Source organism: Dipteris shenzhenensis, chromosome 5 (genome assembly GCF_047967505.1).
Source record: "Dipteris shenzhenensis isolate YYH24624 ecotype China chromosome 5, Dip_SZ_1.0, whole genome shotgun sequence".
Lineage (NCBI taxonomy): Eukaryota > Viridiplantae > Streptophyta > Polypodiopsida > Gleicheniales > Dipteridaceae > Dipteris > Dipteris shenzhenensis.
In genome coordinates, this window is record NC_141600.1 from 12899246 (window position 1) to 12971334 (window position 72089).

General features: G+C 44.2%; 1 protein-coding gene across 2 annotated transcripts; it reads left to right on the forward strand.

Annotated features, from left to right (window-relative positions):
- Window positions 1-6497: 6497 nt before the first annotated feature.
- LOC147901637 (UDP-galactose/UDP-glucose transporter 7-like) lies at window positions 6498-54802 on the forward strand. Of its 2 annotated transcripts, XM_087375072.1 has the most exons (5): window positions 6498-6611; window positions 52446-52560; window positions 52720-52903; window positions 53024-53734; window positions 53934-54802. In XM_087375072.1, the coding sequence occupies exons 3-5, from the start codon at window positions 52748-52750 to the stop codon at window positions 54153-54155; spliced, it is 1089 nt and encodes a 362-aa protein (XP_087231198.1). In that variant the 5' UTR covers window positions 6498-6611; window positions 52446-52560; window positions 52720-52747; the 3' UTR covers window positions 54156-54802. The 2 variants fall into 2 exon arrangements, with proteins under 2 accessions (XP_087231198.1, XP_087231199.1); XM_087375073.1 differs by lacking the exon at window positions 52446-52560.
- The last annotated feature ends 17287 nt before the right edge of the window (window positions 54803-72089 follow it).

The window sequence follows — 72089 nt, forward strand, 5'->3', positions numbered from 1 at the left end:
TCCCCTTATAACTGTAAGCATTAGGAAACATCACTATTAATGTCATGTCTCTAACCTCTAAGAGCTCTTTGCGACTCCTTTTTAGATACCAATTCCAGCAAGAAGAGCCAAAGCATCATCGAAAACTTGAAGCTATTTATATTTGCTTTGAGCACAAGCCAAGATCTGTGATCTAAACTAGCTAGTGAGTAAGACTTTGAAGCGGGGGGGAGGGTAGAAAAAACCCTGTAGATACGGTCTCTTGACCAATTAGCCGAGATGAGATGAATTGTAGTCCCTAGATTTGCAAATTTGAAGAGAACTTCCAAGCGATCTTAGAATGCAAAGGTATCTATTTCCCTGTAGACTAGATGGCTCGGTGCTACAAACCACTCAAGAGGCCTACCACCATTGCTTTCTGTAGCACAAAACCAAGATGTTAGGCCTTAGTTTAGAACAAACTTGACGGTGGTGATGGTGACAAGCTTACTCCATTGATGGCAAGCCCTAGACTTGTGAGACTTCTTTGTCCCTACTATTGATGTTGCTTCGTCTTCCTTGTCCCTACTCTAGATGTGCACAATTTTCGAGCAAAAACCTACGAGCAAAAAAGTCAAAGCGATAATTTTTTACACCAACCATGCTAGTATATTTATCAAAGGAATATATAAATTTTTCTTAATTTCTCATTTATGGAACCAGATACTTACTTATTTATCATTATAACTCTCATTTTAGAGAACATCATCTATATATAAACAAACAGTGAGCACTTTAGAAACTCCTATAAATCCCTCCCTACCATACTCTATTTTGAGGATTATGGTGATTCAATCGATTTAAAAGAGTTTCCCTTAGCTTTAGCAATCCCATATTTGAAGTATTGAGAAGCTCTCATGTAACAATGTATACCATATACCTTGAATGAGTAGGAAAAAGATATTGAAAACCTCATACTTGAAGCCATTATAATCAATCATAAATTAATCTCTAATACATTATCAAATATGTGAAGGCAAGGGAGGGATTTTCAAAATATTCCCAATTCTCCAAACCTAAGTACTTTTAAGGAAATGTGGTTCCTACTGAACTCCTTCCAACCATAGTATGAATTAGGGAGAAGTTGTAACTCTCATATATATCTTGAAATTTCCAATTTATCCTTCTATACCTTCTAAAGTTAAAATTTTAAGCCTACCATTGCATAGATCATGAAATTTTGAACATTTTTTCTTTTTATAGCTCCTCTATCCGAGCTAAGGAGAAAAAGTTATGACCCCTTCTTTGTAGGCTCTCCAAGGGTATTCTGCCGGCGAAATAGGGTTGGGGCAAGATCTTCAAACCATATTCCTCTGGAAGAATATAGTTAGAGGGCTATTAAAAAGTGTTTTATACTTTTCTTAGCTCATCCTAAGGAACTTTAAAGAGGATATTTGCTCAGAATTTAATGATCTAACCAATGGTGAAAGGAAAAGAAAGGATATTTGAAAGTCATAAAATAAGTCACCACTTGGAAATTATATATGTATATTATATAAATGTATATTTATATCTATCTCTATTTATCAATATTTCAAAATAACTTACATATTCCTTGAAATAATTTGGAATTTTGTGCTCCCCAAAAATGACTTGAGCCTATATATTTTGACCCCTCCCACCTTTTGTCTGCTCGTCACTTGGGGGTTTTCGCTCGGAAAATGGAAACGCCCTCCCTGCTCTTCAGGGCATCATCTTCCAATGTTTACCAACATTTTTTGCCTTTTTCTCCAACAATTGCAATCCCTCCCTCCCTCTCTTCTTCCTGATCGCTAATCGACCTTCCCCCCTTCCCAAGTCGGCCTTCCCCATCTCAAACCTCAGTAAAAGCCTGCAAGAATTTTGGCACCGTTGCAAAGAATCCGTCCTCCTTTCTTGTACCAAAAGACAACTCATTGATTTATTGAGCTGCAAGACATTGATTCAATAACACAGCGGCCAAATTGAGCGAAGCATGAAATGCCTATAGTTGGTACTTGTTAGGCCAACGATTTGTGAAAGATCAAAGAGCAGGCATAGTTCCTATCATTTTAAGATCGAATGCATTTTTGTGATTGCTCCGGGAGGGAGCAGCATAAGTATTACTACAGCATCTAGTAGGTGCACAGGCAAGTAACATACAGCTCAAAAAAGTAGGTCCATTCCCCTTGCAAGTGATTGGAAATCAAATTTTTCATAGAGGCAGGCACCCCCTTCCCCAAATCGCTAGCATGCTGCTACTATGTTGCGCGCTCTCTGCTGCAGACGTGCTTTCAGTTCTTTGTCCAAAAATGCCTACCTCAGCTGGCTTGTGTCCGAAACACTTGGAGTTTTAGCACGAGAGCACAAGGTGTCGTGGAAATTCAACTCTTCTTTAGCTCTTCAATCATCAAAAATCAAGCATAGCAAAGCAAGGATAGACAAACTTGAGTATCTTGGATGGGTACGCTTCAGGATCATCTGAGCTACACCTCTGCCACCACTAGCTCGGTGCTCCAAGTTCCCACCCTCCCTTTGCATACATAGTACTCTCTTGATTGCGATTGCGATTTGCTACACTTGAATAACCCATATAAAATATCAAGTTGAAATGGCTAGATCTATGGAGCCTATTGTTGTTGGAAGAGTGATCAGAGATGTCTTGGACATGTTCACTCCCAACGAAGAAAAGGTTATCCTATTTGACAAGTCAACAACGGGTGTGAGATCAAGCTAATGCCCTTACCCAATGATGTCCCCTTCTGTGTTCTCTGTTGCTAGAGGATTGCACCATTCTCACCGATGCAGCACTGCAATCCGTTTCCCAATCTCAGAACCTTGAGAAGCTCACTTTCAAAGCAGATTCTCAATTCACTTCAGAGGGACTCTATGTGATCGGCCTTCAATGTCCTAGTTTACTAAAGTTTAGTTTCAACTTCCTTGTATTGGAATTATGTTAGGACCTTAAATCCTTTGCAAGTTCTTGTCCAAACATCCTCTTCGAAAGTCTAGAGTGTACATTACGATGACCTCCTCAAACGGAGCACAGGGTGTCTTCTAATGAAGCATTCTTAAAGGTGGTGGAAGCTCATATTCATTAGCCACACTGTCACTAAGTGATGTTTTAGTCATCATCAAGGTTCATAAGCAACAAACTCCCTACTTCTTGCCTACGTCCAAAGCACCAAGCTTGCCCTTGTGCTTGAAAATTAGGTGGAGATTTTCCAATTTCAAAGCAAAGAATCCATCGTAAGTTTATGCATTCCTTCGGTTGATAAGCTAGTCGAGCTTTCTTCTCTTCATCCCTAAGGATATCCTGACAGCTAGATAACACTTTCTTGTATGCATTGTGCCAACAAGAATATTGAAGGTGCCATGTTTGGAATCGACCATCGATCATTGGAATTGCTAGAGAAAGTGTCATTTGGAGAAAACAACAAATTGACGATATGCATGCATGGAAGCCAGTGCTCTCTTTGGTGTGTTTCTTTATTAATGTGCATGGAGGTGGAGGTGGAGATGGAGATGGGGCTGACTGAAGCTTTGCTCACCATGGCAAAATCAAGTGCTTTTGAAATAGAATGACAAAAATCTCCACCTGATTTTTGTCCACAGCTCGCTCCACAAGGGCTTCATGGAGTCCAAGACGTGCCTTAAAAAAATCTTAAAGAATCGTTGCGCCGGTGATAGCGTGTTGCCCTCACAAGCAAAAGAGTTTAGAGAGTTGTAATAGAGGCGTGAGTAATTTCTTCTAAACAAGACTAATAAGCAAAACTCAGAAAAGGACCTGTAGGCTTTTTGTGATAATGTCCAGCAAATTTGAAAGGATTTCTTTCTAGCCCTTCATATCAATCTAAGATCAAGGGCTTACAATTGTACAAGTGGCTCGAGGAGAGCTCTCAAAAAGAAAACTTCTCTTTAGGTTGCCTACCGTAAACATCACGAAAGCCTTGCAATATCAAGAAAATGATTGTTTGTCCCTATCGGATATATACTAGTATATATTTTTATTGCAAATCTCATTCTCATTTATAAAACTGCTCAAGCTAAAGCATAAGTCGATTTAAGAGCCCAGTTGGAAAGCAATGGCCCAACAACTTTTATCGTCTTTTAATGCCTCAAACAAATTTTTATTTTTTGAAGTTTGAGGATACATTACCAATTGTCCTAATGCAAAAAGTTCTATATTCAATGCCAACTGCTTATGATCACCTAGTTGCAACCACGCTCCAACCACGCTTGGATATTTATTGTTTCCTTTATCTTTTATTAAAACATAAATGGGAGTTCGTGTAGTTGTTTAGGTCACAAATGCTTAAAATGTCAAACACCTCCTTTTATGGGAATTCGGTAATCACATTTTACGGGACTTCGAGTTTACTTTTAGGTTATCCCAACTCGTATCTTTTATAGGACATTAAGTTGCACTCTTAGTTCTCTCCACCTCCTACCTTAGTGAATGCTCCTTGCCTACTCCTTGGAATCAGAGTCCCTAGGTGATTAATCATAGCCAACATCTAGTGCTATTCAATTAACATGAGTGAAAATAGGATGAGAAGGGATAATGTAATTGTATCCTATTTCTAGTGACAAAGGTTCTAAAACCAATCTTAAGCCCAGTACGACATGTAACATATTATATGAATATAATAAAATGCCACCTTTTCTCTTCTAGTTTCATAAATTTTGGGTCATACCTTGACTTTGGAGGTCTTGGGTCATGGTGGAGTTAGCATGCTCACTCTAAGGCAAATCATGGGATTAACATGGTTTTCTAACCATCATATTTTCATTCAGATGTAGTTTAGAGTGAAATAGCCCATAAAGTTTTGTTGCAATTATTATGCAACTAAGAGCATACAAATTCGGGAAGAGTATGTGCTGATGATAGGATGTAATTAAGAGAAGAGCATTCTTATATTCAAGGCACTAGGATGCAAATGAGGTTACTAGGGCCTACACAATGTCTCTCGCGAGATTAATCTGACCCATTGTCCTAAAGTGTGAGTGCAAGTAGCTCTAATAGGGTGGATCCTTGGTAGCACTAGCAACACATGGTTGCTCCTCAATATACAACTCTTGCTTAAATGATGATTTTGAGCCAGATCTACTAGACTCTGTAGTAGCACTAGATCAGCACAACTAGCTCCTTAAGGGATGTGGGGAGGTTCTCTAAGCCTTTCTTAAATTTTTGATGGTCTTAAAGTCCATGGCCTTGGAAGTTCTTGAAGTCGTCGATGCGGATGGACCCATCCTTCTTGCTCTGCCTTTTCGTTTGAGGTCATCTCCTCAAATGTTCAAGCTCCGAATCTAGCTTTATCTTTCATATTAGCATCCCCAATACTTTCCCTAGTTTTTAGTACCCTGGTCTTTTCCAATATGCCATTTGCTTTCTATCGTGATGGAGGTGGTAGATGTGGTAGAAAATATGGAAGGGAGGGAGGAAGAGGTGCATAAGGGCTTAGATGCTTGTATGTGTTAGTAGTGCAAGGTGTATTCCCTCTCATTGTGGACATAGTGTTCATAGTCTTTGTGGTGGATGCAACACTGATGCCCATACAATTGAAATTTCTCAAACAGAGTTGAGCCTAAGGTGCATAACTTAATAGGAAAAGGTAGTAGTATCAAAGACATGATTAGAGTAGTTAGTTACCCCTAACCCATCATAAGAGGCAAGACCATGAAATAAAATTGCCACAATGATTGTTCAATTAAGAACCTAACAGTCTCTCTTACTTGATCGCTTCCACAAGATTTCAAAGACATTATATCGAGGTTGGAAGACCCAACAAGGAAAGAGGTTGAAGGAAGACCAACAAAATTTCAATAGAAATTGTTTATACTTGATGCAAATAGGTCTTAAGGGAAGGTGTATTTATTAGATTCAGATACTTGATGCAAATAGGTCTTAAGGGAAGGTGTATTGCCAAGATGTAGGGTCGTCTTTTACAAGGGCCAGACAGTTACAAGCCTTTTACAAAGTAAATGTGTCATTATTAAACCCCAAGCAAGGGGACCCATGTTTGAATTCATTGGTGATTGGTTAAATTTTGCTAGACACTCTCTTTGGCGGGGTTGTGAGGGTGCCTAGGGTGAGATTCACCTACCACCGTAAGTTGGGTTCACACTACGTGTCGGCCATCCTCCAAAAGGTGATGTGAAGGGTTGTCGACTTAATAGGTAGGAGAGACGGGCTCCAAGATGGACACAAAGGATTTGTGTCCAGCCCATGAAGGTTGTGCACGCTATGGCCAACGGCTACATGCTTGAACACGGGAGGAGCTACATGAAGCACACGTTGGTGACATAAATGAGCAGGTAGTGTGATGGACACTTTTTTGAGTGAAATGCAAAGATGGAAGAAACGGAAACAGATGCAAGGATGGCACGGAGACCAAGGCACTCAAACAACGTGCCAATAAAATAGAGTAAGGATAAGGAAGCGACAATTTCTTTCTTCTTGTCTTCTTTACATGACATCTCAAGCTGACAGACATGTGCGTAGACGAACTTCACAGCCTTCCAAGACCAACTGTCTGGTGCGCCAACATCACAGCCATCGCTCCATGCTCATCCATCCTCTCAACTTATCTTCCGTCTTCCTTGAAAGATTTCTCATCACAACAGCATTCAAGGTCCGTTCTTCCCCGCCTCCCTGCCTGCCTGCCTGCCTGCCTCTCTCTCTCTCTCTCTCTCTCTCTCTCTCTCTCTCTCTCGATGCCTCGCTCAATGGGAGGGACTCCCATGGAATTTCTTTGCTCTCATGGCTTCTGGCATCCGCGGCTTCAATCCCGTCTCGTACTACTTACTTTTGGTTGGCGCATTTTGTACCCACTCGCCTGTCTTGCTGCTCTTAAGGCAGATTAGCGTGCTTACATGCATAGTTGAAAGCAAGATGAACAATGCAGTTTTTAGAGTCGCGATTGTGGAGCTAGCAACGCAGCAAATTTTCCGGTTGCCCACTAGCTTCTTGATTCCATGCTTCTTCAACCAAGAAGCTGCCCAACTCATCCGCCGGGGACGACCACTCTCAGCAGTACACCATTTCATAGATCACCCAGTCATCACTATTTGCAAATAATCGCTCATGTTTGACAAAATTGCGGATCGTGCTGAAATTGCCCGTTCTTTTGCCCTTCTGGTGCTGCTGATCTCGAATTTGAGACTCATGCTGCTGCTCCGCTACCTTTATAGCCTCCTCTCGTGGTTGATACCTCATTGATTATTGCTGGATCTCTTGCTTCTGATATTCTCAGATATTACTGCAAGGGCCCTGAAACGATGTATTGTTCGGGAGTTGCCCGATTACGGTTTTTTGCCACCACGTCGTTGTTGAATGGAACACGCCCCTGTAGATACGCTTGGAGCTCTCTTCTTACAAGTGTGCGGCTCTTCATGAATCATATCCTGATGTAAAGATTTACCTACACCGTTGGTAGCGGGCTGAGGCTGACAACAGGAACTCTGATGGTAGCCTGGTCAGACATGGTGCTGTAGACAGCAATTACAACTGGACTTCTGGTAGTCGCAAGTCTCCGCGCTATTTGGGTAATAGGTCTCTAGGCGTATGTTGCAAGGGTTGCAAGATACTCACAGCAGGAATCAGGAGAAACGTTGATGGCGGCCTGCCCAGTTACTGCAAGTCTGTGATCGTTTGCTGGGTAGAAAACGAACGAATGCCTTCCGCGAAATAAACTGGATGAGTAAAACCCATGCTTTGGCATGTGGCAACATTGGAGTTGTACTGAAACCTTGCTAATTTTAGAGGTGCGTGCCAAAAGTAAACATGTTAAAAGTAATGCTTTGCTACTCATCCACCACTTTGTCCCAAACGCTGGTCTTCGATGGCCAACGCCAAAACATGAGAGGAACGGGGGGGATCTAGGTGAATAAATCATCTTACATTATAGAACCTGAAACAATGAGGAAGTTTCTGGTAGGTATGTGACATGTCCTGCACAAAATCTCTTGCCAAAGGACGGCAAGAGCTCTTTAAGCCCATTCATGAAGCCAGCCCCAAAAAAGGGGGGATCTTGGTGAACAAAAGATGGAGGAGGGAAAAAAGGGGGACTGTTTTCCCACATCACCAGAAATTATGTCAGCTTACAGGACCCCCAACAATGAGCAAGCTTCTCACCTACTGTAGGTCCTTGACCATTTTGTTTTGGGCGAGCTTGAATGGGACCTAGTACGCGAAAGGTTGAATCTGCAGGCATACCACTTGAGGTTGTTCTAGTGCGTGAAAAAAATGGTTGAGCTTGGATTCCTCATCTTTTTTATATGGCCAAATGCGTGAACTAGTTTGCCTCATGATTAGCCATCTCTGCTTGGCCTTCTTAAAAACCTTATCTTTGAGACATTTCAGATACTTAGGTGGCTGAAACTGTTTCCTCAGAGGTCGGACACAATTGCTCTATTCACATTGTGGACAATTGGTGAGAGAGTCGCTGTAATTGACCCTCTTATTGTGCCACTGAGTAACTACCTCCCCACAAAGGTGCGAGCACACCATAGTCAATGGTATCCTTTTCTAGCACTAAGGCTAGGGGTTAAATACCATTACTGGGATGCGCAAGCTTTCCTTTGTTTGATTTTTCCTGCTCATCATATTCTCATTCGTTTTCTTGGGCTATGTGCTTCCCTTCTCATTCTAGAGCTTCCCATGCTAGAGTTTGCTGCATCATCTGCTGCATGTTAGAAATTACCCAACAGAGGGTACGCACAGAGGAAGACTGATAGTAATGCCCAGGAGCTCACACAGTGTACGTGTGGGGTGTGGAATCACAGACTTCTTAACTTAATGTGCATAGATGTGCAAGCCAGTAAATAGACAATGCTCAGAAACAAATATAGAAGCAACTCTTTATATTTCCGCCCGTCCACAAAGTAGGACAGGATACGATACCAAAAGGTTCTCCTACTAGATGTCAAGCACTTCTAGATCTCTGAGCCGGCGTGCTCCACCTCGAGCAAATGTAGACTCTCCGTCTAGAGTGATCCTCTCCACCTTGCTGTCTGGAAACCAGCCTAGGTGGGCAGCCCTTTGAGTGAGCTAAGTCTGCAGGTCTCCAGCCAAGTTCACCTCCAGGATGAGACCCAACTGCTGCTGCTAGTGCTGCTCCTTTCTGCTCCTCAAAAGCTGCTCCAGATGATGTGGAATGAGGGCATGGAATCCCTCCTTTTCTAGGGCACAAGGCCCCCTTGAATGGACTGACCAGCCAGGCTCATCCTGGCCGACCAGTCTGCTTGCTGGCCGACCTGGTTGGCTGGTCCAACCAGCCCTATATAAAGGCCTCACCATATTCCGTCCTTCTGTCAGGCCTGATGCAGGCCCCGAGCCTGCCCATATCCTCTGCCAGACAGTTCGCCACGTGGTTGCCTCCAGCCTGCTCATCTGCTGCCTCTTCTGCAGGTCCATGGCTTGCCCATTGCCTTGACAGCTGCCCACATGGCAGCTCATGTGCTGCCCATGTGACAGCCCCAATATCTCCAAGTCTACCTCCCCCATGATCTCCTCATATGGGGGCTTACAGATGGGGAGGTGACCATTCCAACACCCCCTCTCACCGACACACCCAGGCCCAATGCCAACACGTCGATGACGATGCTCCAGTAACTCCATGGTCGTAGTCCTCTGGAACTTTTCGATGTCAAAAACTTTTCCTGGCTTTTCATCCAGTGGTCCCTGCTCCACTAGGTCTAGTTCCGCTTCCGCATACCATCCTGGTACACAGGTCCATCTTTGGTAGCACCTCCTGGCACCACCTCCTTCAGTCATGTTCCTACATTCGAACTCGAGCAATCCAGCTGTCACGATCTTCCAGTTGTCCCCCTCATAATGAGTGAACAACCTGGAGTCCTTCCAGGCACCATGCTCTGAGGGTCTGTTTCAGCCCGCCCTTCCTTTGGCAAGGTCTGCAACCAATGAATATTTCCAGATAACTTGGACCATGAACTCTCGCTGAGTTCTCAAGCAGGTACTCTTCTGGCTTCAATACTCTTTGTCCATCACCTTCTAGCAATCTACGTCCGAGATTTAAAGAAGCACCAATACGTTACCTTCTGCCTTCGAAGAAGGCCAATTCCTTCCAGTCTCGTATCACTTGAGACAAATGAAGAGCAGAGCCTCTCCACAGCATGCTATAAAGGCTCAAATGCAGAATATCAAGTACATACCAGAGTGTCGTACTGCCTGTGTGCTTGCTCTGAAAACAAACCCTGTACCTCATCGAGGCACCCACCAAAAGCGTGTGTAATCCCGTACTGTCCCCTTCTTAAGTACAACATCCATCTAACCATGAGACCCCAGGGCCCTCCATGGAATCCACCCTCGTCTCAGTGTCAACAGCCACACACTTGGAAGGTACCAAGCGCTTACAAAGGCATCTGGTCCTCGTCGACCCACATCTCTATGTCAGACATCCTTACTGTGGTTTCTTGGTTAACATATCTGACCTCGGTAACACTCGGTAATGTCACCAGGAACAACTCTTCGATTACCACATTTGCTTCGGCCTCTCCCTTTGAATCTAAGTCGGACTCCTTGTTTTTTCAATCCGCCTTTTTCTTTCTGCAGTCCTTTTCAAAATGTCCTGACGTATCACAGTAGCACAACATCTTCTTTTGCTTCCTCTTGGAAGTGTCTTCATCATCAGAGTTGTCTTTCTTGGACTTGCCACCGTTAGGCTTGACCTTACCTTTGCCAAGTGTAATTCTTCGCCAACAGCGCCTTTTCGTCTTTGTCATCGTTGTAGAGCTTCTCCCGAGCTTCCTCTTGTAGCAGTAATGGACCCAACTCCTCAAACGTCAGAGGTTTGGTTCTCTGTCCTGCTGTCACAGTCGTAACAAAGCTCTTGAAACTCCGAGGTAGCCTCTTCAGTACCATCAAGGCCAAATGACATGAGTTTGTCTTCTGACCAACTGCCACAAGTTGATCCCTCACCACCTTGACCTTCGTCAAGTGGCTATGTACCGTATCTCCCTCTTCCATATCAAGATTGTAGAGTTGATGCTGAAGAAGCAAAATCCGGGAGGTGTTGTCCGTCTCGTACAGATCCTTCAGAGTGACCCACGCCTCTACTGACGTCTTGGCCATCTAGATATTTGGAAGAACAGAGTCCACCCTATGATTAATGCCAGGGCATGGGCATCTCTGCTCCCAAGCTTTGAGCTCCTCTCTGTCTACTGCCATAAGTATCTTCCCTTGCCTGTCCACCATGTCCTCCAGCTTTGCCTCCACTCCCGTTGTCAGCTTCCACAACTTCCGAGCCACTAAATGGCTCCGGATTTTCACCTTCCAGATCGGGTAGTTGGTCTCGTCTAGTTTCCCAGACTCTCCGAAGTTAGGGATAGTGAATGAGAGAAAACTGGGGGAGGAGGAAGAGAGAGCAGGGGCTGAAGAGGCTGTAGCAGTCGACATCTCTACTATTATACCACACAGCAAAGTCAAGCAAACTCAAATTTCAGTAGACCAGAACTCTGAATGCACCTACCTGAACCTGAGTCACCCTCCTTCTCGCAAGGGCACAATCCTCTAGTCGTGGAAGTCGATTCCTAAGAGCTTCTGAATCAGGGTCGTCCTTCAGCAAGGTCCCTGCCTTCAGGCTCCCACACCTGTGAGCCTCCTACTTGGGCTCTGATACCATGTTAGAAATTACCCAACAGAGGGTACGCACAGCGGAAGACTGATAGTAATGTCCAGGAGCTCACACAGTGTGCATGTGGGGTGTGGAATCACAGACTTCTTAACTTAATGTGCATAGATGTGCAAGCCAGTAAATAGACAATGCTCATAAACAAATACAGAAGCAACTCTTTATATTTCCGTCCGTCCACAAAGAAGGACAGGATACAATACCAAAATGTTCTCCTACTAGATGTGAAGCACTTCTAGATCTCTGAGCCCGCGTGCTCCACCTCGAGCAAATGTAGACTCTCCATCTAGAGTGATCCTCTCCACCTTGCTGTCTGGAAACCAGCCTAGGTGGGCAGCCCTTTGAGTGAGCTAAGTCTGCAGGTCTCAGCCAAGTTCACCTCCAAGATGAGGCCCAACTGCTGCTGCTAGTGCTGCTCCTTTCTGCTCCTCAAAATCTGCTTTAGATGATATGGAATGAGGGCATGGAAGCCCTCCTTTTATAGGGCACAAGGCCCCCTTGAATGGACCGACCAGCCAGGCTCATCCTGGCTGACCAGACTGGCCGACCATTCTGCTTGCTGGCCGACTTGGTTGGCTGGTCCAACCAGCCCTATATAAGGGCCTTTGGCAGCCCCTTTTGGGCTGCTGCCTTTGCCCCTTGCTGCGCCTATTGCAGGCCTATTTGCAGGCCTTTATGCCTGCCCATTCATTGCGCCAAGCAGGCTGCCTTAGCCAGAGACTATTCCGTCCTTCTGTCAGGCCTGATGCAGGCCCCGAGCCTGCCCATATCCTCTGCCAGACAGTTCGCCATGTGGCTGCCTCCAGCCTGCTCATCTGCTGCCTCTTCTGCAGGTCCATGGCCTGTCCTCTGCCTTGACAGCCGCCCACATGGCAGCTCATGTGCTGCCCATGTGACAGCCCCAATATCTCCAGGTCTACCTCCCCCATGCTCTCCTCATATGGGGGCTTACAGATGGGGAGGTGACCATTCCAACACTGCATTTGTTGATTGTGAAGAATCATTGCCTGGGAAACCTTTGGCATCGAGTCCAAGCATCCTTTGGACCTCTTGGTTTACTCTAGAAGTGGCACGACATGTTCCTTCTCTGTATATAAACCTGTCTTCTAACGTTATCTCCTGTATTCATTGGGTAAATGGTTATCTTTTTGTACCTCCGATCATTGTCTGAGTTCGCTAGATCTCTGACTTTGATTGTGTTGCCAAAACAGGTGATGACACGATACCTCCCACCACCAATGACACCTAGCAAAATTTCTCATGAAGCTTGGTGCCTGTTATGATACCGATGTAACATGCATGAGGTCTACTGCTAGTCTACTTCACATATGGGCGTCTTAAATATGTTTACTGGCATTGGAAGACTTTCACACATGCTTGCATAAATGAAAGAGATAGCGTCTATTGCCAGTGTACTTGAAGGATGGGCGTCCTAAATATGTTTACCGGCATTGGAAGACTGTCGCACATGCTTGCGTAACTGAAAGAGAGAGCATCAAATATAAAGGAGACAGCACATGACTCTCGGTAGAGAGTATTTATCTTTACTACTGAGCTGAATCGATGTCTCAAATCATATAGAACTGTCTTCTATGCCGAACATGTTTTTTTAACAGAGAAAATAGCCATTTATTAGAAAAACTTGGAGAAAACGATACCAAACCAGCAATCCATGGGATACTTGACTAATCAGACAAGACAGCTGGCTGCTTTGCAGCCTGCTTCATAGGAACCCAGCTGACTGCCTAGAGTATCCTGGAAACAGTTGCCATCAACCAGGGTGGAGGGATGTACATGCAATGAAAGAGGCAGGGGCAGATTGGAGGAGGGAGAGAGAGAAAGGGGGAGAAGGAGTAAGAACTGATAAAAGGGGGTAGAGGGAGAGGAAGAGAGAGAAAGGGGTGAGGGAAAGAGGGAGATAGAGAGAGATTGTGAGAGAGAGTGTAGGCAGCATGTAGGAGGAAGGAGGTTGGAGATAGGAATCAGGATTAGATGTCACATCCAAAGTGTACAATGAGTGGTGGATGGAGACTTACATAGTCCCTGCACATCTCCCATCTAAAAGTCCTTTAAAGGGCCTCTAAAATAGCCCTTTCCCCCCTTCCATTACAACCATCCCTTCTCATGGAATTTTACCCTCAAAATTTTACATCCTGGCTGTCCAAAAAAGTGCAGCAAACAGCAACTACTAATTAGCCTGGTCGGAGTTAGGAGTAGTCCTGGACAATGCATTCTGGCTGCCATGAATTCTCATCATCAAAGAGTCCCTGCCACTTGATAAGATACTCTATGTAAACCTTATTTCGAAGCATATGGTCTTTAATACCCATGATGCGCTCCGGGACATAGAGGATGTGACCTTCCTCATCCATAGGGGGTAGCTCAGGAAGAACTTGGACATGATGTCCTACATGCGGCTTCAGCAAGGACACATGGAAACCATTATGAATCTTGGAGGTATTGGGGAACTCCTACTCATATGCCACCTCTCCAACTTTGTGGATGATCTTGTAGGGACCAGTTACCTTTCAGCGATGCATAACGGTTCTTATGGAGGCGTAAATGCACATTATCTCCTTCAAAAGACAGATACCTCCTGCGTTCATCTGCATACTTCTTCTGCTTGGCTCATCCATTCGTTCCAAGTCACTTCTTGCATGCTGATTTTTCACAGTCATGTCTGCAATTAAAGGCGGCATCCCAACCTTGCATCCATACATTGCTTCGAAAGGGCTCATGCCAATAGAAAGGTGCTTGGTATTGTTGTAACAAATATTTCTCAAGAGCCAACCACTTATCTTGGGACTTCTTTGTATCATGACAAAAGTGCCTCAAGTATTCCTCCACCCATGTGTTCACCCTTTCTGATTGTCCATCCATCACAGGGTGGTAATTTGTGCTAGATGTGAGGAGAGTACCCATTGCTGTGAATAACTGCCCATAAATTTTGCATCTCTATCGCTGACAATTTCCAGAGGGAATCCATGATGCTTGAAAACATGCTCAATAAATGCCAAGTGACTTGTGATGCTGAATACCGGGCTTAGTGGGTATGAAGTGAGTGTGTTTTGTCATTCTATCCACCACCACATAAATGCTATCCCATCCCCCCTTTGTAGAAGGCAACCCTGTGATGAATTCCATAGCTATGTGAGTCCATTTGCCTTTTGGAATAGGTAATGGCTGCAAGAGACTTGTGGGTAGTTGGCTGTCCACCTTATTCTGTTGGCAAGGCAAACATCAGTGACATTTAACGACATCTCCCCACATGCCATCCCTAATGAAGCTCTGTTGATCTTTTCATATGTCGTAGTGATACCCGCATGTCCTGCCATAGGAGATGAGTGCATTTCGTGCAAAACCAGCAGCCTATACTTTGAATTTGACACAAGATAAATTCTGTCCTTGCAGTGCGACAGCCTATTATGCAGCTCAAATTCAGCATGCCTTTGGCTTGAAGGCTCCTGTAACTCCAAAAATATGGGAGATGCCTTGGAATTCTACATATATTCTTCCTGAATCCCATGAATCCACTCTTGATAGATGGTGGAAACGGTAGACAAACTGCAAGCCCACATTCTAGACAAGGCATCGGCAAGCACATTTTCTTTCCTCTTCTTGTACTCAATGTCGAAATCGTAGGACTGAACCGCAGCCAACCACCTCTTCTACTTCATGGACAAATTGCGCTGCGTAAGGAAGTACTTGAGTGTCCTATGATCCGTCTTAACCTTAATCGTGCTACCGTACAGGTAGTGGTGCCATTTCTCGAAAGCATATAGGATAGCCAACATTTCCTGATCATGAATATGATAGTTCGATTCCTTGGCCTCAAATTTCATGCTCTCGAAAGTGACAACTCCATGCTGTTGTCTTAGTACAGCCCCCAGGCCTTTGCCACTTGCACTTGTCTCTACAATGAAGGGCTGTGAGAATGAATATGATAGTTCGATTCCTTGGCCTCAAATTTCATGCTCTCGAAAGTGACAACTCCATGCTGTTGTCTTAGTACAGCCCCCAGGCCTTTGCCACTTGCACCTGTCTCTACAATGAAGGGCCGTGAGAAATCAGGGCATACAAGTATAAGTGCATTACTAAAGGCATCTTTGAGGTCCTCAAAATTGAGTTGTGCTTCTTTTGACCACTTGAAGGCATCCTTTTTCAACAAGTCAGTGAGAGGGACTACCCTCTTGGCAAAATGTTCAATAAATCTTATGTAAAAAGAAGCAAGACCCAAAAAGCCTCTGAATTGGGTGGGATTCTATGGCTGTGGCCACCCTCTTATGCATTTGACCTGGGCTGGATCTACCTGAATTCCATCCCTGCTCACAATATGACCAAGATACTCAACCTCTTCTGCCATGAAAGTGCACTTGGTGGCTTTAGCATAAAGCTGATGCAACCTCAAAATTTCCAGCACCTGCTTGACATGTCTGATGTGTTCCTGCTTATCCTTGCTGTAAATGAGGATGCCATCAAAAAATACCAGCACACATTTGTAAATAAGAAGCTGCAAACTCTTGTTCATGAGTGCGTGGAAAGTAGCCGGTGCATTGGTCAATCCAAAAGACATCACTTTGAACTAATATAACTCTCTCTATGTGAAAGGTTGTCTTGCGCTCATCTCCTTGTTTCATTTTGATTTTGATGGTAGCCTGACCTCAAATAAATCTTAGTGAAAAATTGAGCACTCTTGAGTTCATCCAACAGGTCATCTATCTTGGGGATCGGAAGCCTGTTCTTGATAGTGGCCTTATTCATGTCTCTGTAGTCAATGCAAATGGGGTATAAACCATCTTTTTTCTTTACTAGGAGTACTGGGAATGCAAAAGGAGAAATGCTATGAGAAATACAATTCTTCTCATGTTGCCACTTCTCCCCGTTCATCCTTAGAGAGGCGGTATGCGGCCTTATTAATTGGCTTGCTACCCGGCTCTAGGACTATGGCATGATCAACATCTCTCCTTGGGGGCGACTGTGAAGGCATATCAACAAACACATCTACAAATTCTGAGAGCAATTTTTGCATATCACAATCCTCAACATGGGGAATGCTACTCTCCTAAGATATTGACACATTCAGTGCATAGGTGGCACACTCCCTCTTGAGTTCCGTGGCCAGCTGCCTTGCTGAAATGACCTGCAATTTAGGGGTTGCAATACCATGCAATGTTATAGATCTACCCCTATGGACAAAGCATGAAGGGAGATGGCATAGAGTGTTGGCTGCGCATCCCACTAGCATCCCTATGTGCATGAAAAGGCATAGCAACCTGATTCTCCACAAGAAAAGATGTAGGCCTACGACCTCGCGTGCCACGAGTGGGCTGAATGTCAATTGGTTGCATACCATGAATATCATGATCAGTAGCACCACCTAGATCAATAGGGAAATCAGTTCCCTTCGTGGCTCCAATGTCAGGAGCCTCATCCGCATCATGTGTTATCGCCATCTCATCATGAGAGGCGTCCAAGGAATCTGTGGCATCAACCGAATCCTCATCGTCAGAGAGTTCAATGATCATGCTAAGCTTGGCTGAACCAGTGTTCCACATCTTTCACACACCCCGATGCTCAAGGGTCCATTTCTCCCCACACTTAAAAGCACAAGTGTCTTGTCTAGAATGTGGTTGCCGATGCCTTGTCTAAAATGTGGGCTTGCAGTTTGTCTGCCGTTTCAACCATCTATCAGGTGTGGATTCATGGGATTCAGGAAGAATATATGTAGAATTCCAAGGCAGTTCCCATATTCTTGGAGTTACAGGATGTAAGAAATCCTAGATTTACTATATTTAGAAATGTGCTAAGAAACAGAAAGGAGACTGAGATAGCAGAGAACAAGGAATAATTGTATTGCTTGAATGTCTGTAGGGTAGATGTTGTGTGTCATCCATACAATTGGGCCTCTCTTATATAGAGAGTGAAGAGTCACACATGAAAAGGTGTGTACTCCAAAGTGTGTTTGCATGAAGAGGTGTGTACCCCCTGTGAAGGGTGTGACCCTTGATGAGAGGGTACATTACAATAGAAATGTCTCTTCAATAGAGTGTCTCTTGTGAAGGGTTGTGCCTCATAGGAAGTGTCCCGTCGAAAGGGCAAGGGTTGTGCCTCATAGGAAGTGTCCCGTCAAAAGGGCATACCCTTCCACAAGTGTCCATTCATCAAACCATCCATAAGTCTAGAAATATACCGGAGTTTTGAACGTGCTTGGAAGTCCGCATTGGCAGGTATGAACTGCTTACGGAGCACGTGTTCAAAACGTTCCCATGTTAACACACTTTTGCCATCCATTAAGCATCTTTGCCACCATAGAAAAGCTGTATCCTTGAGGAGGGAGGTTGCCAAGGCGATCTTTTTGCCTTCAGTGAGGTCAACAGTATCAAAATACATGCGCATTTTTGCGAGCCATTGGTCAACTGTTCGGCGATTGCGTTGACCAGTGTAGGCTTCCGGAAGTTTGATGTCAAGTCTTTTAGTTTTGGAAGCTTGAAGTAAACGGTAGAGGGCACGTAGTTCAGTGTTTTTACCTCTGGTGGGAATGAATCCGCATAGTCGTCTGGTTGCATCACGTCATCCTCTGTATGTGTGGTACTTCGAGAATCTTGAAGTTGTTGAACTTTCTGGACCAAGTCGGAAATGCTGTCCTGAAGCTGGGAAATTTGAAGTTGCAATAGTGTTTCGCCTTGTACGTTGACTTCAGGGTTCTTTTTTGGACTTGAGTCTTTGATCTCTGGAGAGGCTTCACACGAGCGTTGCGACATATCGGAGATCCCTGTGAGAAAAGCGCGAACTTGCACTCTAGTTTGTACCATTCCTGGAAGAGGATTCGGGCTGCTCCCTGAGATTGCTCATGTTGGAGGGGGCAGGCGAGGCAGGATGGAACCACCCATGGAAGTCTGGTAAAGGAGGTCCTGTCTGAGGTAACACTGGTAATGCCGAAAGTGGTGTTACTGCTCGTGAGAGGACAAGAGTAGGTTGTAGAGTCCACGGATCTGAGAAAGGATAAGGAGCTGCTGTCGGAAGTGGAGGATATCCAAGAGGAGTGCCTTCAGAGTGTAAATACTGTCTTGGAGAAGGTACAACTTGTAGAGGAGGATATCTGGGAGCTGAAGGAGGTGGAGAGTACCCCGGAGATGCCGAAGGTGAGGGGTAAAATTCTCTCCAAAGATGGACAGCAAACTCTTGAGGAATATCGGGTTTTGGGTATCTTCGTGTCTCGTGGAACATAACGTGGACTGTGCTGAGGAAGTAATGTAACTGAGGTGCCTCATGCAGAAGGTATAGGATGTGGTCCAAATCACTAGGAGGGCATGTGACACAGAAGACCCACGATGCGAAAGCTCCGAAATGGGCTGGTTGTGCAATCTGAACACGATATTGTGTGGTAGATGATACCTGAGGTGTCCTTGAAATGCCGGGTGAATTACCAGGGGTTTCCATGCTTTAAGGGAGCGTCTTTCATTTGCTGTAATTTGATAATGACAAGAGAATCCTTAAAAGCAGAATGGAAAGACTCCACCTGGCAAGGAGAGCAGGCTATCAATGGCGCAACAGGCTGCAGGTACCCGATTCTGGATCGCAATAGGGGCTGGCGCACCAGGCTGCTGCTGTCAATGGCGAAAAATCTGTTTGCAGGCTGTTTTGCGACCGAAGGGCTGGCTGGTGCCGTGCTCACGTTGCAGGCTGGAAAGGAGCAGGGCTGTTAAAACCAGCGGGGCTGCAAAGGGCAAGGAAACTGGCAGCGAAAAAGGCAAAAGGCTGGCAGCGAAAAAGGCAAAGGGCTGGCAGTGTGATGGCGCATGAAGGCTGCAGTAGGTGGCGTGGGCTGGCAGCGAGTTGGCGAGGCCAAGGCAGGCAGCGATACCGGGCTGCTGGCAGCGAGATGGCGAGGCCAAGGCGGCAGCGAATCGGAGCGGGCTGGCAGCGATATGGCAAAGGCTGAGGCGGGCAGCGAACCGGCACGGCTGGCAGCGTGATGGCGAGGACTGAGGCGGGCAGACCCTGCGTGGGCTGCCAGCGAAATGGCGGTGGCTGAAGCGGCTGCTGCTGCGTGGAGATCCGTACGGTGCAGATCCGTACGGAACGTCAAAGAGGTGCGCCTCTTTTTCGTTGGGGGCTGCCTAAGGTTGGGTAGTTGCCCAAAAATTAATTGGGGGGTTTAATTAACCCTAGGGTAGCTAGGGTAAACCTAAGGGTAGGGGCTGGGTTTTTTTTCCATTTTAACCCCTCTAGGTACCCTTTTATAGGTGCTTGGTGCCTAAAAGGTGTGCCTATTCAAAGGGGTGTGACCCTTGGAATAGGTGCACCTTTTCATGAAGGGGTGTGTCCCTGTTTTTAAAAGGGGTGTCCTTACATGAATAGGTGTGTCCTTTTGTCCATGATGGGGTGTGTCCCTTGAGTGAGGAGTCGAGACTCTTCATCAAAAGGTGTGTCCGATGGTGGAAAAGGTGCGTCCCTTGGTTTTGGGACAGCCCAAGCACCTGAAAAGACACGATTTTTGTCGTGTCCATTCACATCAACTCGTGATGTGTGGGAGATGGAGAGTGACTTTAGGCAGGGTTGGCGCGAAAAATTTTTACTCTCATCCTCTCCATCTCTTCCATGCACAATGTGCACGGGTATCCTTCTAGCGGAAAAGATGTATAAGATCGGCGCTAGAAGGTGGGGGGCATTTCCTACAGGCAGGAGCGAATTTTGCTCTGATACCACTGTAAGAAATCCTAGATGTACTATATTTAGAAATGTGCTAAGGAACAGAAAGGAGACTGAGATAGCAGAGAACAAGGAATAATTGTATTGCTTGAATGTCTGTAGGGTAGATGTTGTGTGTCATCCATACAATTGGGCCTCTCTTATATAGAGAGTGAAGAGTCACACATGAAAAGGTGTGTACTCCAAAGTGTGTGTGCATGAAGAGGTGTGTACCCCTTGTGAAGGGTGTGACCCTTGATGAGAGGGTACATTACAATAGAAATGTCTCTTCAATAGAGTGTCTCTTGTGAAGGGTTGTGCCTCATAGGAAGTGTCCCGTCGAAAGGGCAAGGGTTGTGCCTCATAGGAAGTGTCCCGTCGAAAGGGCATACCCTTCCACAAGTGTCCATTCATCAAACCATCCATAAGTCTAGAAATAGAGAAAGGAATACGTCACAGATCGTGACACAGGAGCCTTCAAGCCAAGGGCATGCTGAATATGAGCTGCATAATGGACTGTTGTACTGCTAGGACAGAATTTATCTAGTGTATTGGTTTTGCACGAGATGCACTCATCTCCTATGGCAAGACATGCGGGTATCACTAAGACATATGAACAGATCAAATGGAGCTTCATCTGGGATGGCATGTGTAGAGATGTGGTTAAATGTGTCACTGAATGTTTGTCTGACTCACGTAGCTATGGAATTCATCACAAGGTTGCCTTCTACAGAGGGGGGATTGGATAGCATTTATGTGGTGGTGGATAGAATGACAAAACAGGCCCACTTCATACCCACCAAGACGCGGTATTCAGCATCACAGGTTGCTTGGTAAGCATCATGGCTATTTGACTGATCCCTATGCTAGGGTGCGGGCTGCTTATCCTTATCATGCATAGCAATGGCAGATGTGATCTGCTGTCCCCATCCGGGCAAGAGCGGTATCCTGCATAACCATGGTTGTGGTAAGTTGCTGGCTGAACTGCTGTCCTATCTGTTGAAAAGCACTCTAGAGCACAAAAGCTAGGGCATCCAAAAACTGTGCCTGTACTACCCCGAGATGCAGGAGAGACGGTTGAGTAATAGGGATCTCTGTACCGCCAATGGATGCACCCACTATGGAAGGCAATTGCTAATGTTGAGCAGCCTCATCACTGTCAGGTTGTAACTCACGAGGGGCACGCTTGGGTGCCATAGTGAACTGTCACGGGAGAGTGGAATATCGGATGCTTCCTGCAAGGAAATCTCAATCTGACAAGGATGGCTGCCCCAACAAGCGAGTACAAATGCAAGCAAGGAAATGAAGTAGACTCCGATAAATAGACATCAGAACCCTACTATAATGACACCTGATATAGTGTGTAGAACCACGAAAAAGGCCGATGGAGAAGCTCAGGAGGAAGTTCGATGAAGAGGCTTGAAAAGGGAGCCAAAATGACTCCAAACAGGGTTGTGAAAGGCCCGTAAAAGAGGTTGGAAAAGTTGACTTTTTGCCTCTTTATTTGATTTTATTTTAAAAAAAATTAAAAGAGGGGGGCCCCTAAGTCACCTAGGATAGTTAGTCCACTGACCTATAGACTACTAGTTAGTCTAACCTAACCTAACCATGGCTTACTCCAACCCTAGTTAGGTTGACCTAACCTAGCCCCAACTAACTAACTTGACCCAAGTTAGCTAAACCTAACCAGCCAGCTAACCTAATCTAATAAAAAACAAACTAGCCTAGGTATTAATAATTGCTTTTGTGTGCTAAGGTTCTGTATGTAGCAAGAGGCGGCGCAGGCAATGAAGATCTCCCATGGGGGTGGCAGAAATATGCGTAAGTGGCGGCGGAAGAGCAACGATTGCACGACAGCACGGGGCTGGGCCAAATCGAGCGTGGAGGATGGATCTGTTCACCTAGGGTTTTACAGGGCGTCTGGAGTGAGCGACAGAGTGACAACAATGGATTTTAGAGGCGTGCTCGTTCTGCCAGTCCCTTTTGGAGAATAGCTTCTCCTCGCTTCACCTGGTCAACTGTCGAAGGGAAAAATGGTGAAGTGTTGTTGCCGTATGTCGATTTGCAGTTACTTGCAGGTTCTTATGTGAGGAGGCGCTGCAAGATGAATGTCTAAGCAACCGCTTTTCTAATGTCGGATGTAGGCGCTTATGCAGCACACTACAAATCTTGAGTAGGCGCTTGATTCGACGAGATGGGAGCGCCTGCATATGCTGCAGCTGCAGATTTAAAGTACTGCTTGGTCAAGTACGTTGCCTCGCGCAAAGATTGGTGTAGCTATCACATCAAGTTCACTAGACACAATAAGTAGTGGATGGAGACTTATATAGTCCCTCCACATTTCCCACCTAAAAGGCCTCTGAAGGGCCTCTAAAACAGCCCTTTTCCCCCCTTCATTATAGTACAGCCTAGAGCCAGATTCCTGACAATGACCTTACAAAATGGAAAAGGAAGATGGCTAGAGGATAACCCTAGCGCGTTGACTAGGAGAGAGTGAGAAGGCCTCCCTTATGTGTGCTTGCATAAAGCACACAAATTCCCCTGCACCTACTAGTCCGAAAAGCCCAACCTCTACATGGTGCCTTTCAAGCAAGCCCGATTCACCCCATCATAAGCCTTCTCGAAATTTAGCGGGGATAGCCAAAGGCTTGTCCTCCTTCCATGCCTAATCTCTACCTCCCAAAAGGTGAAGATATTATCTAGGATGCTCCTCTCCTAACAAAACTTGTCTGGGTGTCGCGGATGATGTCAAGGAGGTGTGGATGGTGACAACCTAAAGACCTTGGCTAATATCTTGTATACAGTGTTGAGTAAATTGATTGGATGCCATTGGCGGAGTTAGCCTGGCCTCCCCTTTTTGGGATCAAGCAACTCTAGACCCGAGCAAGTGACTGGAGGAGCAGCCCGGAATCAAAGATCTCATAAAAAGCTAGACGTAAGTGCGTATGTGCTCTAGATGTCCTCCCTTGGGCATTTCTACACGGGAGAGTCGTAAGGGATTCCAAAAGCTCCTCATCATTGTGCCATAATGCCCAAGGTGACCACAAAGGGCATATGGGCCCAGATCTCCTTCCAAGTTGCGAGCACTTGTGGGGCGTGGCGGATCTCTGTTACCTGCAAGTCAAGTCTAGCCTCTCATATCTATTGCTAGCCCTTGAGAGGCCAATTCTTGCTCCTTGAGCTTCTTGATAGAGGCTAGATCCCTTTTGAGTGCCCTCTCTCTCTCTTTCTCTCTCTTTCTCTCTCTCTCTCTTCTAAGGGGTCTACTTGCATCGTAACACGTGAGATTGGATCTCTATTCTAACTCCCATGAAAGGCATCAGCCATCCATTCGGCCCATCCATCCTCCGGTAGGGCATCCTCTACTCGCAAATCTATGCCATGGCCAACTGAGCTGCCTCTTCTTGAAACAATGCATCTATAATCCTCAGCCCTTTTTGGGAGATCCCTTTCTGCGGCTGTTCTAGATGTAATACAGTGGGAGAGTGGTCCAACATTGTCGTGCTCGAAAAAATGCGAGTGGATCCCCCCTATTTGTGGGTTAGTCACTGGTGTCAAATCTTTCCAAAGCCCATTGTGCGAGCGGGACTTAAAGGAGAATTTGAGACTCACTTGCACTCTAGAGAACTCATCCTCATGCCAAGTATCTTAATAATTGACAGAAAAGCTGAATTACTCCCATGTGCCCCGATCTTTGAGGAAAAAATGGCAGTGGAGGAAGCCCCCTTGAGCTTGTCCTCTACAAACTCCAGATGGTTAAAGTCACCACCTCCAATAATTCAAGAATTGTCGGATTCGTGCTATAGCAGAAGCGCAATTTTCAGTGCCCAAATCACATAATACGCTTATAATCATTAAACAGGGATTAACAATTACACACATATCATTCAAAAATTCACATAAGAGATAGGGTAGAGAAACGAAAAGGCACCGGCACCCGATGGGGTGTGAATGAGGTATATTTCTTTATTCCAATTATAGATCTTCAGACAGGACCCTTACATGGGCTAATCCTATGTATATTTCTTTATTCCAATGATAGATCTTCAGACAGGACCCAAGGAAACCTAGAAGTCCTATAACGTAAATAACCCGATTATTACAATGGTCTTCCCAAGTGAGGAAATATGAAGTATGAGAACCCAAACTATCGAGAAAGTAGCTACTGGCAGTCCCTAAAGATGTCAAGTGAAAAAAAGCCCGAAATTTTCCAAGTAGAGCTCAATCTCAGCGAAACACAAAGGCTAAGATCTATGAGTTCAATATGCGGACACCAACCTATTTCTCAAATTCTGAAACACAAAAACGTCACATTAGAAACAGTTAACTCTAGCAATTCTAGCTAGAAAATTTCTAGAAATCAATATTTTCAGACCTAACATAGCCAAAACTCTTAGAAATTGGAGAAAATAGGTTAGAAATATGTAAAATTACCTCCGGGGAGCAAATACATGAAAGTGGAGGAAACAGCAAGAGCTCAAATTGCAATTTAGTAACACAGTGAATCTGCAAATCACAATTGTGTCTGGGCTGTCCTGAGCATGGAAACAGATGAAATACAAAATTGAAGCAAGCTGTGGCGGGATTTGTTGGAACTCGTCAAGCGAGAATTGAGAGAAGCGGTTGCAGGTGGAAATTGCAAGCAGGGGTGGCCAAACTGTATCACCGTTGAGCAGTAAGAGGAGAAAATCAAATTGCAATCAGCTAGGAGCTGATTTGCCGTTGCGATTTACTATTCTGTCCCTCTTTTTGCTGAACTCTTATGCAAGGTCTAGTAGAATCTCTATAAGTTGGCACCGAAGGTAACTCTTTGTTGATGGCATGTAGGTGCCTTTTGTCTCTCTTGCTCCATTGAGATGCAAACATATTGTTCTGTTCTACTGCTAGGAACTAGATGTACGGGCTCCTTTCTAGAAGAATCCATTTCCATCTGCAGATGTTCGAGGCCGAAAACATGTGCTTTCAAAGCATGAGAATTCTAGACGAGGTGGGCCACTTGCAATTCTAGGAAATGGACATGAAGAGGAATTAGTAACTATGCTCTAGACCCACCTTGATGGCCCAAGACATGAAGAAAGCATTTGAGACTGCTAGTGTTACGCTCTAGCCGAGGTAGCATGACCTTGGAAGAATCAGTCGACATTTCCCTTAAAGGATCTATCTTTGTAATATATTTGTTTGCGCTTCATGTAAATGATCGGGAGGGAATTAATGTCAAGGTCCTAGGTGAGGGTTGATAGCACCAGACTAGGTGGATCTAAGGCTAAGGGCCTAATGCAAGGAATGTGCCTAGGGGCAAAGGAATTAAAGCATCCCAAGAGAGGGGTGAAATGTTGCATTAGGAAGGCCCTATATGGATGACATGTGGCATCTAGATCTATCTAGGGAGATGGGGCTTTTTGAAGCTAGTGAGAGATGAGAAGAAACTGTTCACGTATGTTTATGATTCGAATTCTCTGTGAGCTCTCATGCTTCAGCAGGATTTGGCTGGGTGGAATAACTCGGTGCTTCTCCCGTGATCTGCAGTAGGAGACTAGAAGTAGTGTATAACAATTGGTATCAGAGCCAAAGGTTGCTAGGTGAGAGAGACGATCTGGGTGATGAAAGACCAGAGCTGTAAGATTGACGAAAAAAAAATCGTGAGCGTGATCTCTTGCAGCGTGATCTGAAGCGGTCGGGTACAAGGAGTGCGGGACTGTTTGTGGGTTCGATCGGCGCTGGCCTACGAACTGGCCTATGCAAGCTTGTCGCAGAGCGCAGGAAAGGCAGGTTGACAGACTAGCGAAGGGATTGATGCACAGGCGATGGTTCGTGAATGGTGAGGCTTTCGAAGCAATACGTGACGACGAGGAGACTGATTCCAGGCAGAACAGCGCGGTGGTCCTCTGGCACTGGCGAGCAGGAATTGCGGTGTGTTGTGCATAAAGGTTCGTGGGTTGACGGGCAGGTTCTGCGCTCATCGACCTTGACAGACGGTGTTAGGCTGATGGTTTGACAACGAACAGCGTGGTGGCTGTACGTATTATTTGCAAGGTCGTCACTTGTGGTTCGTGAATTGTGACGAGGAACGGAGAGCAAGGTTCCAATACATCGGGCCCACAGTCGCAGCCCTTCAAGGGCACGTAAACAGCTCGTATGCTGGGACTTCGTTGGCCACCAGTTTCAATTACCGACTGTAGTTGCAATCAGAGTAATTGTGTTACAATTGGCTCCAACTCGCTCAATTTCCAATAGTGCAAGCTGCAAAATTGAAGCATCAACTGCCAACCCTTCTGCAAGTTCTGCTACCCCGCAAATCGACCTGAGACAGATTCCCTCAGACAGATTTAGACCAGGGAGCACTTTACTCATTTTCCCTTTTGTTCTGTCATTCCTGTTTTGTCAGAAACAGATTAGGCTCTTGTGATTGTAGTAGTGTCTGCAGTTTGCGATGCTATAGCAGGGACAGATTATGCCTGTGCATATGCCTGTGTGCTTCAGAGTTTGCAGGAATTTCCCTAGTATAGGGAAAAGCGCTATTTGGGTTATGCATGTGTCAAATGCCTAATCAGGGTACATGTGGGATTGCAGGTATTCCCTAGTATAGGGAATTGTGTCAGAGTGTTAGTACACTGTATTTACAAGCGGTGTTTTAAAAAAAACAAAACAAAACAAAACACCCATTGAACTGAATGGAAGCAGAAGAAGGGGCTTCTAGGAGGGACCCTGGTGAGTCAGGAGTCCGGCCGACCCAGCAGGTGTCGCGTCCAGTAGCTCATACTTTATCTGGCAGGATTGCATTGCTTGAGGATGCCTTGCAACAGTTATTAGCGCAGCAGTTGCAGGCCAATGCAGGGCAGTCTGAACTTAGGAGAGCGATACATAGTATGTCTGCTAGACCTTCTCGAGAGGAGAAGGGAAAGGCTCCAATGGAACCGGAGTCTAGTGTCCATACGGTCGAGCCTAGGAAGGCTAGAGTGCCAAATATTGCCAATTACAGACCGGAAAAGTATTCTGGTCGGATGAACGATCGTAGCTCCGATGTCATTGAGACTTGGTTACACAAATGGAACGAGGCGTTCGCCATTTGTGAAATCAGAAATGACATCAAGAAGATCCGTGAGGCCACCCACATGTTTAGTGAGGCAGCGGATCGGTGGTGGATTAAACAACAAAAAGATGGTATAGCATCCACTACCTGGGAGGGGTTTAAAAGAGAGTTCAGGAAACACTTTTTACCTCCTGACGAAGCATCCCGAGCTTGGGATCAATATAGGAACCTTCATCAGAGAAATTTATCAGTGGCAGAATACACTGATAAGTTTCGAGAGAGTGTAATGAAGGTTGATGAACCCCTGCCTCAATCAATCCAAGTGAAAGATTTCATATTTGGATTGAATGATCAAATAAAAATGGAAGTTCGGACTAAGTACGCGAACATGTTAGATGATGCAATAGCCATAGCCCTGAACTATGAAGATGCCAAAAGCAGCAGGCCAAGTGGGTTTGCACAGGTCAGAACCCATTATGGGTATCCGAAGAAATCTGGGTTTAAGAAGAAATGGATTAGTAGAGGGAGTGGTTCTCAGCCGAGTGGTCAAGCTAAGCAGACGAAACTAGCTGAAACTCCTAAACCAAGTACCACCATTGGAGTGAAGAGGAAAGTAACCCCAATGGCAGCCCGGGCTTAGCGAGGAGAGAAGACTTATGTTTTGGTTGCCTTCAGCCTCATCAGTGGAAGGATTGTCCATGTAACAAAGATCGTCGGATGGCTGAGATGGTGATCTCAGAATGCGACGTGGAGATGGAGGAAAGTCCAGAGATGCAGATTCAGCTAGCGGGATCTTCTCAGAGGTTAGTACCTTGTTTGTTATGTGTGTCTGTTGCTAAGCTAGTAACGAGTGCACCTGATAACATCCTATCTAAGCCCGCAGCAACGGGGTATACAGCCTTTAATGATACGGAGTTAATTAAAATGAAAGGGCAAGTGGCCAATCATGATGTCATTGTGTTGTTTGACTTGACGTCAACTCACAATGTGATTAACTCCAAGCTCGTGAAGAGGCTGAAATTAAAGACAAGTCCATCTGACTATGCGTATACAGTCAGGATGGTAGATGGAAGTTCAACTGAAGTATGGGACCAAAAGGTTACCCAGTTGGAGCTTCGTATTCAGGACTATGCTGAGAAGCTTGATTTTGAAATGACCAAGCTTGCTCATGCAGATATAGCCCTGGGTATGGCGTGGCATTCTAGGAAGAATCCAGCCATTGATTGGAAAAAGCACGTATATCAATTCAAGATGAATGATGTGCTTTATGTCTTGCGAGGTGAGAAAGATATACCTCAGGGACCGTTGGTTTCCGTGATGGAAATCCGAAAAGCTCAAGAAGAGTTTTTATTCCTTTGCACAGCATCGGTAGAGCCGGTTGATGATTCTTCGACTAGCACTGATGTTACGCAAAGTGGTGAGATGGCCAAGCTGGCTAATCTTATAACATAGTTCTCTGAATGTTTTAGGGATGAACTACCTTATGGGTTACCTCCAGAGCGGAATGTTTAGCATAAGATTGAACTGATTCCGGGGGCAGAACCTGTAAATAGACCTCCCTATAGAATGAGTTTTACTGAAGAGGCAGAGGTGCGTAGACAACTGGAAGAATACCTCAAGTTGGGGCAGATTCAACCAAGTTTCTCACCTTTTGCTTCACCAGTGATATTAAAGAAGAAAAAGGATGATACGTTTCGCCTCTGTATAGATTACAGAGTATTGAATAATATCACCGTTAAGCACAGGTATCCGATGGCTCAGATTGATGATTTGCTAGATACATTACATGGAGCTGTGATTTTCAGCAAGATAGATCTTAAGTGTGGCTACCATCAGATCCGGATTAGAGCCGAGGATGTGCATAAAACCGCTTTCAGAAGCAGGTTTGGTCATTATGAGTTTTTGGTAATGCCCTTCGGACTTACCAATGCTCCAGCTACATTCGTCATGCTTATGAACGATTTACTACGTCCGTATATCGGAAAGTTTGTAGTACATTTTATTGACGATATTCTAGTGTTTAGTAAAAGTATTACTGAGCATCGTGAACACCTGAGTAGTGTTTAGTACTTTGAGGAAAGCCAGTCTTTATGTAAATAAAAAGAAAACTATACTGTGTATGGTTAGGCTTGAATATTTAGGATTCATAATTACTCCACAGGCGGTAGAAATGGATCCAAAGAAAGTGGCTGCGATACTGACTTGGCCAATCCCTCAGAGTCTGACCGCGTTGCGATCATTCTTGGGATTTGTCCAATTTTATAGAAGGCATATCAAAGGATATTCCGAAATAGTATCGCCATTGACTGATCTGACCTCAGATAAAGTACCTTTTATATGGGGACAGAATCAACAAGAAAGTTTTAACACCATAAAACAAGCTGTGGTCACAGGACCGGTGTTAAAAATAGTTGATCCCCAGAAACCGTTGTTCCTGGAAACCGATGCAAGTGGCATTGCGGTAGGAGCAGTCCTCCTTCAAGAGGGAAGGCCAGTAGCCTTTGAAAGCAAGAAGCTTTCTCCCTCTCAAAGGAATTGGCCAACTCATGAATTGGAGTTGTATGCTGTTATCCATGCTTTGAAAACATGGAGGCATTATTTGTATGGTTCAGAGTTTTATGTGGATGTGGATCATGATACTCTGAAACATTTTTGTAAACAGCCTGACTTGAGGGGCCACCAAGCTAGGTGGGCAGAGCTCATGCAGGAGTTTAATTTAACGATTCGGTACCGAAGAGGAAAAGGTAACAAGGTTGCTGATGTGTTGTCTCGCATTATGCACAATATGAGTTTTACGGTATTAGAGAGTGCTCTAATGACCGAGATCAGAGAAACTCAAAAGGTGGACGAGTTTGTCCAGAGCTTATGGCCTAAAGCTCATGTGTTTAGACCCGGGGAAAACGAAAAGGATGACCTGGCATCCAGAAAAGGCCAAACTTATGCAAGATATACCATAAGGGATGGTATGCTAAAAAGAAATGGCAAGGTTGTAGTACCTAGTCAGAATGATTTCAGGCAGAGAGTCATTCGACAGTGCCATGATAGCCCATGTGCGGGACATCCAGGGGTCGAGAAGACATATGATCTCGTGAAGCGAGATTTCTTTTGGCCAAAGATGAAAAAGCATATTCATGAATATGTGACACGGTGTTTCTCGTGTCAGGTAAGTAAGGCCGAGCGGGTAAAGCCACCCGGACTTTTACAGCCCTTGGAAATACCACTAAGTAAGTGGGAGAGCATGTCCATGGACTTTATTGTAGGGCTGCCTACGACCCAAGGAGGGTATGATTCTATCCTTGTGGTGGTTGATCGTCTAACCAAGATGGCTCACTTCATTCCGACTAGAGAGTCTGTTAGTGCCCCGCAAGTGCCGGATTTGTTCATTAGACATATATTTTGTCTGCATGGATTACCTAGATCCATAGTGTCAGACAAAGATGTCAGATTTACCGATCATTTTTGGACAGCGGTATTTGAGATGCTAAGGACTGAGTTGGGAATGAGTAGTGGGGATCATCCTGAGACGGATGGTCAGACGGAGAGAGTCAACCAGACTTTAGAGGATATGCTGAGAGCATATGTGTCATTGAGGCAACATACGTGGGACAAGTGGTTGCCATTGTTGGAGTTTGCCTACAATGATAGAAAACATTCCTCTACCGGGTTCAGTCCGTTTGAGCTGAACTATGGTTATAGACCAGCAAATCCAACTATAGTTGGAGAACCTCAGAAAGTGCCTAGTGCCGCGAACTTTGTGGTTCAGATGCGGGAGATGCTAGCACTTGCGAGAGCTGATATCCGCCAGGCTATGGATAGAGCCAAGGTGTATGCGGATGAAAACCGGTCTATAAGAGTATTTAAGGAAGGAGAAAAAGCTTTTCTCAGAGTTCCTTCGCACTGGAAGTCGTTGACTTCAGGAGAGTGTGCTAAGTTATCACCTCGATACTGTGGGCCGTGGTTAATTCTAAAGAGAATAGGCAAGGTAGCCTATAAATTAGAATTGCCACAGGGGTGTAAGGTGCACCCGGTTTTTCATGTTTCGCGCTTAAAGAAATTTTTACATACAGGTGACTCACTAATCGAAGGTGTGGTTTTGTTTCAGGAGATAGAGGATAAAACCAACAAGAATCCTGGACCGAGGAACAAAGCAAATACGAAATCGGAAGATACCCACGGTGTTGGTTGCATGGCATGGTCGGCCTCTATCCGAAGCTGCCTGGGAATCCGTATACCAGTTGCGGAGAGTGTTCCCAGACTTTATCATCGAGGATGCTGATGTCTGAGGAGGGAAGGAATGTTACGCTCTAGCCGAGGTAGCATGACCTCGGAAGAATCAGTCGACATTTCCCTTAAAGGATCTATCTTTGTAATATATTTGTTTGCGCTTCATGTAAATGATCGGGAGGGAATTAATGTCAAGGTCCTAGGTGAGGGTTGATAGCACCAGACTAGGTGGATCTAAGGCTAAGGGCCTAATGCAAGGAATGTGCCTAGGGGCAAATGAATTAAAGCATCCCAAGAGAGGGGTGAAATGTTGCATTAGGAAGGCCCTATATGGATGACATGTGGCATCTAGATCTATCTAGGGAGATGGGGCTTGTTGAAGCTAGTGAGAGATGATAAGGAACTGTTCACGTATGTTTATGATTCGAATTCTCTGTGAGCTCTCATGCTTCAGCAGGATTTGGCTGGGTGGAATAACTCGGTGCTTCTCCCGTGATCTACAGTAGGAGACTAGAAGTAGTGTCTAACAGCTAGCCTCATTGCACATTGCTTCAGAGATCAATGTGTCAATTGGTTAAGCTTCTCGCTCTCTCTGAATGAATAATTCCCACTGCACACCCGCAACCACATCTATCTCTATGGATTTGTTCGACTCCTCCAGCATCTCCATCATATGGACCTTCAACATAAGATGATAGAAATTGGGGTCCACTGCCCTTTCCTAGGCAAGTTGAAGCCAAGAATGGACGAGTGGAGCCCATTGCTCCAATGGCGTTGCCCTTTAGGGGCTGCAAAATCAAAACTAAGATCTCTCGGGTGAGGGGATGCTCCTCCTGTACCTCAATGTAGCTCCAAGCCACCAGGCACCAAAACACTCTTGGGAGTAGTTGGCGTGGACGGGAAGTGCCTTAGAAGGTGAAATAAAGGAGCCAAGTCTATGGAAGATGCCAAAGGAGGACCTGGAGAGGGAAATCCCAATGAGGCTTGGAGGGAGCAGAGCATAGTTACGTGTTATAGGAAAGGGAATCCAAGGGGACATGAACATGAATGAGAACACCACATCACCGATGGTGGAGCTATTGAGGGCGAAGACTTCTAGAGAATATATATAAAATAATGATAATGGATTACCAAATGGCATACAAAAACAAGGCAACTAGGAAAAAACCCTGAAAAGGCAATCAATTGGCATCAAGTTGGGCATAAGCTGAAAATTGTCCTTTAGTACTACTCACTTTGCTCTCACCTTGCTACCTCGAGTGCACCCATCCTCTGTGTTTGAGGTCCCATTCTCCAAGGCTTTTGTTTGAGGTCTTATCCTTGCCGCTTGTCTCTGACAGGCCCAACATTGTTCAATTTCCTTGCCTTGACTATGGTCCAAACCCCCTCTGATGGAACAACCCATGGGGTTACCCATAGGGTTTGTGATTGAGGAGGTTGTGGCTCCGAAATTGTGAAGGCGAAGTCTTACTCCCTCTTACCCTCCTACTTGCAATCTGGAGGTTCCTAGGGGCAAGGAGAGAGGCGAGGAGGAGGGCATCTTGGAAAGCATCAATGATCCTTAGCCATGTGGCCCATTTGTTTGTACACATTGCCCTAGTAAGCTTGAAACCTCGATCCTCTAGCTAAAAATACCTCCATCAAATGTCTCTAAAGGTATCTCCTTTGGGAGGGTTCTGCCATCAATCGCACCTTCGGGACTCCATCTATTAAGCTACTATGGTCAAGGTCTTAAGGGCAGTGCTCGATATAGGACAAATACATCTATACTCCTTGGGGAGGCCTAGGAAGCAAAAAGAAAGAAAGAAAGAAAGTTTATTAAAGTCCTCAGAAGACTGATGGGTCTATGAGACTGTGAAAATCCTGATACAAGCGAGCTGTGAGGGTGGAGCTACTAAACGAGCATCCACACCAATGCAAAATGCAAAAAAATGCAGAATGGTAGTACTAAGTACTAAGTACAACATAGTCATGTCGATGGTAGACTACATATCAATCACATCATCATCATCAAGACATCAGGGGTGGATGAGGCACTGAAAGCATGAAGTCAGCGATAGAGTGATGTCGACCACTCAAGAGTGCGGTCCTTTGACATCTCCTGGTCATAGCTCTATTCCTAACAAGGGCTACGATAACCCCTGTCGGCCGTGCTTCGTCGACGCAAAACATGGAGGGAATATCCCCAAGTGTAATCTGCACTCCCGTCCTCTGTCTGAGCTGTCGAGTCACTAGCTCTGGGTCCATACTGTACTAGAAGGGAGGGAGTCTATCCATGTGGAGCCCTAGTCTCTCCCTGGGTAGGCACTCTGCTCTGCCGCTCTCGATACGAAGTCTATGTGAAGAGACCCGGAACTGCCCAATAGAGATCCTCAGTGAGTGGGGTTAGTGGATCTGCGTGTATCATGGTGGGTCAATGAAACCTTCCTTCGTGATATGTAAACAATGATCTCCGTAGAAGCTAAGCTTCACTAGGAGTTCGCTCGGTTCCAACTAGCTATAAGAGATCCTCACGGATTACCTGGTTGACATCGTGTGACTTGAGGGGAGAGAATGGAGCGTCCATACTGTACTGGAAGGGAGGGAGTCTGTCCATGTGGAGCCCCAGTCCCTCAAACCATCTCTCTGTGCGTGCATACCAGCATCTCTGGTCACCCCCTGTTGAGAGTGTCCTAGAGGAAGACAATGCTAGCCATGGCAGCGTGTTGCATCCGGAAGAGTAATCCCCATACTCTCTGACTCGGTACAAATATGTGATAACCTGAAATGCAGCATCTAGCTGTAATGGAGTGACCCAAACTCAGCCTGAATGATCTAGTCAGGAACAAATGGCTTACTGCGAATCATCCGTGATAGCATGAGAACGTGTAGCCGTTCCACCCACACCCACTCTGTATCCGATAAGTCTGGCCCCCAACAAGGGCTGCCATACATTCCTGCTGGGCGGACCAAGGAGTCAAAGAGCAGCCCCTTGGTCCGTGGATCCTGAAAATGCGAGCAGAAGCACTGCCTCTCTAGTCTGGCCAATGAAGCGCATCCTCTGCCCAAGCGTGCTTGCATCGTGAGTCTCATAGTCAAGATGGGTCCGGAGAAGACTTGACAACCCCAAGGTACGTGTATGATGAAACTATCTTAACAAGTGACCCATCAAACGTGAACCGCTCCTGGCGCATGACAGCTCGAGATGTATTGAAGATCATGAGACTCACAAAAGGACTGAAGTGCGTCAAGGTGTCTCTAGAGTCCCTTTGCAGAGAAAGATAGAAGAGCCATGTCATCTGCATAAAGCAATATCTAGATCAACTTGCTAGCAAGAGAGCAACCATCCCCTCCTAGTGTCTGCATCACTGTCTCGAGCTCGTCTATGTAAAGGCCAAACAGGGTAGGTGATAAAGGACACCCGTGTTTGACCCCAGTAGTGCTCATGATCTCATCTGTCCACCTAGATTCTGCTCGAACCCTGCCTGCGACTCTCTCGTAAAGTGCCATGACAGCCCAAATGATCTCCTGGTCATAACCCAAATCTTGTAGGCGTCGTATGAGGCGGGGCTCTCGAGACTGTGTCAAACGCCTCGCAAAAATCCACAAAGCAACAATAAACCCTCTGCTTCTGTGCCCTCGCCTCCTCGATGATACACCTGAGCGTGAGAACGTGATCCATGGTGCCATGATCACGTCGGAATCCAGCCTGTCCTACTGCTCTAATAAGTCCTCGATACTCCGCAAACCCGCTGACGTCGGAATCAAGCACTAATGCATAGATCTTGGATATAACATGTCCAATCATAATGGTCCTGTAATTCTCCGGGCTCATGGGATCCCCTGTCTTGTGGATGGGTGAAATAGTGTTAATAGTCCAGGTGCGTGGAAACCCCAAACAAACAGCTTCATTAAATAGCTTTGCTAAGATCGCGGTTAGGAGGTTAATCCCATATGCAATGAACTCAGTGCATAGCCCCTCATGATCCTTCGCTCGGCGATGATGAAGTTTCATTACAACATCCTTCACTCCCCCCGCAGTGAAGAGGGTACAGGATGTGGGGCGTGGCATATGTGAGAGGTCAGGGGCTGGCTGGTTTTGGATGTCATATAATGTGCATGCATAGCTATACCAAACCTGAGTGTCGGTGAGTGGTGAGGGGGACCGTCCCTCTAAAAATCTCTGCCAGAAGTCTTTAGAGTTGTTACTAAACAAAATGTTCAATAGTTCCTCCTCGTTCCGACGAACAAAATCTAGTTTCTTCCTATGTATCAGTCGACGATACTCGCATAGCGTGTCTGGTTCAGTCGGAAGGCTATTTTTGGTTTCGAATGTGAGCTGACGGCGTAAAGCCTTACACTCTTCATCGTACCAATTATTACAGGGTACGGTCCAAGGAGGTAATGGGCCTGTGGAGCGAGTGGTGTGAGGAAAAGCATGAAGGGCAGCCTCGTGTAGTGAGCGGATGATCAGGGCAGGACGGTCCTCTAATAGGGGTATGAAGTCAATGTAAGCAAGGAGTATGTACAAATGGTCAGAGTAAGTAGGTGAGTGGTCAAACGATCGAAGCGTATATCATGATAGGTGGAGTAAGGACTCAGTGGGGTGGAAGGTGCTGTGCAACGGCAGGGAGTGGAAATGCTAAAGAAAAGGTAAGTGTGATCAGCCCCTGGAAGGAAGAGGTGCTACAGTGAAATCGGTGATGCGTGATGTGAAGGCAAGGGATCCCATGTGGTAATCAGCAACGCTAGAACCTCCCACATGTGGGAAGCATATGAAACCACCCGAGGCGGGCCATCTGTTGAGACCATTATAGATAATGAGATCAACCATCCTGCCAAGGTCTAATAGGGCCTGCCCATAAGATGTGATTGGCCCTCGTCTGTCAGCCAAAACCTGTATCACACCTGCATCTTAAAGGTCAACGTCTAGCAGTAGAATGGAATCATCCCTGAAGTCAAGGAGTGGTACCTGACGGGCGCCTGTCCTCGCGTTGAAGTCTCCAACTAGGAGGACTTCTCTGCGGCTCGAAAAATCAACAATGGACTGATATAGGGCTGCAAATGGAGATGTCTAAAATCAACAATGGACTGATATAGGGCTGCAAATGGAGATGTCTCAGTCTCATCTCGAATATCTCTCGCAAAGTGAGAGGTCTCGGGAGGAAAGTAGCATACTGCAACAAACAGATCCCGGCTGTCTGTGTGTCGGATCCGGATCCAAAGAAACCTGGAATGTGTCTCTTTTTGCTCTACTGAAATGGTCCCCAAAAGGTTGGATCTGTAGAGACCTGCTACTCCTGATCCACGTACTCCGCGTGTGTCCCTGGTCTCATCTCTGTAAGCAGACTCCCACGTGTACCCACTGACTACTGGTAGTGGGTGCTTTGGACTTTGATGTGTCTCTGTGTAAAAGACTATGTCACGACCTGTATAGGATTCTGAGAAGTGTTAGATATCAATGCTTCACTCTCGTGTAACTACGCAGGAACCAGCTAACTCTACTTGTAAGCCCCCCCATATGAGGAGAAGGCATTTGAGTAGCTCGGTTATCCGGTAGGTCCTGGTTTGGACACCAGATGGGGGCCATGTGTGGCCTGATGGCTGGACGGCTTCAGATAGAGTTGGCACACTGCCAACTAGGCTACATGCAAGTGTGGGAAGGCATCCCATGACTGATCGCACTGAGGGTAGACGGAGCATTTCCCGGGGTAGCCCACTCTCGGGTTGCGGGGCCCATTTGGAGCCCCAGATGATCCCGGATGGCTCTGGGCCGAACGGAGACTGTAGTTTAGTTGCTCTATTTTATGCCACGGTTCTATCGAGTGGTCGATGGCGTGACCCCCAGTCGGCCGTTTTGGGCAGACTGGGTCGGTCACCCAATTGGGTCTAAGCGACTACGACTGGTGGCTATATAAGAGCAAGCCCGTGAAGCCCATCATCATCACTAGCTACAGCAACCCTGATTCCTTAGCATCCAGCCTCCGTCCTCTACTGTTTCCAGCACGCCATCGAAGCTCCTCACACAGGAGTGCACGACTGGGAGGTAGCGCCATCTATTGTATCAGTTCTACAATAATCCAAATTTTGATTCTCCATACTATCTGCTTTTCTCTCTTGCATACGAGATCCTGTTATCTGTTGAGCACAGACGTTGTATTGTTTTCTTATAAGAAGTTTCTTGGTTCTGACCATAAGGTACCATTACAGTTCCAAATAGTGTAGGATAGGGTCTCGAAGATCTGAGTCTCATAGACTCTGCCACCCTATGCGGGAAGGGGGGGGATGATACCCGACGCGGGCCTATAAGAAGTCATCCATCCCAGACTATTTCCCACTTCCCCTCCTTACGGGCCTGATCACGCTACTGTAACAAGGAGCGCCTCTCCTCAACCTGTAGTGGGGTGAGGTCCTCATCCATGGAGATCGTTGGCTGATCTCGTAAGAGTGACCTGCATCGTAAGACCGAAAGTCGTGCCTGAGCGTCATGGAACCGTATGATCAGGGGCTGCTTTCAATTGGGGTCTCTCCCCACCCTCCATGCCCTCTTGATCCTGTGCTCAGCTACACCCAGCGTAGTGGCCACGAAAGTCGTCGCATTTGTCATTGGCGTAGCCTCAGTGCGTGGGATCCCACGAACTCTGATGTTGAGAGCCTTACTGGCTCTCTGCTACTGCTGCTCCACGAGGGTAGCCAAAACGGTTGCCCTTGCGGGTTCCCGTCTAGCCACGCCGACCCATTTGGACGTCTCCTCAATCACCAATTGCACGCTCGCAATCTGGGCCTCTACTACCGGTGTGGTCCTTGTAACTGTACGAGTAGAGGAGAGCTCCTCCCTGAGCTATGAACCATGTCTCGTCTCAGCACCTGGATGATACTGGCTTGCTCCTGAATATGACGAGCCTACTCCTGAACCATCTGAGCCAAGAACCTGGCTTGCTCTGTAGCGGGTCAATCTGGGGGATCAAAAAGAACTTGTCCGAGCTGAAATTGAAAGGGGTGAGGTTTAAAAGTGGTAGGGTGTGGCAAGATAGTAGGCGGTGGTTGTGTAAGCTGAGTAAGGAGAGTGGATGCTTGAGGTACAGATACGGGTGTCTCAATGGTCCCAATCGGATAGGAGATGGAAGATGGAGTTAGTGGCGAAGTAATCCCAGTGGTATGAGGGAGCGGTGGCTGACTGAGAGGGAGAGGGGATGGGAAGGTCGAGAACAGTCATCTCCATATCATTCACTGTGAAAAGGTGGCACCAATGGATGAAGAAAACCAGATGAGAACAAGTAAACTGGAGCCTTGCTCCATTGACACGACCCTAGCACTCCTGAAACCTTTGATATTCAAGCAAACACAAGAACACACCAAACGTGAGGAATCTGAGCAAGCTGCTCACCACCCAACCATGACATCTGTCATGTGCACAGACGTGTACTAGGTACACAAGACTAGCTTTGGTAGCCTGAGGAGGCTTAGAGCTAGGCAGGCTTGATTCTCGGGTTGAGTGGCAAGGGTACGAACCAGCTAGAGGTCTTCGCTATTTTTGGTGCTTGGGGCCCGAGTCTATAAAAGGGGCCCAGGGGTTCAGTTCTTAGAGAGCCGATGGGAGCAAGTTTCGTTCCCAGGTGCTAGGTCCGATCCTGGATTGAGTCGCGGACGCGTGCCTGCATCATAGCGTAGCCCAAGGCCCAGCAGTAGATCTCAGGCTTCACAGCGCCACCTGGTGGTATGGGACACCAGGCTGGTTAGAATCTGGTTGGGAGTTCGTCCCAGTAGCTCAGCTCGTGGCTCGGAGGGGACATCTCCTGATTCGGGATCATATCCCGTAGATGTCATGGTTGGGTGGTGAGCAGCCTGCTCAGTTTCCTCATGTTGTGTGTGTTCTTGTGTTTGCTTGCAGATCAGAGGTTTCAGGAGTGCTGGGGACGTGTCAGTTGGTATCAGTTGCACGGACGTGTACTAGGTACACAAGACTAGCTCAGGTAGCCTGGGGAGGCTTAGAGCTAGGCAGGCTTGATTCTCGGGTTGAGTGGTAAGGGTACGAACTAGTTAGAGGTCTTCGCTATTTTTGGCGCTTGGGGCCCGAGTCTATAAAAGGGGCCCTGGGGTTCAGTTCTCAGAGAGCCGATGGGAGCAAGTTTCGTTCCCAGGTGCTAGGTCTGATCCTGGATTGAGTCGCGGACACGCGCCTGCATTATAGCGTAGCCCAAGGCCCAGCAGCAAATCCCAGGCTTCACAGCGCCACCTGGTGGTATGGGACACCATGCTGGTTAGGATCTGGTTGGGAGTTCGTGCCAGTAGCTCAGCTCATGGCTCGGAGGGGACATCTCTTGATTCGGGATCACATCCCATAGATGTCATGGTTGGGTGGTGAGCAGCCTGCTCAGTTTCCTCATGTTGTGTGTGTTCTTGTGTTTGCTTGTAGATCAGATGTTTCAGGAGTACTGGGGACATGTCAACATCTACGGGATGCGATCCCAACTTAGGAGATGTTCCCTCCGAGCCACGAGCTGAGCTACTAGCACGAACTCCCAACCAGATCTTGACCAACCTGGTGTCCCATACCACCAGGTGGTGCCTAGAGGCCTTGGATCTGTTGTTGGACCTTGGGCTATGCTAAGATGCAGGTGCGTGTCTGCAACTCAATCCACGATCAGACCTAGCACCTGGGAACGAGACTTGCTCCCCTCGGCTCCCTGAGAACTAAACCTCTGGGCCCCTTATATAGACTCGGGCCCAATGCGCCAAAAATAGCGAAGACCTCTAACTGGCTCATACCGGTTCATACCCTTGCCACTCAACCTGAGAATCAAGCCTGCCTAGCCCTAAGCCTCCCCAGGCTACCTGAGCTAGTCTTGTGTACCCCAATACACGTCAGATACCAATGTGTGCTAAGAACTCACTCCTGAGTTCGCTAAAAAACTTGGGAATGACCTCTGGAGGTTAGGTAATGTCTCCCATGTTGCATCCTCCGCAACACGATCCTTCCACTTGATCTTGTATTCCATAATAGTTCTATTACGAATCTGTCTTTCACGAAATTCAAGAATACTCTTAGGTTCGTGTGGGATAAAAGTCAAATCTGTAACTTCTATTATTTCTTGAGGAGAAACAAGTTGATCATTCGCACCCAGTAACTCTTTCAGTCTATTGACATGAAACACTGGATGTACTTTAACATCAGGAGGCAATTCTAGTTTATATGAAAGTGGTCCAATTCTTTTAATAATCTTGAATGGACCTCAGTATTCGGGGGATAATTTCAGAACCAAACGAGTATTTAGGCTCTTGCATTCCTTGGAAATACATAAATATACCATCGTGTCTTCAAAGTACTCTCTGGGTGAACGATGTCTATTAGCATAAAATCTGTCCCGATCTTGGGCACCTCTAATAGACTCCTTGGCAAACTGCAATGTTTCTTGCATGTCTTGCAAGAATGTCCTTGCAGCATCATTTTAAATTCCCTTGAACCCAACCACAACTAGTGACTTCGGTTGAAACCCGTACATAAGCATAAAAGGACTGTAACCAGTACTTGAATACTTTGCACTATTATAAGCAAATTCTATCATGGGGAGGTGATCTTCCCATGAAGACTGTCTCTTAGAAACATATGCCCAAAGCATATCTTCAACCAATTGGTTGACCTTCTCTGTACTGCCATCAGATTGTGCATGATCTGAGGAACTCATACTTAGAGTGGTTTCTAACTTCTCAAAAACAAGTGTCTAGAAGTTATTTGTAAACTTAGAGTCCCTGTCACTGACTATGTGCCATATAGCTTAAACAATTGGTCCACAAACTCGTGAGCTAATTGAACAGCTGATATGGTCGATCTAGTAGGTAAGGATCCAGCCATCTTTGTCAAACAGTCAACTATGACCCAAATGGAGTCATGACCCTTGCGCTTTCTAGGCAAACCGGTATTGAAATCCATGGAGATACTTTCCCCATTTATTACTCAGGATCTGCAATGGGTAATAAACCCGCACTTGTAAGGCATTCTGCGTTAGTAACCTGACAAACCTGGCACCCACCACATAGTTTTCAATAAATGCACGCATCTTAGGCCAATAAAAGGTATGTTTCCCCCTAGATGTCCAGCACTAGGAGCATCATGACACTCCCATAGAATCTTGGATCGAAGATCTGAAACATCAGGCACACAGATCTTTTCATTCCGGAATAGCAAGCCATTCCTAATCATCCACTGACCTCCCGCTGCCTATACCATAAGTGGCACAATCCGTGAGTCCTGGTCAATCATGGAGCTCCCATCCTAGACCTTTTGCCAATAAGAACTGAAATGACCATCAGTTGCGCAAAGCCCCCCTCAAGGATTGAAATAGGTCTGAGGATATTTTCGTAAATGACATTGCCTTTACAAACTTGACTCGACTTAAGGCATCCGTCACACTATTCATCGAACCCTTTTGATAACGTATTTCAAAATCAAAATCTTGCATTAACTCTGCCCATCTAGCCTTTCGTACCCTCAATTCAGACCTGTCACACACATACTTGATTGACTGATGATCTGTCAATACAAGAAACTTCGAACCATACAAGTAGTGTCTCCAAACCTTTAGAGCATACACAACTGCATATAGTGCTTTTTCTAGTGTGGGCCAACAATATTGGGTGTCATCTAGCTTTTTACTCTCAAAAGCTACACGTCTGCCCTCTTGGAATAAACCTGCCCCAATCGCAAAATCACTCGCATCGGCCTCTAAAACATAAGGCCGGGTAGGATCAGGTGATGCAAGAACAGGAGCCTCCTTGATAGTTAGCTTCAAGGTTTCAAAAGCCTTGTTCAATGCATCATTCCAGGAAATCGGCTGGGTAGATCTGCGTCCGCGACCTTTCAATATGTTGGTCAAGGGTACTGTGATGTTCGAATAATCACGCACAGACTTCGTAGAAAAACCGTAAATCCTAGGAAAGAACGAAGTTGTTTCACTGTCTGAGGGATGGGCCATTCCAAAACCTTCTGGATACGATCTAGATCAATGATCTAGATCAATGCTAATACCTTCAAAAGAAATCTTGTGTCCTAAGTAAATGATCTCTTCATAAAGAAGTCACATTTACTCATCTTGGCATAGAGCTTATGTTGTTTTAGAATAACTAAGACAATCCGGAGGTGTCCAATGTGATCCTCTAGCGTGCGGCTATATACCAAGATGTCATCTAAGAACACGACAACGAATTTGCCCAAATAATCTCGGAACAAATCGTTCATCATTTGCTGGAAAAGGTAATACGAGAAACTCGTAGTGGCCATACCTAGTTCGGATAGCGGTTCTATCTATGTGTTTAGCATAGATACAGATTTGGTGATAACCCGTACACAAATCAATCTTAGTGAAGTACTTCGCTCCAGCCAAACGGTCTATCAAATCATCGGAACGAGGAAGAGGCTATCGATTCTTAATTGTCACTTTATTCAGTCATTTATAATCTACACACATTCTCCACGAACCATCTTTCTTCTTTCGTAAGAGGATAGGTGCACCCTAGGGTGATTTACTTGGGCAAATATAGCCCATATTGAGATAATCTTGTAGCTGTGAAGCTAACTCATCCTCCTCGAGTTGGGTCATCCTATATGGTGGAATACTAATAGGTTGAGCCCCAGGTACTAAATCTATGCAATGATCTACTGCCCGTTCTAGAGGTAAACCTTCCGGTAGTTGAGCATGGAATACATCCATGAAATCATCTAACAACGTTCTCAATTCACGGTGTTCAAACATGCTTAAATCGAGGGCAGTGGTGAATTCACTGAAGACAGTCTTCATAATCAAATCATCGTAGAGACCCTGGTCGTCCCCTACGTGGTAATCCATATCTTGATCACCCTCAGTGAAGTTGGGTTCTACAGAATCGGCCATGAAGAAAGCGGAGTAAAGGAAGTCCTGAAGGCCAAATTCGAGAAAAGGGCAAGGTGAGGAAAGAAAGGACAGCAGTGGAGTAGAATCCAGGAGCACGCAGCAAGCAGCGAATTGCCACAGCTTGCATCAAGATGTGGGGGCGAGCTGACGAATTGGTCGGACAGGAGAGGGGGGTCTCTTCCGTACTGACAACTGCAGTGAACCAGCCCTGGCTGATGGGATCTACTCGAAGATGGCAGATGATGAGATAGCTTTGCGCACACGGGGGTCTTCGAGCTGGTGCGTGAGAGATGTTCGCCAAGATAAGGTGCCATGCACCGTGGCTTTTTTTTTTGAAAGCTTGCGCTCCCAAAAAGCACACCCCTACTTTTAGTAGGGCTGTTGCTTTTTTAAATCTTTCCCAGCCCCGAATATCGTCCAGCCCAGTCCTGAGAGACTGGCATTTGCTGCGCACTTCTGCCATCAGCACCCGCTCACTTGTGCTCACCCCGAAGGTTGGACGCAGCCTTCCATCGCATCCCAGCCCTTAGCTTTCCCTCTGTCAGCTCGCTCCTACTCCTTCCCTTGCGCCATCCTCACAAACTTCGATCCTCTCTTGAGATCTTTCCTACCTAGCGACCCTCCTTTCAGCCTCTCTCCCACTCCTCCCTACCTCCCTCGAATTCACCCGAACTCACACACCTCTCTTCTATCCCAATCCAGACAACCAACAACCCTTAAACGATGAACCAACAACACTGGTAGGGCATGTACATGAATTTTGGAATTTGAGGCATACCTTGAGAAAATCACGTCCAAATTTACTCGTAACAGAGATTCCTACCTCAGGAGTTGGCTCCGATACCAACTGACATGACCCCAGCACTCTTGAAACCTCTGATCTGCAAGCAAACACAAGAACACACCAAACGTGAGGAATCTATGCTCACCACCCAACCATGACATCTACAGGATGCTATCCTGAATCAGGAGATGTCCCCTCCGAGCCACGAGCTGAGCTACTGGCACGAACTCCCAACCACTCCTGACCAGCCTGGTGTCCCATACCAAACCTCAATCCAGGATTAGACCTAGCACCTGGGAACGAGACTTGCTTCCCTCGGCTCCCTGAGAATTGAACCTCTGGGTCTCTTATATAGACTCGGGCCCAATGCGCCGAAAATAGAAAAGACCTCTAACTGGCTCGTACCCTTGCCACTCAACCCGAGAATCAAGCCTACCTAGCCCTAAGCCTCCCTAGGCTACCTGAGCTAGTCTTGTGTACCCTAGTACACGTCAGATACCAATCCATGCACATGACGTCCATCATGTTCGAGGAGCTAAGTTTACAATAGGAAAACTTCCTTCCCATAGATGGTGACATCTTGAATGTGGTCCAGGGATAAACCGCCTGGACCCAATCTCGGGCTTGTTGTCGCGTGGGAGTCAGGCCTCATGACTGCTAAATCCTAGAGAGAAAGATAGCTTGTGCATCTGTTGTCTGTCCGGAGGGTAAAGGATAGTTTGAATGATTGATGTTGTTGAGGGCATTGCCATGTGAACCCTTCTATCCAGACTACGTGGTCACCTTTTGAATCCGAGTCCCTTAGTCAAAAAGAAAACCGACACTTGCTAGCTTGAAGATGAAGAAGGCAAAAACGAAGGGCACGAAGGGGGGATGGAAAGGGAGGAAAGGAGGGATGCAAATAAGGAAAAAAAGGGGGGGGGGGGAGGGGGTTGGAAAGGCCCCTTGGATGGGTTGGAAAGGCCATTCAAGCCTTGGTGCAACGGAAGCCAAGCAAGGCATGGTCTAGGCCTTGATTGGGCCCAAAGTTATGTGCTGTGCAAATTCCCTAGTCAAGCCCTAATGTCCTCCCAATATGGGTGCTCATAGGTAGGGCATGTACCCTTTTAACATTGGTTAGTAGGATTTACTTTTCAATTCTTTGTTCTCACACTAACAAATTGTAGGGTGAGAACAAATTTGGAAAAATGCAATAGGAGTTGTTGACTTCAACCCTTTAGGTACCTTGAAAAGTTGTAGAGCATGAGATGGCTAGCGTTTTTGGAAAAACCATTTCGGCTGGTGTAGTCTTTTGAGTCTTCATACACTTGTAGGTGTTTATTGAACGATTATTGGACAAGTAGAAGAATAACAAAGAGAATATAAATTATTGATTGATTCCTTCAAGCACATTGAAAAGTTGTAGATAGGTTTTCGATGATTAAAAAATACAAGTTTTTCATGTAGGCCTTTGGATTTTAAACATGGTCATTGTTTGGTTGCTTGGTGATGTTCATTACTATGTTCAACAATTTTGCTTCGAGCTTCTATATGCCAATGCAATAAAGATGGAGAGAAGAGTCATTGTAGGGAGACAACAGCACAACACACAATGCTACTATGTAGATCTATTAAAGAAAAATGAAGTATCTATACAAGTGAAATTTGGGCTCGATCCCGTATGTTCATGTGTCATATCAAGGCGCACACTAATCCATGACTATTACAATGGTCCATGAGACCGTAAGTTTGTAATTCTTTAAAGTACAATATCAATCATTAGTGGATTTTAATTAGTTATACATTGTCCAACAATCAGAATATTTCTCAACCTTTTCTAGCACAAGCCACACGAGCTTTGATTGTCATCAAAGACTCAACACACGGGTGTTGAGTCGTGCTATGATGATGATAGTATCACTCTCCAATAGCCACCACCAGAGCTCTACCAGTTACTCCATGCTTTCATTCAATGCCTTTAAAATGAAATTTTCCATCATATGCTGAGGAAGGTGTAAGTCCTCCAGCTAGAATCGTGCATATTATTGATAAGAACTAGGTTTCGAGGTGTGGAGGTCTTGTTGAGTATTAAGGATGCCAGATGCTCTGTTTTGGAGAATGCAAGTAAGGGAAAACTCTTAAGGTGCTAATGAGAACATTGCTCTCTATGAACAGCCAAGTGTGGCAATATAGCCAAGAGTTGGCCATATCCAAGGGTCGAATGTGTGAGTAGGAGAGTGAGAGCTGAAAGCAATAGTTGCAATAGAAGAGTGTAGTACAACTGAAGAGTGGGATAGGTTTTGTCTAAGTGACAAAACCTTATCCTTCACTAACCGTAGTTAGTGAACTAACTGTGGTTAGGGGGAAAAATCTCTAAAAAGAGGGAAAAGTGCCCCTAACATTACATTGGTCACTGCTGAATTATAACAATAATTCTAACACCCCCCTGCAGTGCCAATGTCATGTACAAGGAAATGATCAATCACCAAAAGGAGATAAGTTCAGGGCACCGAAACGCCTCAAACTTTTCACGTGGAAGTGCTTTGGTGAAAATGTCTGCAACATTGTCATGTGTTGACACATAGATCATACTGATCTCTCCTGCATGCAACTTCTCTCTGACGTAGTGATAGTGAACCTCAATGTGCTTCGTGCGAGCATGAAACACAGGATTCTTTGCCACTACAATAGCACTCTGACTATCAGTGAGAATTGGAGAAGGATCCTCCAATGAAAGATGAAGATCAGCAAATAAACGACGCAGCTAAACACATTCAACTGTCGCTGTTAAAGCTGCCTTGTACTCAGCTTCACATGAGGAGGTAGCCACTGTAGACTGTTTCTTGCTTAACCAAGAAATACAAGCTTTGCCCAAAAAGAAACAATTGCCAATTGTGGACTGCCTAGTGTCATAGTCTCCAGCCCAATCTGAGTCACTGTAGGCATGCATCTGCAAGTCACCCCCCCTGGGAAACATCAAGCCAAAAGACTTTGTACCTTGCAAGTAACGGAAGATGTGTTTTACAGCCTGCCAATACATAGTCTTTGGGCTGTGCATGTATCTGCTCACGTGAGAAACTGCAAACTGAATATCAGGTTGTGTATTGCAGAGATAAATGAGGCATCCAACAGCCTGACTGTAGAGTGTGACATCAATTGATTCACCTGCATCATGCATTGTAAGCTTCAGCCCCGGCTCCATGGGAGTAGCTATGGGCTTACAATCCTGCATGTTGAATCTGTCCAAGAGTTTCTGCACATACTTGGATTGAGACATAACGATGCCACTTTTCTCTTGAGTGAACTGGATCCCCAAATAAAAGTGTAGCAGCCCCAAATCTGACATGTCAAAAGTGGTCTGCAATTCAGCTTTAAAATCTGCAATATTATCCTCATTTGACCCTATGAGCAGTATGTCATCTACATAAGGAATGATGACTAAAATATCCCCCCCATCCTTCTTGATGTAGAGGGTGCTCTCAGTTGAACTATTGTGCAGCCCCTTGCTGGTTAGAAAGGCATGAATTTTGGCATACCATGCACGTGGGACTTGTTTCAAGCCATATAAAGCTTTATTCAGCTTGCATACTTGATGTGCATTTCCTGAAATTTCAAAGCCCGGAGGTTGTTTGACATAAACCTCTTCCAACAAGTCTCCATTAAGGAAAGCTGTTTTAATGTCCAACTGATGAACATTCCATTCAAAATTTGCAGCCATGGCTATAACTGACCGAATAGTTGTCATTCTGGATGTAGGAGCAAAAGTCTCCTCATAGTCTATGCCCTTTTTCTGAGCATATCCTTTTGCAACAAGCCTTGCCTTGTACCGATCAATGGACCCATTTGGCTTTCTTTTGACTTTGAAAACCCACCGTGTACCTATGGCATGTTTACCTGGTGGCAAATCGACAACTTCCCATGTCTGATTTTTTTGAATGGACTGCAATTCATCGTGCATGGCATTCATCCAATGCACATTATCCTGTGCTTCTTCAAATGTCTCAGACTCCTCCTCATCAAGAAGAGTACTGCATAAGCTGATTTAACTGAAAGAGCTCCCTCCATGTGCCTTACTGCACTATGAGTTCTGCCAGGTAATGGAGCATCAATTTTACTCTCCCTAAGAGTTTGTAACAGCCAATTTGGAACTATTTTTGCTGCATGTATATCTGCAATTTCTTGCTGAACAACCTCTTCCACTGCTTGTGGAGGTGGTAAGACATCCTGTGGCTGAATCGGAGCATGTGGAGGTATCTGTAAATTGTGATTTGCTTCAGATATATCAGCAGGGGAACCCAAGGCAATGGGTAGTAATCCCTTAAAGACATCATCGGAAGAAGTAGGCAAATCAAATTCAGCTTGAGTGTGAGCCGAATTTTCTGAAAATATAACATCTCTACTGACAATAATCTTGCGTGTGACAGGATTGTAGAGATGGTAGCCCTTGCTTTCTGCACTGTACCCAACAAAAATGCATTTGATTGCCTTATCAGACAACTTATGCCGAAACTCAACGGGCACATGAGCATATGCAAGGCATCCAAAAACACGAAAATGATCCACAGAAGGCTTTCTCCCTTGCCAAACTTCATAGGGAGTCTTGGTCTTCAAATCTTTTGTGGGAGCCCGATTCAAAACATAATGGGCACACATGAGACCTTCAAGCCAAAATTTGTGAGGCAATCTTTTGCTTTTTAGCATGCATCTATCCATCTCCATAAGAGTACGATTTTTCCTCTCAGCTTTGCCATTTTGCTGAGGGGTTAGCCTCACTGTAAGCTGATGTGCAATGCCCTTGTCTTTTAAAAATGCATCAAAATCTGCAGACAAATACTCCCCTCCTCTATGTGTGCGTAATGTTTGTATCTTGAGTCCTGATTCATTTTCAACCATGGCTGCAAAGTGTTTGAAAACCTTCTGATTTGCGTTTCAGCCCATAAACCCAAGTGTAGTTAGAGTAGTCATCTATAAAAGTGACAAAGTAAAGATGACCACCCAATGATGGAGTCCTCATGGAACCACAGACATCACTATGAATAAGCTGTAATTTTCGAACAGCTTTTACTGATCCATCCTTCTTGAAAGGAAATCTGTGCATTTTACCAAGAATGCACCCTTCACAGGCATGTGGAGGAGGTGTTTCAAGAGGAGGCAGTGCATCAACCATAGCATGTTTTTGAAGTGTCATCAACCTGCCATAATGCATGTGTCCATATCTGGCATGCCATAACTCCGCATTCTGCATAGCAGCAGTAGGAGTGGAAACTGCAAGAGCATGTGCTGGTCTTTTCTCATACATGTCAAGCTGAAAAAGACCACGTAACAAAGTGCCAGACAATCTCAAGGTATAGTCAGTCTCTCTGTCATGGACTGCACACTTGTTCTCTTCAAAAATGACCTGAAATCCAGCTCGGTTAAGAGTGGACACTGAAAGTAGATTTTTTGTGATACCAGGCACATACAAGACATCAGAAATTTTGAATGTTGAGCCATCAATGGCTGTAAGTTCAACTTCTCCTGTACCACGAACTGAATAGGAGGAGTTGTTGGCACATGTGACCTTTTTACCAACGGGAGGCGGATGCAGAGATGTGAAAAGACACTTCCTGGAAGTGATATGCTTTGAGGCACCGCTATCAAAATACCATGTATTTTGTGTCTCATTGACACTGAAAGCTGATGCATCCTTGGAAGAATCATAACTGCATGTCAGAAAAGCATAAGAGTCATCATTACAAGTGGCTGTAATATCCGGAGCAGCCAACTGAGAGTCTGAAATGCAAGACAAGAAGGCATAGTCGTGCTCCACAAAGTTGGCTGTAGCTTGCTCATTGTCAGATGCATGAGGAGCTGAATCTGAAACAGCTATACTGGAGCTGTTTTTCTTTTCTTTTGCAAGCCTCTTCTTGCATTCTCCAATGTAGTGACCTGGCTTTTTGCAGTAATGACATATTCCCTTCTTCTTGGGCTTACCTGCATCACCCTTAGCCTTTTGAGAAGGCTGTCCTGAACCACTGGAAGGCTGATTTGCTGATGTCTTTGCTTGTCCCTTTCCTTTAGGCTTGAATTTTGAAAGCATGGCATGTTCACCTGCTCGTGAAGCCATGTTTTTCCTGGTCTGCTCTTCCTGCAACAGAAGTCCTATCAACTCCTGAAAATTGAGAGGATTTGCACCCCCCCTCCATGACAAATTTAGCGAGGTATGAAAGCTGAGATAAGACTCAGGAAGAGAATTCGGAGTAGTGGTAATCATCTCTGAATCATGAATGATCTCATCAATATTCAGCAATTGGTCTCATAAATCCTGTAGCTTTGTGAGGTGCACTGACATGGAGTCACCCTCTTCCATATGTGTATGAGACAATTCTCTTTTCAAAAAAGACACCCTGGCATCATTTCGAGCTGCATACATGCTCTCCAAAATATCCCATGCTACCTTTGAGGTCTTACATGACCGGATATGCGGAATGATGAATCTTTTCACTGAAAGAGAAATACACGACAAAGCTAAAGCATCACGTGAATCCCATCTCTTTTGCTCTGGAGTGGTAGGTATAGCTGCACCAATAACTTGTCCTGCAGCTGTACCCTGTGCACGACCTCTGCCTCCTCCTTGCTGGGGAGGGGTATTAGGTGCCACATTTGCTGGCCGGATCTCATCCCCATTTACATAGTCCCACAAATTACGGGAAATCAGAATGTTGCATACCATAAAACTCCAGAGGGAGTAGTTGGTACCATCCAGCTTATCCTCTTGTGAGAGACCACTGAACTGGAAATCATTCTGATTTTGCTAGGCCATGTCTGAGAAAGAAAATACAGCAAATGCAAATCTGAATTCCCTTGCTGGGAATGGAGTGCACAATTCCCAAAAAAATACAGCCAAACACTGGCTGAAAATGCAACTCAAATCTCTGTAATGTCTCTGTCAGAAATCTGCCAGAGCATCCAATCTCTCCCAAAACCTACCAAAGGTGCTTCAAAACACTTACAGAAAGGCAGTGTGAACTGAAACCTGCAAAATTGCTCTCCCAACACAAAAGCCCCAATTTGTGGCTTGAAATTGCAACCAGAAAGGGGCAAATGGTCTAAAAGCCCCAAATGTTGCACAAATTGCTCTTTGCCTGCAAAATCCCCAAATTTCACTGCAAAATTGCAGTGTAATTGCAAAAGCCCCAATTTTCTGCAAGAAATTACACCTGAAAGGCACAAAGCCCCAAAATTTTTGCAATTCTCTGCAGTAAATGCAAAGTCTGTCCCCAAATACGGAATGCCCCAAATTCTTGCAAGATCTTAGCCAAACAATGGCTCTCTGCGCAAATGCCTATCACGAAACACCTTCCAAAGTCCACCTGCAATAAAAAAACATGCAGAAAGTACGGCCTCTTTAGATTGTACGGAACTGACAGTACGTAACTGTCAGTACAAAATCCGTACAATGTACGGACTGTACGGATTTCTGTACGGATGTGCGGACTGTGTACAGCTCTTTGTACGGATGTATGGATTGCTGTACGGATCAGTCGATGCAGATCTGTACGGCGGCTGTATGAAACAGGTATGGCTGTACAACGAAGGTACGGTTGTACGGGCTGGTGCAGATGTACGGGGCTGGCGCGTTGTACGGTTGTACGGGCGACGGGCTGTATGACGATGTATGGAGTGCTTGAGCTCCGTGAGCTTGTACGGACCTGACGGCAGGAGCTGTACGGTGGAGGAGCTGGTACGGCGCAGGAGCTGAGTACGGCGGTGCAGGAGCTGTACGGGAGGACTGTACGGACAACAGGCTTGTACGGACGGGCAGCGATGGTACGTGCAAGTCGTACAGAGCAGCGAGCTGTTGAGCTTGGAGCAGGGAGCTTGCGAGCAAGGAAGCAAAGAGCAGGATCTTGCTGCTCTGGTACCAAATGTGAGTAGGAGAGTGAGAGCTGAAAGCAATAGTTGCAATATAAGAGTGTAGTACAACTGAAGAGTGGGATAGGTTTTGTCTAAGTGACAAAACCTTATCCTTCACTAACCGTAGTTAGTGAACTAACTGTGGTTAGGGGGAAAAACCTCTAAAAAGAGGGAAAAGTGCCCCTAACCTACTTATTACATTACATTGGTCACTGCTGAATTATAACAATAATTCTAACAGAATGAAGCATATCTTCCATTGCGATGTTGGCATGTTGACAACTCTAGAGCGAATGCATAAGACAATTCACTTGCAGAAACGATGAAGCCACATATTTTTACAGGTTTGAAAATTTCCCATACCCTGAGCCTGGACTCAGTAGCAGCAACCAGCATGCTGCACATGGGAGGAGGCTGACGAAGCATAGGAGTTATTCATCACACAAAGTTTCAGCTGAGGTATGGTATCATGTGGCACGTTGTAAGGTCTTCTCCTCCTTTTGCAGATGGAAGTACTTGAAGCATTTGTTTTCTCCCCCTTTTTTTGCTTTGTAGCTCAAGACAAGGTGACATTTTTAACAAGAGCAAGCCATATGTTTGATTTTGACTACATTGCAGGTCATAGCTGAAAGCAAAATCTGCAAGGATGGTGCTTGCTTTGTTCTGGGCGTATATGGGATGGTCTAAAGATGGTCTGTGGTTATCAATCAAAGAACAAGAAGTCAATACTCAGCAGCTTATGAGCGTTGCTGCAAGTCTACTTTATGGAATTGTGGCTCTAGTAATGGGCTTTGTAAATAAGGTGTGTGATACACCAATAAATTTCAATATGATGCACTTTAACTTCAAATTACATTTTGATGAGGTCCATTTGTGGATAAGATCTGACTTTTTCAACAACCCTTGTTTTCTTTCTGCACAGGGAATTCTTCAATTATGGCCATACTCAAATACACTATTGACATTACAAATGGCTGCTTCTGTAGCTATTGTCTATATCGGGAATTATCTCAAGATACTGCATGTGAGGCCCCTTCAGCTTAGTTCAGCAAGAAATCTTTTTCCAGTTGTGTTCTTTTACAATGCCAATGTAGCTTTTGCCTTAGCTGGACTGCAAGCCCTGAATATACCCATATTCAATGCTTTAAAACGTCTGACACCAGTCCTGGTAATTATAGGAAAATATGCATTAGGTGATGGAATCCCATCCAGACAAGTGCTTTTTTCTGTGGCAACAATTGTGGTTGGGTGTATAATTGCTGGGCTTGGAGACCTGAGCTTTGATCCACTTGGCTATCTCATGGCTCTGACGAGCTGTGGATTGCAGTCCACCTACCTGGTTTTAGTTGAGAAGAGTGGGAAAGAGCAAGGTTACAACTCGCATGAATTGCTTCTTTACAATGCAGTGTTGTCACTGCCAGTGCTTTTATTGCTTATTTTATGCTCTGGAGAAGGACATGCTGCCTTATCTGCATTCAATGAACAGATGAAGTTCTCAAATTTCTTTCTCGGGCTTCTTATTTTCTCTTTGGTCTTGGGATCACTCCTTAATTATTCATTGTTCCTGTGTACCTTATGGAACTCTGCGTTGACTACCACCATTGTTGGTGCAATGAAAGGCTTGATTTCTACTGTAAGTCCTCTTTTCTATAGTGGGAAAATGATTGCCACTGCAGAGTGTATTCTTTTAGTTTTTGGGCACAGCTAAGTACCTTGGTTTCCTGACTATACCTTCTTTTCTTTTGTAGTCTGTATGCTAAATTCTTGTCCTGTCTTTGCAAGCTGCCCTCTATATAGCTCTGACTTGTTTATGTCTGAATTTGATAACGAAGGTGCTTGGGTTCTTTGTCCTTGGCGGAGTTAAAGTTACACTTCTGGTAGTCCTTGGTGTTTTCATGAATACAGTAGGAGGAATATCATATGCTGCTGTAAAGTACAGTGAGAAGCAGGGAAGATTGACCAGTTCCCCTAATATTGGCAGTGCAGAGTCAAAAGGACATCAGTCAATTCTGCCTACACAAGTGGAAAATACAGAAAGTTCTTCCACAAGATAACACATTGTTTCTAGCGTGACAATTATTGGCACTTTTGGTAGCTAGCAAGGCATATTGAAAGTCTAGCTATTTCTGTGATAACAGGTTCCCAAGATTCATTATGAATTTCTGCTTGGGTTATGCGCGCACTTCTAAAGGGTAATAAATCCAATGCTGCACCTAGCTCTATATTGGTAACTTGCTGCACATTTGATGCTCACATCTTGGAAAATCTTCCTCTTGAGCTTTTTGGCTGGCCAGCTGTAACTAGTCATGGCTTCCAGACATGTTATAATATAAAAGCTGTGGTAAGGAAATGATGTCAAATCAGACATGAATAGAATGGAAAGATGGAGAGTATTTTTCTGGGCTTGAAGAGTGGCAAAGCCAAGATTCAGTGACAGCCATGGTGGATCTCGTCACATGGACGAATTTACAAACTTTGATCTTACACAGTTACCCTCAAAACAAGGTTCCAGGCAAATGCACATTTTGCTGACTCTTTTGAATTCTTTAAACAGCATTCTTTATGGTTCCATTTCACCACAGTAGTGGTTTTGGGGTACCATTTGATTTTGTATCAGATTTGAACTTTCATCAGAGGTAATGTATTTATCGAACTTATTCAATAGACAGTATCTAACTGCAGACTACATCTCTTCCCACTAAGCGATGGCAAGTAGCAGAGTAAACTCAATGTATACTTAGTCACCAATCTTTCTGAAGTCACGAAGGTTTTTTTTTTAAAATTCGTGAAACTTCACACATTGTGTTGTTAGTCACTGTGTATGTTTCTGGTGTAATTTAACTTCTAGTTGTTCTGATCAAGGCAAGGCGATGTCTGTGTGGGTGTATTCTTTTGGCGGAAATACGATCGATCAATCTTGCTATTTAGCTAAAAAGTACCCCATTTTACTATAAAGGAAACTCCTTTCAAAACGAAATACGCCTCGGAGTCCCTTTGCATACTTGTATCTAGTGAACAAGTTTGCTGACAACCTAAGTTTGGCAGTGTGGAATTCTTTTGGAGGCTTGTATAATTACTTATATATAGCCTCATGATTAAGGCAAAAAGGAGTATTTCCACATGGAGAGGCTGCTTAGAATTCTGATGTCAAAGAGGGCGTTTCTTTTTCCGGGAAGTTATTGACGCTTTCTTTGCATGGGTGGGGGAATGTAATGAGTATTGGTTTTGAGGGCTATGGATCTATATTCAGGGTGTGCCTCCAGGATTTGGTGTTGGGAAAGGCTGAGCAATCTTACCTCACTAGCTCTTTTAGGCTTGCTCCCGACATTAGACGGACGGGCTTACCAACAAAGATTCAGCATCAATGCAATTTGACACCTTTATGAGGTCTGCTCAAAGACATGTCTTTCATGTGTGCAATGAATGTGTTAACTTACCTTTGTTTTGGATCTCATGGAAGATTGATCCTTGATTGCAAAGGTTAAAATATCCTGCATGTAGAAAAACACTCTGCATTCTAAAATAAAATTTGGGGGGGGGTATCTTCAAGGTTGCCAAATTTCTGGAGTAAGAATAAGGAAGGCCTTTCCTCAATGTGCACTTGATTTTTTAATGTGGAATACTTGTGCATGATAAACTGCTTTTTGCTTTGTATGATAATTGGTGTAAGTTTGTTTCCAAGGCTTCTTCCTTGGAAAAGGTTTTTGGCAATCAGCTTATAAAGTTGAACTGTACTCAGTAGTTTGCATAAGCACAAAGAAGCTCCAACCTTTGGAGTAATAGGAAGTATAAGAAATATGCATAGAATTTTATCTCAATCATGGAAAGCTGTAAATAGCTAAAGGCCTGGTCAATGAAGTGTTTTTATACCATATGATAGCTAAGAGAATGTGTTCAACCACCCAAGGCGTATTTGCAAAGGAGAGGGGGCCCTTGTACTAACAAAATCCACCAACAAAGTCAAATGGTTGATTGAACTACAAGCTCACTAACTTGTGGATTATAGTGGTTTACAATTTCCATTCTTTGCTTTGTTCTGTCGCTTGTTTTTAAAAAAATACAATTTGCAAGATATTGTAGTCACATATATGCATGCTTGCACGCACGTGCGCTTGCACACACACGCACACGCATTATGATTTCCAATACCTAACATAATTATGTCCATGTGAAAAATAGTGCCTAAGAAAGCCAAATTGCGAACTCTTCTCTTACATGCAGTTAGGGGCCTCTCAAGCCGTGCTCGCCCTTCAAGTTGGATGTGTAAGAACAAAAGATGATATCTTTCATGTCAACGGAAATATAAGCACGTTGACAAATCAAGCGACGTAATTTTCTCTAGCAAGCAGTTTTGCCAAAGGGAAGTGCTAATCCAAGAAAGAGCCTCGATTGAAGACGTATGCATATATGTAAATATATCCATCTATTTGCATGTTGTCTTTTGTGTCTGAATGCACGTGCGCGCACACACAGAGATATATATATATGTGGTGTGTGGGTGGGTGTGTGTGTGTGTGTGTGTTTTTTTTTTGGGGGGGGGGGGGTACATACATACATGTTTGCATGTACGTCATCATCTTAGCACTACTTGCCTCATGACTTCTTTATCGATCAAAAGATGGGTTAAGAGATTCGATATCTGGATTCACTTAAACAAAAGGTGCTAATGAGCTGACAAAGCACCTAAGTTTTCCCATTATAGCCCTATAACAACCCTACACAATTTCATGCCCTTCGGTGGAGATTTGATGTTGAATGGCTTAAAGCACTCTTTTTAACCAATTTTTTTTTTCTCGTCATGGGGTCTTACTCTTCGTTTTAATTGAAACCCAACCCCTCATTCCCATGTAGTACGCATCATAATGATCACAACTACTTGCCTTGTTCTCGAGTCGCGTCAATGTCAATGGAAGCTTTGAATCAAATATAGTTAGATCTTGATGCATGGTGTCAAAAACCTATTGCGCAAACAATAAACCTTTGTAGAAACCTAAAGCATGCTTGATAAATAAAAGGAACACTTATTTAAATCTTTAAATACAAATCAAATTGTGAGCAAGATCTATTTTAGGTTTTCTAAACAACGATACATTAAAATTGTAAAAACTTTATTTCAAGAATACTAGTCCATGAGCACCGTGGGTAATATTGAATAATTAGCCTTAAGAATACAAATAATGTTAATAATATTAATTAAAGGTGTAGAATGAGCTAAAATTTAGGCAGCGAAGGTGTCAATCAAATTGATTTAATATATATAGACATGCATGCAGTCCATGCAGTCGCACGAGCACACACACGCGCACGCGTGCTTAGTTATATTTCGATTTGTATAAACATGACTTGCAACAAAGGGGAAAGAACGTACCTACTGGATGCCCCTAGATTTTGGGGCTACCAATGCTTTGACTGTTACAAATTTATTTTGCTATGAAGTAAAGAAACTTGCCTTCTTCAAAATGTCCCGGTTAAATTGCATGATATTTTTGGATTTAAGCATTTTGTGACCAATTGTTCTGGATTTTGGATTTCGAGTACACTATATTAGTTTTAGGTTCGGGTTTCGGATGTGTAAGTTTGAAATGTGGGATCTTGATTCTTTCATTACTTGTTCCAACTTCCATATTCTAAATATACTACATAACCACTAGTGTTGGGTTTCGGTCTCGAATGTATTATATATCAAGTTTCAATTTCGCTTATCCTAGGTTCCAAATTTTAAGTTTTGTGTATCATATCTTGATCATCTTGTAACCGATTTTTGGTTTGTATGATTTGTATGCCAGATGACCCCATACCAGGTTACTAGATTGACTATTTGGGTTCTAGGTTCTATATGTTTTAGCTACCGAAACTAGATTCAATTGTTCCATATCCCATTGAGATTGTAGAGGCCCCCTCTTTTGAAATCTGCATTCTAGTTCACCTTATTCAGACTCTAAAATCACAAATTTTGAATTTTACAATCATGATTCTACGTTTCCACATCCTAATTCCTAGGTTATGCTTGTTCAGAGTTTGGTTGTTGTGCTCTAAGTCCCATGTTCTAGATCCATCAATGCCTAATTCTAGGTCTAAAGTCATGGTTCAGTGGTGCTAGGTACTAGGCTTCAGTTTTAGTATTCTTGAGATTTGGGCAAGGTGTTGGGCTTCGTTTTAGTATTTGCAAGGTCTAGGCAAGCTTGTTTTCAGGTTTCCAAGTCCATCCTTCATATTAGCATAGATTTAATAGCTCCAAAGGGTTTTTCCAGGAATCTTTACGAACACTTAAAATAAACATGATGTAGTACAAGGGATACAAATTCAAAATCCCATCTACTCATGGAGAAATATGGTGCCTCCATTAGGAAGTATTGTATGACACCCAAGGTACTAATAGGACTCCATAACCCAATGACCCTAAAGCCTATGCGCATGCACAACGTACCCTCAAAGTGCTTTCAAGACTAATTGAATACAAATGGAGGAGATTGCCTAAAAAAGAATAGAGAAGCCTTCAAATACTATAGGTACTCTCTAGGGAATACTAGGTTGTGTTTCCTTGTAGATGCTACATTTGCTCCAAGGAATCTTCAAAATGAGGAAAAGGGAGGGACTGAAGGAAGTATGAACTATGGATGTTTAGCCAATAGCCCAATGCTTTTGCATGAGGTAGTTGACAAAAATGCTCGATGAAATAAGAAGAAGGGCTTGGGAGCCCGACTCCCGTCTAGAAAACGACATATGGTGATCAATGAAGAACTCATAAGAACTTTTATGACATGATTCGCCTTGACAACATATTCAGAATGAGGTTCTATAGTATTATCAATTATCTAGACATCCATTTGTTGCTCATTGTGTAGTAGACTCTATGTGGGTATTATGGATGCTGTAGGGATCACTACAAAGTATCTTTGTCGAAGAACTAAGAGGTCACAATAAGGTGCTATGGTTTTGCTATTTCTTTAACATGTACATGTTCTGCTTCACCTCATAGTCTCTATATAGATATCCGTACATATGTAGGAAATCGATATGGAACACCTCCTTGAATAAGTAATGGCATGAGTATTGTCCGCACTAAAATGATAATTTTGTCTTCACGTGTGGTAGACACCACAATTGAGACCTTTAAATGCATAGAAATAAATAGGAAACACTACTTGGAAGGTAAGGATATGAGTATTTTCCATGCATAAAATGATCAATCTAAAATGATCAATCTTTAGCTTGATGTCCCACACCTGATAGACCTAGAGTAGATGTCATCGCATGCATAGAGGTCACCATCGGGAAACATTTCCTAGAAGGAAATGCCAATAATATTTTTGAAAACAATGATGTGTAGTGTTACAAAAAGTTAGTATGTTCACTTGCACTAGTATCCTAGCATTTAGAGTCTTAACTGACACAATTAGAGTACTCTTATAATCCTCTCATTTATCGTTTACTACTACTAATTGCTAGGTGTTGGCACAAATGTGCAACCGCAAGCAAGCAATTTGAATATTGAAGAAGTGCAAACCTATAATAAAACCTCAAACTTGAATGAAGGCAAGCACGAAAATAGCTCCAAAGAGGCTTGACGTATGTACGAGAGGCTGCCCTCTTCTCTTGTTCCCTTGATAGGACTTTGTAATAGCTTGATGGCCAAATTCAGCAAGCAAATCCTTCTATTAAATTCAATGGCCAACTCTGGTAAATGCATGGAATGGATTAAACACAATGTTTGAAGCTAAATTAAAGAATTAGGAAAAACATCTCAAAATTGAGTTTTGTGGGCTTCAAATGAACTTAAACGAGCCCATGGCATAGTTTGCAGACAAAATAAAAAGAATCATGACATTGGAAGGGATGGATGCAAAGGTGGGACAAAAGGATGCACTTTAATTCTTTTAAATCCTCTCTATGACTACAAGTCTCAATTTTGTAACCTAATTGAACTTGAATCCATGCTATTTCATTTAGCTCTTCAATCATGTTTGCTTAGGATCCATTTAGTGTATTTAGTATCAATCTTGTACCCTAATAGAACTCGAATCCATGCTATTTAGTCTAGCTCTCTTCACCATGTGTTCTTAGGATCCATCCACCTTAAGCTAGTTTAGGCACACATAACCATAGATCTAGGTGCTCACATTTATTAATACTCCCTTCCCTTCCCCCATCCTTTCACAAATGGCTTGGTCAAGGGCCCCAAAAAGGCCCAATTTCACCAAAAAAGGGGAAGCAATAGAAGAGGTTTCCCCCTCTTGTCTCCTACCCTTACCCTCGCGATTCCCCCCTCCCTCACCTTGCCAAAATTTGAGCTCTTTATAGGCCCTTGAGCATTTGGAGGCCCCTTAAGGAGGGGTCTCTTTTTTGCCTTCCCCCCCCCCTCCCCCCCTCCCCCTGTTCCTTTTTTGTTGGCAAATTTGGGCCCTTTTTAGGTCCTTAATGATTTGGATTCCCCTTAAGGCCCCCTTAAAAATAAATCCTCCCTTTCACCTCCCTAAATACATACTTTTCCTATGATGATCTCTTTAGTGAGGAAAACCATGTTAATGAACTCATCGGTAAGGAGAATATATTGAAGAGCATTAGGAAGAGTTTTTGTTGTCATCAAGGAATGAGATTAGGAGAAGGGGGTTCCTTGATTGTCTGCTAACTAGTCGAGAGGAAGGACAAAGCTATTTGAAAATCAACTAAGGCTTCTTAAGAGGTCATCTAATGGCTGCCACATCATGAAAGAAGGATAGCAGAATGGGGGGACTTTATTTTAATCAGTTGCTTAGCCCATGGCATTTGTGAAAACAGATTATGGAGGGAAGACAGGGGGGGGGTTGCTTCATTTATGAGTGCCAAAGGGGGGCATAATTAAATAATCCCCTCTCACTTATTGAATTGAGCCATTCTCACTCTCCCCTTTCCCTCTTTTTGTGGAGCCTCCAAGAGACTCCCCCATCATAAAATGAAGCGCCTCCCCTTCCTTCTACAATACATTACTGCCCTCCTTAGACCCCCACTCTTTGGTAAATGGCTCGCTCAAGGGCCCAAATATGCCATAAAAAAGGGAAGCAAAGAAAGAACACCCCTTGTATGTGTAATCTCATTGAAGATATCATCAATGGCTCATGTGACTCGTTAGTGATATAATTGATGAGATTGCACATGGGGGGTCATTCTTTGCTCCCGTTTTTTCCTTCCAAGCATTGATCCCTTGAGAATCCAAAGGCCCCCTTAAAAATAAATTCTTTCTCTCACCTCCCCAAATATCTCTCAAAATATAATTATCCTATTTGGAAACCATTTTTTAAAAGAAATCTAAAAACTTTCTCCTCCCCCAATTCTCATCTCATCAATGAGTTCATCAATAGGATGAGAGTTTGTAGAAGATGCCTTCATGTGCTCCCTTCCAAAAAGCTCGTTCTAACTTACACAAAGCCCACCACCCCTCTGATAACTTATTAACATACTTTCATTCTCTTCATATCTCGTACATTAAAAAATGGCAAAATAGAATTTATAGAAGGCTTGTTGTCTATATTTTTGTCCTAATGACAAAGTTGTGGCAAGAGTAGCTCACAAACACATAAATCATGATCTTGTCACTTTCACAATTTCTATATGCGAAGATTTCATGAAATACTAAGAAGAAGTTATATTATGATTGGTGTATTTGTCTTTGATGTGAATTTGTACGTGTATTTGAATGCACAATGAATTGTTTGGGAGTTCTTTAAATCATCTGTGTGTGTGTGTGTGTGTGTGTGTGTGGGGGGGGGGAGGGGGTGGGGGGGAGACTTGACAACACCCCTTTGCATAGTGAAAAGACAAAAGAGCAAAGCTAGACAATGGAATAGAAAGAGAAACTTATTGCATTAAAGGAAAAGTTTGTACAAGTTGATGAACCCCTATTAATAAAAGAAAACTAACAATAGTGGGCCTTGTTGTAAAGAAGATTTTGCATAATTTGGATAGAGGTAGATAAGTCCTAGTAAGCAACACTTTTATTGAAGAGGGAGGTCTGCATACCTGCCACCATCCAACATGAAAAATGTGGTGAGAACCCGCCTTAAACCTTGGTTGGGAAGATAGGAGACATAAACACCCCTTCCTTGTTATCGGGGTCACAATAAAAATAGAAGCTTAACCACAAACTTAAATAGCTCAAAGTAGGCTTGTGATTGAAGGAGGATGAGCTTTATAGGGAAAGGGTGTAGAATAAAAAGAGTTAATATGGAGAGAAATTTTTTAAAGGGAGGATAAAAATTCAAAAAAGGGTGTATGAGTTAGATAAGTGGGTGTGTGAGAGTTTTCTAATGCAGAAAAAGAAGGGGGTTTGGAATAGAACAATTAACATGAGCATTCCCTAAGTAATCATTGAGATGAGTTCAATGAAAGAAAAAATTCAACTTTAGTCATGAGAATATAGGGGAGGGTATGTAAGTTTTAGGAAATTAAAATTAATAAAAGGTCGGAGAGGAAAAAATAATCTTTAAATAAATTCATTCTTTTAAATAAAAAAAGGATAAGGCACTATAAAATAAAGATTTAATAAAGAGTAAATAATTGGGAAGAGAGTAGAAAGGGGAGTTTTTAGAGTAGAAAGTAAGGAAAGGGGGGGGGTTATAGTTATAAATATAAGCACATGGTGGAAGAGAAGGATATTAGGACTTTAAAGAAATAAATCCTATTTTAAAAGAGGGAAATGATAAAAAGAAGGTAGGAGAGAAAATTTAAAAAAGGGGGTAAGTTTTAGAAGAATAATTTAAAAAATATTTGTTGGAGAAATAAATTTATAGAATTAAAACTAAATAAAGAATTAACAAAGGAAGAGATGGGGGGATTAATGGAAAAAATGTAAGGAAGTTTCACTAAGGAAGAGATGGGGGGATTTATAGAAAAAATGGGGGGATCTATGGAAAAAAAACTAAAAAAAGGAAGTTTGTTTTACTAAATAACTTTTGACAATAAAGAAAAAAGAAAGGGAGGGGCGGTGTTATTATGACACAAGGAAAAATGGACCTCAGAATCCATGAGAGTTTGCACAAGGAGAGGGAGCACGAGTCGAGGAGCAACGTGAACTTTGGAGGTCGAGATGGTGCACGTAGGTCAAGTGGATGCACGGGGCGCTCAGAGAGGTGAAGTTAGAGACCATGTTCGGTGACTCTAGGAGAAGACCGAGATAGACAACACGATGGGGGGGCATTGCTCCATGATTATAAGATTTGGGGAGTGGGACAAAAGGGAGACAGCCAGGAAGTAGAGAGGAGGGGTAGGACATCAGAAGAGCAGTTGGGAGCGAATGGGATTTCGAGGTAGGTAGGAGAGACGTAAGAGCAGAAATTTAAATAGATAAGGGGAGAAGGGTGGGGTGAGTCAGAACTAGAGTGTTAGGGAGGTTGGGAAAGGTGAGAAGGTGACCAGTCAAGCTTAGTTAGGTTAGGGGGGCGAGGGGCATAAATTCTAGGAATTAATTTAAAGGAAATTAGTATGAAAAACTAGGTAGGAGAAAAATAAGGAAAATAAACAATTGAAAATAAGAAATAATTGCAAAATTAAGGGGGGGGGAATGTGAAGAAATAGGAAAAAATAAAGAAAGATTAGGAGAATGAGGAAAATAAAGGAAATTAGGGAAAAAGTTGGTAAAATTTTAGGAGAAATATTAAAAAAATTAATGGAAAATTAAAATAGGGAAATTTAATTAGGTAAAAATTAGAGGAGTGTAGTTCCGCTAGGGAGTGAAAAGGGCATTGAAATAGGATTATGAAAAGTTAGGAGAAAACTATGAAAAATTAAGAAATAATTAGGGGGAATATAATGAGCTAGAGTAGGGGAAAAGGGAGGGGATAAGTTTGGAGAGAGAGGGTTTTAACGAAAATTAGGTAAACGAGGAGGAAAAGGGTAGAGAGAGTGGGGGGGGATTTTTTGAGAGAGGGAGAGGGGAGAGGTAGTTTAAAAAGGGTTGTCAAAGGATTATAAAGGAAAGAAAAGTAATTTGCAAGGGCAAAAGAGAAAATGAGAATAGTATGTGTGTGTGTGTGTGTGTGAAAATTAAAACATTTCAACAACACGGCATACGAAGCTCTGATAAGGGTGGATAAAAATATCGTTGCATATTCAATATGTACAAAAATTGTAGAATCCTTCAAGTAGTCCAAGCTTCAAGCTCGGAATCCAATTACCTACCACCATCTAGACAAAACAATGTGTTAGAACATCATAGTTTTTTTAGGGAAGACACGTAATGCCTATAAACCCCAGCTTGTGATAGCTTATACAACAGAGCAAGACACCTATCAATATTATAAAATGATTAAAAAAGATGGGGCATCAAAAATTGAAAGTAACAAGGGGGAATCCTGCATCCATACAAGAGATAATTAGATTCTTTTATTTTGAATAAAATACAAGGGGGGTATTCCACACCCTTATATCTGAAATAAAAAAATTAATGAAACTTAATGTAGATTGGGGGGGGGGGGGGTATTCCACACCCATGATTAACATTTTTGGTTCAATGACGAGAGTTTGAATAGTTAGATTTCATTTAGTGAGGGGGGTACTCCACACTATCATGAGAAAAAAGGTAAAATTATATTATAAATTTCCCATGGGGTTCCTCCACACCCAAAACTCATTTCACCCTAATAATTAACAAGAACTCGAATGTAGGGTGATTCCATCAAAGTTACAGAAATCACATGAATCCACTCATGTAATGTAATGAGACTTAATGGCATATAAATTAATGCTACTAAGAAAAAACTAACCTAGCTACAAGTGTGATAGACTATGAATAAAGTATTTGATAAGATTATGGGAAAAGAGAAAATTCATTTTTAAAACATTTTGCATATTAACCAAAGTAAAACTACATTTTAAAAAAGAAGAAGGATATAAATGTTCTCGTAAGAACACACTTAAAGGTAACAACACTCTTTTTATGAACATAAACAAGTATATATAATGAAACTGAATCATTTACTTATTTTTTACAAGAAATTAAATAACTGGTTATGATGGAAGTACAGAAGTACAGTTATCTTTGTACATTTATATAAATTACCAACAAAAAAATCCAAGTACTCCGATGTAAACGCAACAATATAATTAGACAATAAGTAAAGAGAGCATGAAAAAATGAGTGAATACAATATCTAGTTCAAATTAATTGCAAGTTACATAAAACTACAAAAAGCAAATTAAATTTAGAAAAGATAGAATTAATTAAATAACTTGCATAAAATTTGATTTAGGCATATATTAATTTTTTATTTTTTTTGAGAGAGGATAAATAACACGAGAGAAGACACAATAATGCACAATTGGGGACATCTCCCTGTGTGTGTGTGTGTGTGTGTGTGTGTGTGTGTGTTTATATATATATATATAAACACACACACACACACAGACACTAACACACACAAACACACATACACATACACACACACACACATATATATATATAGAGAGAGAGAGAGAGTGTGTGTGTGTCTATGTGTGTGATATATATAACACTTGAGAGCATATCTCTCTATTCCAATGCTATCTCAATGTGATTTCGAAAGCACAAGGTGATCATCTATCCAGCCATCCTGTCTCAAAACACTAAACATAATTTCCCGGGGGCTTCCCTGCCAAGTCTTATTTCATAACTTTGTCTATATCATGTGACCTCCACACTCACAGACATTCAAATCCAAAGAGAGGAGTTAAATGTGAGTGTGAGGGTATTTGTGAGTGTGTTTTAAGAGAGAAGTGTGTGATAGAGTGTGTCTATAACAATGTGCATCTATGGAGGGGTGAACAAGTGTATGTGTGTGTGGCATGGTTGGCAACATCATATTGAAGTATGAAAATTAAAGGGGTGTGTGTGTGTGTGTCCATCATGAAAGTAACATGTTTGACCCGATGGTAAAATTAAAGTCGAATAAAGTTCTACTTCTCCATGACACATGGAAGATCATATAACTGATAGGTAGAAGTCCATAATTATTTAGGTTGGGGAAAATTTTAGACTTTGTCTTAGCATGGCCATACATAAAAGGGTTAATAGAGATGTTGTTTCGCATGTTAACAAGAAGGCTGCCTTTACAAATGAGTTGGGTATAGTACGACATCAAGTTGATAGAAAGTCTTACTCTGACTACACTTGAAGAAGTTGTGCAAACTCTCAAAGGTAAGCACAACATATGTTTTGTAACTTGTATGATGTACTTCAAATTTTCAACTGTTGAGCCTAGTTATGTCCCTTTAGCTTAGACTAGATTTGAAAAAATCCAAAGTAACAAGCTTTTTTTTTTTTCATGAAAGAGACTTCTATTAAGCAAGAGAAAAAACCCGCGAGAGCAAGCTCAAAGTGGAATACATCATGAAACCATGAGGATAAATAAACCCCCTCAAAATGAGGTGGAAAACAACCAAGGCTAAGGCTGAAAGTGCCACCTCAACCCTGTAAGAGTCTCAGAGAAGAAATGAGAATCCTTCCATTCCTTGAAAAAAGAAGCCCTCCTAGCTGAGGCTACACGAGAGTCTCCCTGCATACTCATCCATACGGCCATCAAGGTATGTATGGTGTCTGTCCAGATACTAGCTAATGTGTGCGAGGGATGAACCTAAGTTCCCTCCAATGCCTCTATGCATCTGACTCTCCATATATGCCAGGCTGCTATGCTCACTAGAATCTCCCAAGAGGTATCCACAGAGGCATGTATAGCTGTAAAAGGAAGGTGTGGTACCACATCCAAAGAACAGGACTCAACCTGATGATGTCGAATAGAAATGGCCCGAGAAGAGTCAAGTCTCTCATAGAATATTTGAGGCCTCGTAAGAGAAAGCCGAGCCATTGAGCCCCATGTCATAAAGAATGGGGAGTGGGCAAAGTGACTGAAAATCCTGGCTACCCCATCCAAATCATCCTTGCTTCTTTGCAATCCCATAAGCAATGTTGAATCGTCTCCAAAGCAGAAAGGAAATGAGGGCAAGTAGGGTCAGCTCCGAACCTGGATCTCCAAAGGTTCACTGCAATCCCACCATGGATAGAAAGCCAAAAGAAAAGAGTGATCTTTCTATTACTGTGGGATTTCTAGAGTCACTTCCAGAAGCACCTCTGCAAATCTATTGTGATATCAAATGCCTCCCAATGAGGAACTCTGGAAGGTCTCCAACCTCTCCTACTGAGCTAGAATCTCTTGGCATTATTGATCGTGTAACGAAAGAAGGGGATACTCTTTTCTCGATGCCCTGCATCAATTCACTCCCACTTTCCAAGGTCCCACTACAAATACCTTATGGGAACTCCCCCGTAGAGCCAAAGTCTCCAAGATCTGGTGGAAAGAAGCTGGGGTTCTAGGTCGAGGAACCATTCTGAATCTGATCCCTGCACCAAAAGACCTACAACCCTGATAGGCTGAAAAGCAAACTCAAGGAAGATGTCCTTTGTGGACCTGAACAATTTGCCACCATCATGCACACCAAAAACCAAGGCATCCTCATGTGCATCTCAAAAGACCAAAACCTGAAGAGGAACACCCCCTCTCGTAAGAGCACTTGCCCAAGTGGAGCAAGTGAGTGGCATATCATTTGTGTCTACCCAATCCACTGGAAGGGCTGCCTTAATCTGCAAGATCCTCTCTACACTCACTTTGAGATGTCCTGTCAACTGAGATTTGGTCTCCTCTGAAGCCTACAGAAAGCTTTCCATGACCCCAATGATGAGGCAGGTCCCCTCTCCCAACTGAACCACTACATGTAGAGTGAAGGACCAAGTGGTCTACCAAGATCGTCCAATATACTGTCATTCCACATGATCGGTTGCCTATCAATCTCTTCATGAGAGGAAGGGGGACTCCTCCGAAGAGTGCTCCTGAAACTGGCCCATGCTTTCGGGATGGCAACCATGATGAAGGAGACTTGAGGTGTGCTACGGTGAAAATCCACCTAACACTGCCCATCCAATCTCCACCTGAAGAAGGTGTGCACGTTTGTATGCTGCTAATAAAAAATGCCTTCCATAGCTCCTGCCCTGGCATAAGTTCCCGCACCACCATCTTGCAGAGTAAAGCTCTGCACTATAAATTTGGATCAATAATATTGAGACCCCCTTCCTATGTAGGGAGGATGAGGGTCTCCAAGCCACCTTGGCTAACGTATCTGCTGTGCCATCAAGCCCACTCTAAAGGAAATTTTTGATCGGTCTCCTGAGTTGAATGATGCAATCCCTAAAATGGCACCAGCATGAACAAACAAACCAGGCTATGGCCAAGAGGACCTAGTTGACCACCACAACTCTAGAGGCAAGATCGAGCTTGATTGAGCTCCAAAAAAGGAGCTTCCTCCTGATGCTCTCCAACACGGGAGCAAACTGTTGCATGGAAGAAATATCCAAGCTAACCTGGTAGCCCGAATATCTGACTGGCACACCCCTCTGAACCCAACTCAATCCATGTCAAGCCCCCAAACTGGAGTGTCCTTGTCACTGATCCAAAAGCCATTGGATTCATGCCAATTTATCTGCGCCCCCGCTGCCAAGCAAAATAAATCCAATGCTGTCCTAAAAGAAGTGAGCGTCTGTGGTGTGGCATCCAAGTAAACTGTTGTGTCATCTACCAACTCATTGTCAAGTAGCTCCTCTTCCCTTTTGATGGGAAGTCTCAGCCCAAAGATGTCAGCTTGAGATCTAATACAGATACTCATAGCTTCAACCGTGAACAAAAAAAGAAAAGGAGCGAGGAGGCATCCCTGATGGACTAATCTGGAAATCTGAAATCTCTCACCCCTTACCCCACCAATAAGTACTTGGCTGTGGGTTGATCTATACAAAGAGGAAACACCTCTGATCCAAGCATTTGTAAAGCCAAAACATAGAAGGCTGCCCTCCAAAAAACCCCAATCTACTCTGCCATAAGCTTTCTCAAAATCCCAGAGTAGAATGGCTAGATTCTAGCCGCTCTACATGGCCCACTCTGAAGCTTCCCAAAAGGAGAAAATGTTATAAAAAATGCTTTTGCCATGCACAAATCCCGTCTGATTGTCATCATGAATAAGATCTGGGAGAATGGGCTGCAATCGGAGGCTGATTGCTTTGGCCAGAATCTTGTAACATGCCCCCAAAAAGTGTGATAGGCCTCCATTGGGACACTATGTTTCTGCAACCTCCTTTTGGGATAAGGTGTATGAGACCCTCTATAAGCGACTCGGGCATCTCGCCCGAGTCCCAAATGCCCTGCAAGGCCGAAGTAATGTAGTCTCCAATCATATCCCAAAAAGCAATGAAGAAGGGGTGAGGCCATCCGAACCAGGACACTTGCCCTTGTGAAGGGCTAAAAGTGCAGTCCTAAACTTTGTGTTGGTGAAAGGTGCATCAAGCAAAACATGCATATCCGGTTTCACCAACAAAGGGATGCTTTGCCAAATAACTTGTCTAGCATCCTCTCTATCCTATGTGTCAGGATCTACAGTAATAAGGGCAGCATAAAAATCTAAAGCTATCCTCATGACGTCATCTGGTTCTGTCTGTAAAACCCCATGTGAGTCAAACTCTCTCTACTATGTCTAGGGCCAAGAGTAGAGACTCTGCCACCCATCTGAATCCAGAAGGACTCTCGTGCATGAAAGGCATACTCTGCTCTCTGATCAAGCAATATCTACTGCTGATGAGCCCTTGCTGTAGCAAGGCACTCCTGAATCCAAGCATCTGAAGGCCATTTCTGCTCTTCCCTCCACAAAACTGCCAACTATTGGCAAACACCAATCTCTCATCTGAGAATATATCATCTCCTGGTACTAGCAACTGAGTGGTAGAAGTCACTAATACCAGAAAGGGCAACAGCTACATGTGATGGAGATGGTTGCCCACCCTGGACATGAGAAACCCATATCTGTAGGGCTGCCTTTGTAAGGTCCTCCTCTGTGTACAAGGCATCTAGAATCCTGATGCTGGTAGACTGGCCTCTCATGTGAGGCTCTGAGATAGCCAGCACAACAGGAAAGTGGTCTGAAGTGGAAACCCCAGCAGCAATGCATACCCATCCACCTTTGTCTAGTGCTCATAGAATCTGTCAATGCATGCATGAATAGGCATCTGATGCCTCCGATTCGACCAAGAGAATAGGAGGGACTATGGCTAAATAAGAAAGGCATCGTCCAACCAAGTATCTCTACCACAGTAGTGAAAAAGGAAGGCATCCCAAGCTGCTCTCTCCAGAAAGGAAGTCCTCCTTCTCTACCCCCTTTTTTGTCTGACAGTCACCTCCAATCACCCATGAATCTGCAATGGGGACCTAGGAGAGCAAATCCTTCCACATAAAGACACGTTCCCCTCTAATGTTGGAGGCATATAGGTTAAGGAAACCAACCTTATGCCCTCCAATCAAGAGAATAATCCACTGAGCTCTAGAGGGGATAATGATTCCATGTCCAACAACTAAGGGGAGAACCAATTGTGAAACGGAAATAGAAGTGTCTCCCCTAGTGTCCAAGGCAAGCGACCAAAATGTATGGCCAGAAAGCAACTTGCTTGACTTGGCACAATCTCTAGAATCCAGTTTGCGCTCCTGAATAAATAAGATATCAATGGAACCCCCAGTAACACCTGGATGAAGCTGATCCTGGATCAGCTGCTATCTGTGGCGGCAATGTGGGATGCCACCTAGGCCATGTATGTTCCAGCTAACAATCCTCATCTATAGGAGGATGTAGAGTGGAACATCTTACCCGACCTAGTGGCGGAAACAAACCCCTCAATAGGGGAAGACCTCCTGCTTGAGGAGCGAGGAATGGAATCAAGTGGCAAAAAATCAACAGAGGAAAGAACCCTGCCACCTGATGCCCTTTCAACAGGAAACCCAATCACTAGCTCACCAAAAGTAGAGGGCACAAACTCCTCCTCTCGGAACTTTGAAGCATCTGCCAGAGCTGAAAATGAGTTCCCATGAATCAAGCCAGACACCGGAGTGCGAAGGATTCCTTCTCAGGGAAGAGGATCAATGGTGTAAACCATCCCCTTCCCCCTATCCAAGGGAGGAAGTGAGGACTTCTCTAGACGACTCTGTGTCTGCACGGCCGCGGAGACCTCTTTGCCTCAGGGAGAGTGTCTAGCATTGCTGGTTCTAGGGGAGAAGTTGCAACCGGGGAGGAGGTCGAAGCTGAAGCATGTCGGACTGTGTGAGGTTAGACTGGAGGGACAGCCCAAAGAGCCTACTAGCATATCCTTGTGAACTAAAGGTGGAATTTCCACACAAATCGGAACCCACTAGTATGCGACAGATGCCCCTAAAGGTCGTGAGGCAGTACCAAAGGAGCGCTCAGTCAATGAGCACTCTGGCAAGTAGGAGCTGTACCACCACCCTGAGGACCAAAGGAGCGGATGCCCCTGAAGGTGGTGGTACCAAAGGAACGCTTAATCGATGAGGAGCACTCTGGCGAGTAGGAACTGTACCACCATCCTGAGGAGGACCGCCTTGTTGAGATCGAGGAGTAGGTGTTGGACCTGTATTACCCCCCTATCGAGGCCGAGGGCAAGTACTAGACCTGTACCAGCCCCCTGTCGAGATCGTGGGATGGTAGCTATACCAGAGGGCTTCTTGAGCCTTTTCTTCTTTCTCGGGCAATCCCTTGCAAAGTGTCCAATGATCTTGCATATCCTGCACTGGTCCTGCCTACCTGTAATCTCTACTCTCTGGCGAAAAGAGGAACCATTGGGGCGCTGGATCATAACATGGTCCATCATGAGGTTGGGATCCTTACAGAGGACCCTAACTCTAGGTACCCCATCAGACTTGGTTGCCTCTATTGCAGTCAACGGCAACCCAAGGAGGGGTGGGATCTCAGCAACCGCATTGAAATGCTCCCTAATAACAGAAAGAAGTTGATGGTAAACTTGGGGAAGCTCAGGAAATTTGATGAAGAGCGAAAAAATTTCCTTATCTGCCTCCACTGGGTCGAAACCAATATTGAAGACATCAAAGAAGATATTCCTGTGTCCCATGTGTAAAAACTCAGCTTTGAGCACGATGGTCGCA

What these genes read in the sequence shown, in the direction of transcription:
- LOC147901637 (XM_087375072.1), top strand. Translation starts at nt 52,748, where the DNA reads ATGGTGCTTGCTTTGTTCTGGGCGTATATGGGATGGTCTAAAGATGGT. An exon ending in TAATGGGCTTTGTAAATAAG is followed by an intron (nt 52,904 to 53,023) that starts GTGTGTGATACA and finishes CTTTCTGCACAG; the next exon opens with GGAATTCTTCAATTATGGCC. An exon ending in TGAAAGGCTTGATTTCTACT is followed by an intron (nt 53,735 to 53,933) that starts GTAAGTCCTCTT and finishes TTGATAACGAAG; the next exon opens with GTGCTTGGGTTCTTTGTCCT.